General features: G+C 35.5%; 6 protein-coding genes and 1 pseudogene across 9 annotated transcripts; 3 read left to right on the top strand and 4 right to left on the bottom strand.

Moving 5' to 3' along the window:
* Positions 1–10,410: 10,410 nt before the first annotated feature.
* LOC120116745 (ADP-ribosylation factor GTPase-activating protein AGD7-like) lies at positions 10,411–13,766 on the bottom strand. 4 transcript variants are annotated; one of them, XM_039137155.1, is made up of 4 exons: positions 12,626–13,766; positions 12,449–12,526; positions 11,028–11,268; positions 10,411–10,665 (listed from the first exon to the last, which is right to left on the bottom strand). In XM_039137155.1, the coding sequence occupies exons 1-4, from the start codon at positions 13,427–13,429 to the stop codon at positions 10,661–10,663; spliced, it is 1,128 nt and encodes a 375-aa protein (XP_038993086.1). In that variant the 5' UTR covers positions 13,430–13,766; the 3' UTR covers positions 10,411–10,660. The 4 variants fall into 4 exon arrangements, with proteins under 4 accessions (XP_038993086.1, XP_038993085.1, XP_038993082.1 ...); XM_039137154.1 differs by having other exon boundaries at positions 10,411–10,716; XM_039137151.1 differs by having other exon boundaries at positions 10,797–11,268; positions 12,626–13,765.
* Positions 13,767–16,958: 3,192 nt separating this feature from the next.
* On the top strand, positions 16,959–19,376 carry LOC120116854 (protein FRIABLE 1-like). Its single transcript, XM_039137254.1, has 8 exons — positions 16,959–17,306; positions 17,533–17,605; positions 17,717–17,781; positions 17,860–17,948; positions 18,049–18,181; positions 18,262–18,494; positions 18,571–19,047; positions 19,138–19,376. The coding sequence occupies exons 1-8, from the start codon at positions 16,959–16,961 to the stop codon at positions 19,325–19,327; spliced, it is 1,608 nt and encodes a 535-aa protein (XP_038993185.1). The 3' UTR covers positions 19,328–19,376.
* Positions 19,377–21,001: 1,625 nt separating this feature from the next.
* Positions 21,002–22,633, bottom strand: LOC120116855 (L-type lectin-domain containing receptor kinase S.4-like). Its single transcript, XM_039137255.1, has 3 exons — positions 21,574–22,633; positions 21,349–21,421; positions 21,002–21,191 (listed from the first exon to the last, which is right to left on the bottom strand). The coding sequence occupies exons 1-3, from the start codon at positions 22,631–22,633 to the stop codon at positions 21,002–21,004; spliced, it is 1,323 nt and encodes a 440-aa protein (XP_038993186.1).
* An 11,180-nt stretch (positions 22,634–33,813) lies between these two features.
* LOC120116721 lies at positions 33,814–35,111 on the top strand. The gene is made up of 2 exons (XM_039137130.1): positions 33,814–34,458; positions 34,683–35,111. Exons 1-2 carry the CDS (start codon positions 34,079–34,081, stop codon positions 34,909–34,911), a joined length of 609 nt encoding a protein of 202 aa, XP_038993061.1. The 5' UTR covers positions 33,814–34,078; the 3' UTR covers positions 34,912–35,111.
* Positions 35,112–37,590: 2,479 nt separating this feature from the next.
* On the bottom strand, positions 37,591–39,731 carry LOC120116813 (annotated as a pseudogene).
* Positions 39,732–62,358: 22,627 nt separating this feature from the next.
* LOC120116749 (serine/threonine-protein phosphatase PP1 isozyme 4-like) lies at positions 62,359–64,391 on the top strand. The gene is made up of 4 exons (XM_039137160.1): positions 62,359–62,699; positions 63,238–63,797; positions 63,881–64,111; positions 64,276–64,391. Exons 1-3 carry the CDS (start codon positions 62,498–62,500, stop codon positions 64,064–64,066), a joined length of 948 nt encoding a protein of 315 aa, XP_038993091.1. The 5' UTR covers positions 62,359–62,497; the 3' UTR covers positions 64,067–64,111; positions 64,276–64,391.
* Positions 64,392–65,067: 676 nt separating this feature from the next.
* On the bottom strand, positions 65,068–71,419 carry LOC120116857 (ubiquitin carboxyl-terminal hydrolase 12-like). The gene is made up of 11 exons (XM_039137256.1): positions 71,377–71,419; positions 70,792–70,853; positions 70,617–70,700; positions 70,444–70,531; positions 70,285–70,354; positions 69,355–69,433; positions 69,037–69,242; positions 68,793–68,950; positions 65,825–68,154; positions 65,663–65,734; positions 65,068–65,583 (listed from the first exon to the last, which is right to left on the bottom strand). The coding sequence occupies exons 1-11, from the start codon at positions 71,417–71,419 to the stop codon at positions 65,068–65,070; spliced, it is 3,708 nt and encodes a 1,235-aa protein (XP_038993187.1).
* Between the last annotated feature and the right edge of the window lie 396 nt (positions 71,420–71,815).

Consider the following 71,815-nt stretch of genomic DNA (forward strand, 5'->3'; position numbering starts at 1 on the left):
AAATTTGTTGAAGGCGCCTAATGTTCTGGACTTCGTTAGAAATAACCCTTTTTCATCATATTAATTTCGTTGTCGGTACATTATTTGAACATTGTTGTATATATATCTTTTGGTTTGATTATATTGTGTGTATATTTTCATTAATTATTTCATATTTGCTTCTCTGTATACAAATACATTTGAGGATTATTGAAATATCAATACTAGTTATTAATATATTTTACATCTGCGTGCAAATGTATCGAAACACATTATTAAAGAAATGTTTTCTATGATCTCCACAACAAAGTTTTCATACTTAGAAATATCGGTATATTTATAATCGTTTTCTATAATGTATCCAAACTTAAAGTTTCTCATAAAGTGTCGATCCATATATAAAAAGTAACGACCCAAAAAACATCGAAACCCATAATTATAATGTAATGGGTAATTTTTCAATATAACCGGTATAAATATACCGATTTTATGAAAATAATGTCTACAACATTTATCGACACTTATTAGTATTGTGTCGATACTTTGTGTCCAGAATGGATGCCAAAAAGGGGGAACCTACAAAGTGTCGATACATTTTCATAGAGTGTCGATCCAAAAGGGTTGCACGCATAAAGTGTCGATACATTTATTAAAAGTGTCGATCCCAAAAATATCAAAACCCATAATTATAATGTAATAGGTAATTTTGTAATATAATCGGTATACATATACCGGTTTTATGAGAGAATAGGTCTATAATATGTATCGACACTTATTAATATTGTGTCGATAATTTTTGTCCATAATTTATGCCAAAAAGGGTGAACGCATAAAGTACATTTTCAAAAAGTGTCTATCCCAAAAACATTAAAACCCATAATTATAATGTAATAGGTAAATTTACAATGTAACCGATATAAATATACTGACTTTATGAAAGAATAGGTATACAACATGTATCGACACTTTGTTGAAAACCCCCAGGTTTTATTGGCTATGCTGTCAACATGATTAACCTGGATAATCCCAGTTACAAAACTGATTTCGGCCATGATTGCGGGAGACTATATTCTACAGATTGTTTGGCATTTATGTGATGATGCAGATGAAATATTAAACGGTCTCGTAATCCATAATAAAAATAGACTAAGAGAGTAAATTTTGTAAATATAGGGTTAATTTTGTATAATTTACATTATACTCAAACTGAGCTTGACTTGAGGACATGTTAGTTTGTTATGTCCTTAACCGTTGCAGTACCCACATCGCCTAATTATCTTCTCGACCTTATTCTTCGGTACTTCTTTTTGCTTGCGTTGTTTTCGTTGAGGGTCACGAACGTTGTTTACTAAAATGCTCTGGTTGACTGAATCATTCAAACCAAATGAGTTTTCTAATTCTTTTATTAGTCTTTTCATCTCATCTCTTGCGGTTTTGAAATACTCGTCTGTCTTTGATGCAATGTAGCATAACCTACTTGACGTTGAACGTAGAGCAGCGAACCGTGCCATTTGCATCACTTCTGGAGACACATTCAAGTCAACATAACTTGGTGCAGAAGCCTTCGCATCATTAGTCCACCTACTTTGAATCAAAGTCCCGGGCAAATATGTGTAATCCAAGTGCTTCAAAATGTGAAGTTGATGGCGACACAGAAGTCCAACAGTCTCGAATTTTTTGTAGGAGCAAATTAGGGTTTTCGTACGAGAATCAAAACTAATTTCAAATTTCCTATTTTTTTCTTTGTACTTTGACAAAATATAATGTTGACATTCATCTGATAAGGACTGAATCTCTGCCTCAATCCGGTACAATGTCTCCTGTAGAAGTTCATCTTGGAACGCACGAAAAGATTTACGGGTAAAAATTGCAACAGTATGGCTTTCAAGGTCGAATAGTTTTGTGATCTAGAAGGGCTTCATATGGGAACTTAAGTAATCCGCTTTCAACTCGTTCATACGCATTCTACTAATTCCATCTTCAATTGCACGAACAACATCTAAATATGTCTTCTTGTGTTTCAGTGCAATCGCTAGTGAAGCATTCATACACTCGTACCTTTGTGTTGAGCGAATATTGGCAAAGAAATGATCGGTTAGATATGCTTGTGCCCATAAGTGCCATGTATTTCCCTTCTCAATCACCCATAGATGCTTTTCGACGTTGAATTATGAAACAACCGAACGCCATTGAATATCAAATTCCTCGGTTGTCCACCAGGAAGCCATGCATTTTGAAAATGCTGCTGTAAATTTTGGGTCACCAATGTTAGCTTGTGCATTGCGAGAAAGATGCCAAGAACATAATCTGTGCTTAGCATAAGGGATAACAGATTTGATAGCCCTCTGAATTTCCCTATCCCCATCGGTGACAACTGAAATAGGTGATTTATTCATCATGGCTTCTAAAATATTATGTAGCACCCACTCATAAGATTGAGACGTCTCGTCAGCGATTATGGCAGTGGCAAACACAATTATGTTATGGTGATGATTGACACCGACAATAGGCATAATTGGTCGACCATACAAATTATCTTTGTACGTTGTGTTGAACGCAATTACATTACCGAAGCATGTGTAATCCGATCTCGATGTAGAATCTGACCAAATAAGATTATACAATGCCCCTGATTCGTCTATCGAGTATGTCATAAAAAACTCGGGATCATCATATTTCTTATAATCAAAGTAGGCAATAAGCACATTCACATCCACATCAACGATTTCCTTTGCTTTACCTCTTTGAAGTGCATTGTAGAGGTCTTTATGTGTAAATCCAACATTATGATAGCCCCCTACCTGCTGCGTTAAATAGTTCATTACTTGTGACGTGCCAACACCGACCTCTTTCAATGTTGTTGCCTCATCGATATCAGCCTTACTTACAGCTCTATTAGAACGCATAAATGGTGTCATAGCAGGTGTGCACAATGCATGATTATGTTCCTGATAAGACTTACTTATAACCCATTGATCGTTTGTATTTGTTGTTGTAACTACGACTCTAGCCTTACATCCTGTTCTTGTGACTGGCGTATGAGCACGTTGACGATTAACAATATTGACTTTTGATGCTCGAAACCCTTCTTTGGAACAACAAAATTCTTGTGTCTTCACATTCCCTTCCACGTCAAGCCGTGTTGTTCCCTTACGTGCACTAAACCCATGTTCCCGTGCGAATCCCTTGTAAAAGTACCAAGCTTGATCATGTGAACAGAAGAGCTGACCAACCAATCTGTCAGATTCATCAACATTATGTACTTCATGGCATTCCTCGGTTGGCTTAACATTGTCTGCATCAATATGATCCATGGCAAAAATTTTATTGTGCAAGTTCAGTGAGTTAATAGAGATGTAAGCAAAGGTTCATTGAACATGTTTCAGTCGTGTTGCTTTCAATAGGATGTGGTATTAGTAGTGGTAGTTAAAGGGTGGGTACAACATTAAATTCGAAGTACATATTTAGGTATGTACAATAACTACCTAAATATGTGTCGATACATTTTATACAAGTATCGACCCAAAAAACATCAAAACCAATCATTATAATGTAATAGGTAAATTAACAATGTAACCGGTATAAATATACCGGTTAATTAGAAAACATGTCAACATAATGTATCGACACTTGTGTAATTTGTGTCGATACTTATTGTCCAGGATGAATGCACAAACGAGGTGCACGCATAAAGTATCGACACTTGATAAATTTGTGTCGATACTTTTGGTCCAGAATGAATACCAAAAAGGGTGCAACCATAAAGTGTTGATACATTTATAAAAAGTATCGATCCCGGAAATATCGAAACCCATAAGTATAATGTAATAGGTAAATTTTCAATGTAACCGGTATAAATATACCGGTTTTATGAGAGAATATGTCTAAATAATGTATCGACACATTGTTAGTTTGTGTCGATACTTTTTTTCCAGAATGAAATATGAATGCCCAACCAGGTGCAAGCATAAAGTGTCGATACATTTAAAATTGTATCAATCTAAAAAACATCGTAACCGATAATAATAATGTAATAGGTAAATTTGTAATGTTACCAGTATAAATATATCGGTTTACTTCGAAAATAGGTCAATATAAGCGCTACCTATTACATTATATAAGAGCTACCTAATATGTTATTGTACTTGATAATATTTCCGGTTAAATGCCTATTACATTATATAAGCGCTACCTAATATGTTATTGTACTTGATAATATTTCCGATTAAATGATATAACATTACCGGTCAAAATTTTAACCGGTCACGCCGTTTTTTAGTCGTTTTTTAACCGCCGCACAACAGAATTACCCTAAAATTAAAGGCTCTTATTTTAGGTTCTTCTAATCCCTGTAACATCCTTAAATAAATTATTTAATAATTTAACATTTTATTCTAATTAATTATAAAATGTAAAGCATATTGATAAAAGCATCCATAAAAATAATAATGAAAATTAGAAACAACTAGGTTTACAAGTACAGAGGAGCTCCCAAAATATTCAAAATAATGTAATAATGAATTAAATCAATAGTTATGAATGAATATACAATGGTCCATATTAATACATGCCCTCTAAAATGACTCAAGACATACTCTGTTAACTCTGACTGAATCTAGAACTTCTGTGCTGGAATGTCTAATGACAATAACTCCCCAAGAATGGTCTCCTAACCTACGCACGGTAACACATTTTGAACATTGATCTTAAGAGCTCAATATCTCACTAAAAGTTTACTATACTACATTCATTCACTAAATGCGCTACCTTGTGGCACAAATACAAAATCACGAGAGATACTTGTCTACTATATTGTGGCAGGTATCATGGTGCGACAAAAGGTTCTGCATCTCGGAGCTCTCGTACCTCTCTAGCTTGCCTGAATACCCGAAGGTACTCTGGATGAGATCCAAAATCTGAATCGAAAACAAACACTCGACCAACTCACTCCACCGAGTCTTTAGACATATGCGCCCAGCTGGCGATAAGTGCCTTGGAACTGCCTGGGATGTCCAACTGATTGTCGTATTCTACTAGGTAACTAAGGTGACCTGATTGTGTCCCGAGCATCAAACAAGGCTAGTTTTATGTCATTCTAGTTGTTACTATTTTTAGTTATTCTAAGTTAATTTCTATTCTCACTTGTAGTTTTATTTCATGACAATATGGTATAAATAGGACCTGTAGAACCCTATTCATTTAATTCTTAGGTTCTCTACCTAAAACTGTCTATGGGTACCGATACTGAGCCTTCAGTATAAGTATTGGCCTCTGAGTATCAATACTGACCCCTGGGTATCGATACCATTTTAAGCTTCAATGTTTTGATAATTGATTGAGTATCGATACCCCTATGAAGAATATCGGTACCAGTATCGATACCCTTTGGGTATCGATACCAAAATTGCTTATTGGAATTTGCTAAGTGATCTCGGTACCGATACTACCTCATGGGTATCGAGACTAACCATGCATTATCGATACTCCTTGAATGTGTATTTATACTCCCTATTGAATTTACCCTTTGTTTTAGGAACAATGTCAATATTGTTCTTCTAGTACCGATACCCTCACTCGAAAATACCTTGTTTGGACATGAAAAATGCAACCTTTCCATTCTTAAAAGCCATACTAAGGGCCCCAATTGTTTTTAAAGTCTGATGCATGATGAAAGGGGTCATAAAGGGCTATAAACATGCTGCAAACATTGATTTCTGATTTATACCATGAAAAATGTTACTTAATTCATGCAACTTATTAAACACATTTAATTAACCTACATATGGTATAGTTGAGTCTGAAGTGAGTTTCCTTTGTTTCTTAAGCTGTTGGAAGTGCTCAAGGCTTAACCTAAGGTAAGCTTCTCTTTTCCCTTAGCTTGAGAGGTCTCTCCAATTTCTCTCCCTAGACAAGAATCAAACACTTGTATTACTAACTTGTTCTAGAAGTTTAGAAGAGATTACAAACCATTTCTAAGACTTGAAATCCTTAAAAAAATGGACTGATTTCACAAGGTTACTAAAACCCCCACTAAGCCCCTTATGTGAAAACCATGACCAAAGCTTAACTTTTTGGGCTCAAATGGAAGCTCTAAAGATGTTGGTTTTGATTCTTACCTTCACTAAAATGTATTGGGATTGCTAGTTATCAAGTTCCAATCTTTGCTTGATTCTTCGGGAGGAAGAATGAAGAGATTGAGGAAAAGGAAAAAGATAAGGAATAATGAGGGGGAAAAAGGGAACAATGTGATGTCATCACAATAAAAGATTTCATCTTTTAAAATCTTGAGTGGTGAAATTGTTCTTTTGATCCTCATGAGTTTGTTTCCAAATTATAAACACCCTTTTTATTACATGTTGGGTCAAACCCAAGCCCAACCCAAAGCTCACTTGGCCCAAGCTCCTCTATTATGCTAATGGATTTTATCTAAACCCACTTGAGTTAACCCGAGACTATAAACCTAGAACCCGAGGCGTTACATATTGTATGATAACAAATTTTGAGCTCATAAGGTTATACATTTATCACGAAACATATGTTGCCGAAGTGGGAGATTGTCATATTAAAATCCATAATTATGTGCACTTATTAATAATGTATATTGTTATCATAAGATATGACATAAATTAAGTGACCAATTACGTTATAAAGTCATAAGGTATTAGAAGTGTCAAGGAAATAAAAGTGTTCATACTATTAAAGTTGTATTTATAATTTGATGAGGAGAAGAGTTATAAGTACAAATAATAATTTATTATTAATCAGCTATATAAAAGGGGTTATGGTCACCAAGAAATAGATAATCTCGTATTTTTTTCTTATCACCTTCAAAGAGTTTATACTTAAAAGAATTTTATCTTCTTGGATGATTACAACCAAAGAAAAATGCAAGGATTTCAACTTATCAATTAATTCATGTGTGCTTCTGCATCTAGTATTTTATTCTTGATGATTTGACATAATTAAATTATGCTTAATTTTCATATTTATTATGATTTGGTTTTAACATCTTCCTCTTAGCTAATTATTTAGCCACATATTTTAAATGCTTTTAACTTGGCAGTTTTCACCAAGAACATGTTCACCTTCCACTAGAGTAAGCTTTGACTCAGCAGCCTCTAAATTAAGCTGAATTTATTGGTAATACTCCCATGGATCAAGTATATGAAATTGTTCAATGTTTTTTTCTGAAGAGAAAACTCATCTCACATTGGCCAAGTTCGATGTCAGACGATAACCCCATCATCCTATCAATGATCATGCCTCTCTGTCATTTGTACATTATTCTTCAAATATGAACTTACCTCAGCTATGAGTATAGCCCGGTTTAGGGGTTGACAATCGATCGAGTCAAGTTAAAAGATTTTAGGTTATTTGAGTTGATGAGTTCTATTCTATAATCCAAATTTTATTTGAATTTTTTCGAGTCGATTAGAATTGTTTGAATTTCTATTTAAATTTAATTATAAGTATTTATAATATTACGTTACTATTTTATTCTAATTTAAACGATATTTTATAACCATATATATATATATATATATATATATATATATATATATATATATATCTTCATATGTGATATACATATATCATACATAGTTGAAGTACTCGACTCAAACTTGAAAACCAAGCTACTAATTATTAAAATTTTATAGTTATTCAAGTTTTATTTTATAGCTCGACTCAAATTTGAATTTTTTTTTTAAGTGGAGTCAATTCGAGTCGAGTTGAACTTTGCTCATTTTTAACATGTTTATCTTGACAAGAGCAAAGTTTTGCCATGACTTGTCCATACCTCTCCAAGACTGATCAAATGAGTGAAATTTTTAGATCCAATGTCAAGAAGATTTTGTACAACCACATTGAGGGTAAAGAGAGAGAGATGAAGATGGTCAAGATTGTGATCAAATTAGTGAAACTTTTAGATTCTATGTCAAGAAGAACTTGTACAACGACAATAAGGTAACGAGAGAGAGAGAGATGTGGAGAAGGTCACTCAACTCTCCTATAGTAGGATCGACATCGATAATAAGCAACAATATAAGTTAAAGAAGAATTGGAGAGAGTTTAAGAATTAAATTAAAAATATTAAATTAATATTTTATTTAAAATTATAACGAGCATTTTTGTAAATAAATAAAAATATTAATAGGCTATGTTCTGAGCTACTCTTTAGGTTATAAATTCTAGTATATGTCAAGGTTAAGGAAAAGAATTATATCATGAATGAAATTGCTTGATTTTCTTCTGTTTGTTGCGTTCTATTTCTCTTCTGCTCCCTATTGTTCTTAGTCTATTTTCTACTTTATTATGTTTTCCTTTATAATATTTCTTCTTTTTATGTTTAAACCATTACAAACGTATCAGAGCCGCTGTTTGTTATTTTTTTTAGATTTTAGATGTTGTTTCGTTTGTAATACACCATTGTTTTTGTTTTTTGTTTTTCCCCTTTTGATTTGCCTACCGACTCTCATTAATGGGTGATATGTCTGTAATGGAATGTCGACCAATGCTCTTAGAGGAGAAGGTTGCTCGTTTTTGGGAGATATTTGCAACGTTGGAGTCCAAAATGAAATCATTTTTGAGAGATTCAAAATCGGCCTTAAAACGATCTCAAGGATATCTGCGCAGCAATGACTGTCGTTGGGATGACATGCGTAAGGAAATTGTCGAGGTGATTACGGCTTTGTTGGGTGTATACAGGACTTTTTCAGATGGTGTTGAGGAGGTTTTTTTATCCATCACCGGTTCAACGATCAGTGGTGAAACTTCCTGCGTCGCTGCTGCTTGTGGAAGCAAGTATTAGCAAAGCTTCTGTTGGACCGATTCAAGGGTTGTTGGCATTGAGGAAAGGCATGGTATCTGTCACCATTTCTGTCTGTTCCGGAAATTATTTTTCCAGATAAGGGTTTTGTCGACCAAGTTATATGAATTGTGATTTGTAATCCATTGCCTATTGAACCGAAATTAGTTTGGATGGATTTGTCGGCCGCTATGGATTTGCATGCATCAATTATTTTGTCGATGGTGACATATGGGGCACTGATTTTTGGACGTTCACAGTGGAGTCTTCAATTGATTCAAAGTTTGTTAGGAAAGCATGTGCATGCTTTGAACAAGCCAACCGGTTCAGTCTAACTAACTAGTTCAAGCTTCTACTAGCTAACCGGTTTAGTCTGGTCCACCATTTGGGTCCAAAGTTCTTACTCGATTCAAATTTTGAGTTAGATTTTGGTGAATCGATTAGAATCGTCTTTAATCCCCGTGGACACCGTTTTGTCAATGTTATTATCCATGCATTTTCATCTGTCACACAATATGTGAAGTCAAAAAAATTTCCGGCCGTTAAATATTGTAACAGCCCTTTTGTAAATAAATAAAAATGTTAATGGGTTGGGTTGCTCTTTAGGCTATAAATTCTAGTACGTGTTAAGGATAAGAAATTTAAACAAGGGTGGTCATTCGATCGAGTTGAGTTAATAAATTTTAAGTTGTTCAAGTTGACAACTCGAACTTAAAACTTTTTCAAGTCAAGTTTAAAAAATTTAAGTTGAGTTAATCGAGTTCCAATCCGAATTTTAGTATATTATTTATAATACTATGGTAAGCATTGATTTTAATTTTTTTGACTTTCTCCAACATATAAGATATATATATTTCATATACTTTTCACATTATAATGTTATTTAATATATCAAATAAAATCTAAAATTATAAAATATATCCACAATATTATATTTTTGCTTTATTTTTAGGGTAAATTATTGATGAGAATATAAAAGAGTTAAAGAATCAATAGAAATAAAAAAATTACAAACAATTATAGTCAAAAGATTAAATTAAATAAAATGTAATATTAAGGGTCTAAATAAAAAGGAGAGAGTACATTTTTAATAAAAATCGGAATTAAAGTTAAAGTATTCAATAGTGTTATATGAGCATTTGGTTTAAATTTGGTAAAAAAAATAGACTTAAATAAAAAAATGAATTGAAGAAATAAAAAATTATAAAATATGATGGATTAAATTAAAAATAGAAAATTTGCTATCAAAAAAGAAGAATTAAAAGTACATATGTATTATACGATGGTTTAAGATCATATAGTTCAAATTTATATAAAAATAGACTTAAAATAAAGAATGGAAAGAATAATAAAATCAAAGACTAAATCGTAAAATTATCAAAAATACATAGTCAAATTTTCAATTTTTTGAGTAACTCAAAATTTTAACTCGATTCAAACTCAAACCGATTTGATAATTCGAGTTGACTCAAATAACTCAAAATTGAAAGAGATAATAAATCAATTTTTTGAGTTAAGCCGAATTTTACTCACCTCTAGGGAACTCAAAAATAACAAAAGTTGGGCATATATATCCAAACAATCTTGATTTTGAATGTCACAAGCACAAGCAATTTTCTTTGAAATAGGGCAAATTACCTTCTGTCCACAGTTTTATAAATTTAAACTTGCATCAAACACGAAACTTACAGAAGAAATTATCAACTCCATCAAAAGCATCCCTGATTCGCAAACAATGATTCTTAGCAGCTGTAGTACGATATAATAAATGCTATATATCCCCTGCATCCGCTGTCCCCAGCTGGAATAAATTGTGTTCTAGTGACTAGTTACATTTCCGGATAAGTAAGAAATAAGAATTCTGATCCCTGAAGTTCAACCTGGACATTGGGCCATACATCAGACTGTGTTCGTTTAAAATGTTGAAACTTCTGCAAAAACATGATCAATAAACCTAAAATAATGTAAAATTAAGGATATATATGTATGCATGCATGTATATGTAATGAACCTTAAAGGAAGCCGCCACCAGTCCATGTGGAATCTGATTTTCCATTATGACTGAAGGCTTTTTTATCAGATGAACCGTTATAGAAATTATCATATCCATCATCCATGGCATCATCCCAGCCAGCCCAACCATCATTGCTATAAGAGGCAGTCACTTTTGTATTGTCTCCCTTCCTGTTGTCTTTCATGTCCCAGTCATCCCAAGAACTTGAGTTATAAGAAGTATTATTACCGGCAGAAGAGGATTGTCCTCCAGAAGTAGAATTCCATCCATTACTCTCGTGTTTAAACTCGTTATAATATCCATTCCTCGCACCATTCATGCCATCTTTAGTGTACTCCTCAACCTTCTGTGAAGCCATTGCCATGACCCCTTTCATGATGCCCCACGTCCTCTGGCCAATCTCACTTGTCTTTGCGGTGACAACAGTGACAGTTTCATTAACCCTGGCATCATAACCACCCTCCTTCACCTGCCAAGGAAGGAAGAGGAAAACTATCATGACCTTGTGTATGTAATTCCAAATCCCCCATATCCTTAAAAGTCGCAATGCAAGGTAGAAAGCCCATCGAGTTATAATTATAGTGTCAAAATTGTAGCCAAAACAAGATGCCACAACTAAAGCAGCATGTCTTTCACCCAAGGAATCAACCCAGGCATGTGAGTTTGATTTGAATGCAATGTAGACTTTAAAGGCCACAAAGAAGAACCCTCAAGTCGAAAACCGGTTTCCTTTGCAGAATAATAAGTAAATGGTTGCAGATTACTATGGTTTAGCACAATAGAAAATAGGAGGATTAATAATTCAAAGAATTAATATTCCTCAGCATTGTTTCTAAAGCAAAATTACCCCAAAATCAGTACTTCGTATATGTTCACTAGAACTGATATAGAGTCCAACAAGTTAAAGGAGCATCTAAACCTTTACAATGCATTTGATATTTAAAAGAGCAGTAGAGCGCACGGAAAAGGTAAATAATCATAAAACTGAAAAGCTGGTGAATTGTAGTGGACGCTAATTTTCCTTCAATTTGGACATTAGCAAAGAAATCAAGAGAATTAAGAAGTAAACTTAAAATGATAAACAATGCCAAAGCATATCCTCTATTTCATTCAAGTACCAAAAGTATTTTTTATCAAAATAAGTACCTAAAGTAATCTTTAATTAATGTCACATGTCAACTTTTTAAGAACTTAGATTAAAAAATTTGAATAGTTCAGGTACCTATTTTGACATAAAATACTTTAGGTACTTATTTTGACCAAAAAGATAACATTAGGTATTTGTTTTGACCAAAATATCTTTAGGTACTTAAAGAAGATATGCTTTAGGTACTTATTTGTGATATAAGCCTTTTAAATATTATTCAAGTACCATCAAATAGCTAAGTGTGGAATTTGACAGTTTATCATGCACTTTTGTAGAAGTCATAAAAGAAAAACAATTTATCAACCAATACAAAAAAAATGATTAGCTGTAAGCTTCTTTGTACCAAAAAAATGTAAAAAAGGTTCAAGGACTCACACCACAGTGCAATTCATACAATACATTATCATCTATAAAATCTTATAATGATAAACAATGCCAAAGCATCTAAATGAAGATCAAAACAACCAAATAAGAAATCATAATAGAAATTCCCCGAAAATACCTTCGAGGTGAACTCCTTGGATCCTGCTTGGACAATATTTGCGGCAGATTGAGCTACCAAAGATAGCCTCCCAATCCCCTGGACCAAACACACAAATTAATCAATAACTGGCAATTATCACCATAAAGACTTCACTCCCCATTAGGGGAAAGACGAGGAATGAAAGATTTTCTGAACCTGAGACACAACAGAGAGCACATCCCCTTGAGAATTATTATTATTCCTCTGGGTAGGCATAGGATTCGATCCAAAACCAACATACTTCCCTCCTTGTGAAGGGGGCAACCAGTCTGGCCTCGAGTCGTTCTCTGCCATTTTCCTCGCAAAAAAGCTCTCCTTATTCGCCGCCGAAGCCTCCAATTGGGATCTCGTATACATATCATCACTTGACCTCGACTTCACTGGTGCACCTCCCACTCCACCACCGTGATAATTCCCTGCTCTAAAATCACTCGCCGATTGATTCCTCCTTATCTCGCTCGAATATCTAAAGGAATCGTCGTTGTCCCAACTATCCCAACCTCCATCATTATCGCCCCGGCTACCTCCACTGCTCAACGGCGGCTTCCGATTACTACCAGCACCACCGTTGAGAGTCTCCTTCACAACGGGTGGATCCCTCCAGGCACGGCCCTGGGCTAGGGCTTGGATACGATCGCGGTAGATACTCGCGGCGTTAGTGTTATACTTGGTAACGATATCGGAATCTTTAGGAATACCGTATTGTGCCAAAAAGGAGTTGAGCTTCTCGTTACCACCGGATTCCATTTTCTTGATCTGGATGTCGGACCACGAATCCATTGTAACGGATCGGACGAACGAGATGTGGACACCTAAGCCGCGGTGCTTGCCGGAGCATTCTAAGCACATGAAAACGCCGTAGGAAACCGAAGCCCACTGTGGATTCTTTTGGTTACAGTCTACGCAAGTTTTGTTGCCCGGCTGTGATTGGAGATCCCGTAACCGCCTCGCCGCCGCCATCTTTGAATCAGATCTGGACAAAATCGATGAAAAAAATGGGATAATCAAAGAAATTGACTTATAAAATCGATTTCAGCGGCGGAGGGGAGAACATCACCGACGGCGTGAAAGCTTGGCTTAGGGCAATGGATGGAGATGACGGGCGCTGTGGTAGTTTTGGAACACGCGATTTTGGGGACTAAATAACCGACAATAAATAATAGAATAAAATTCGCGTCATTTGTGTGAAAGAAAACAAAATGGATTCAACTCAACTAGTGAGTTGTGACTCGTTTTTTTAACTTTGCAGAGCTGGCCTCACTACTGATTGACTGTTGCTGTGAAGGTGGACGGAGATTTAAAATTCTAGGGTTTTGTGGGCAAAATTGCTTGGACGATGTGTTGAATTTTTTTTGGTTAGTAGACGGTATTTGCAGAATATTTTTTTTCAACTAAGGCGGTTTAAACCGTGTGTGATGAAAAAATTTGTTACATTCGTCCGACAATAATTATTGAGATAAGTTAATTAAATATCAAATATATATTTAAATAAAATAATAATCGTATAAACTCTTAAAATTTATTTTGAAATAATTGGTTAAATTTATTTTTATCACGAGTCCATTAATAAAAAATATATTCAATTTAACCTGGTTTTACCCAAATAATGAACAGCCGAAATAGGCAGAAATAAAGAAAATAATCAATTTTGAGCAAACATAGGAAATATATTGAGAAAAACAATGCTAATTAAACGTGTTTAACCAACTAAAAACGTAAAACTACTGCTCCCAACACTTAAATTTCTATTTTAACTTTTTACTCGACAAATAGTGTAACCCCTTAGATCCGGTCTATGCGTTTCGACTAAGTCTAGTGGATCACATTATGATTATTAAAGACATTTTCCGAAACCGTTATTCCATCAATATAAAATAACATTATAAATAACATGAAATTATAAACAAATTATACTATCAAAATCCAACTCGTAAATATAGTACTAATAAATAATAATTTAATTTAAAACATGTCTTCAAATTCAAAATCACAATAAACCGAGCAGTAATAGCAAAAGAGTCATCATTATAAAATCCGATATTTTAAAATAAGGTCCATATCACCAAAATAAAGTCAACTTGCAAGATAAAAACATTACAATCTGATTTTACTTCAAGAGATATGTTGATCCTCCAAGTGCTCGAACCGAGGTATCTAACCAACAGTATCTAAAAGGGGGAAAACATTTTCAAAAGGTGAGCTAGGCTCAGTGTGTCCCAATATTTCTATAAAATCACAATAGGTACAAATCATAGTCCAGTAATCTCACAAATTCGTAAAAGAGTTTAACTTTTGAAAATCATAGTTTAAACCCTTTTCTGGTACACCATCAGTAGTTCCTAAAATTATTTTTCATATAGTTTACTTTATGCACATAGAAAAAAGAAAGCCGACTTAAGGATAGGCTCTGAAGCTTGTATCCTTAAGCACAAGTCAATAAGTTCATATAGCTTACCCTAAGCACACAGCAAAGGAAAGCCGACCTAATGAAACATCTTGGGGCCCTCAAGAGTCACATTAGGCCCATTTAGCTTGATCAGAGCTATTCCATCGTAATACAATTCCAAAATTCAATTGCATCGTGACATAAATTCCATAAATCCAAAAACATTGTAATCATATACCATTTCAAAACAAAAATTAGATAGCAGCCATATTCCATAAATTGTCACATAAAATTGGTGCATCCATAAAACAATAACCAATGAATTCGGTGTACCACATATTAAAACCAATAAAACAGTTCAGTAATAAGTAGGGAACACACCTCGACAATAGGTTCAAATAGCAAATCTACTGATTGCTGGTTTCACCACGCTCTGCTACAGTTTTCGAACGCGTGAATAATGGCACACGTGGTTTAACTGATCTAGAAGAGCTGGGTCGAGCTGTCGAACGATCCGGAGAGTCTCTTATACCTTCAAACAATAATAATCTATCAGTCCCAAATCCTATTTAATTGTTCAAAACTAGACTTCTTAAGTATATCAGTATTTTTCGGGTTTGACTATCAATTTGGGGTATTTCGAGTCTGAATTTGGCAAAACGGATTGTGGAATCGGAATCAGGACGTCGAAAAACATAAAATATGACTTTTCGAAAATTCAGATTCTTGGTTAAAGTCAAAGTCAACCACTTTGACCGTCAATTTGGAGGCCTTCGGGTTCGAATTTGACAAAACGGACAGCGGAAACGGATTCAGCACGTCGAAAACTATCAGGATATGTATACTCGGAAAAGATTAACGGTCGTTTAATGCTCGGTCAAAGCCATTTTAAGTTTTGGTCAAAGAAAGTCAACGGTCAACGGTCAACGGTCGGGTCGGGTCAACGGTCGGGTCGGGTCGGGTCAACGGTCGGGTCAGACTGGTCGAAACCGGTCAGAACCGGTTGAAAACCAGTTAAACCGGTTTCCAGTAGCCACTCTCCCTGCGGCGGCGCGTGTGGCGCGTGAGGCGTCATCCGAGGCCCTAAAAATCCCAGAAAATTGTCTAAAAATTATTTTGAGCGATTTCGAGATACTTACAACGATCGGTTCAAATTTTTGAACGGCGGAGAGCTCGATTTCAAATCGGCCGAATCTTTGACTGCACCACCTCCTCACGCGCCACCGTCGACGGCGGACAAGGTTGACACCGGTGAACTCGAAACGACACAAGGAACACGATGGTGTAGGAGGTGTCGTAAACTGAGCAACGATCGGCGGTGAATTTGAGATTTTCTCGGCGATAGAGTTAAAAAAAAATGTTGATGTTTTGACTTGAAATTCCCGACGTTTAGCAGCGTTTCACTTCAATTAATTTAAGGGGATTGTTCCTGACTCGATAACGAACACGATGGTGGTTTCAATTTGATGATCGGATGTCGAACAGCGTCGGAATCGGACTTGAAAGTCGAGGTACGGGAGGAGTGAAAGTTTAAGAAAAGCTTTTGTGTTTTCTGATTGAAATCAGAAAACACGTTAAGTTATAACCAAACCTGCATACATTTTTAGGGGAAATTCAAGGCTTGGTCCCTGAATTTTCTTTACTTCGAAAATGACATACAAATTTTCATAAATTATACTTTAGTCACTTAATTTCACCCATTTTCACAATTTACCTCCAATTTCAATTAATATTATTTTGTAAATAGTCGGGTTGTTACAAATAGAGCTTCAATTATCTGGAAATATAATAACAAAAGCCTATGATATAATTATAAAAATAAAAATTAACAAACCAATATCTAAAAATAGGCGAAAAATAATTATACATAAGAAGCAAAGAGGTGGCTTCGCCTCTGATTTCGCATTTCTTCCTAAAAAACAAAATTCCCACAACAATGCCAAATCATTTGACAACAAAAAAACACTCACAAACAACGAACCGTAAAACCCATTTCGTTTTTCAAACGGATTTAGTTGAAGGAACCTTTTGTTCATTGATGTTTTGTTTTTTACGGCTGTGTTCGTATAAATATGTTAACCATTTCGGTAACGAGTATAGCAGATGATTCCTCCGGCGAGGAAACGAGTCTTCGAGTCGGGCGACGGCAATGCGTGTCCGATGAGAAGCTCGATGTTTTTCCGCCGGAGAGTTCGGTTTTGGCCGGATGTTTCGAGCCCCGGGAGGTACTTGTTTATTTGCATGTTTTGGGGGTTGGTGACGTTGGCTTTCATGACCGTGCTCGTAAAGTTTGCTTTGTTGAACACCCTCCGGGACTTGAAGATCAATCATGATAGAATCATTGCAGAAAGGTCGTTCGAAATTTCTATTAGGACAAACAAAATTATTAATGAAGGAGACAATTATATTATTATTTCCGAAATCCAGCAGATTCCGCCATCCTTGCCCACGGTTAGAAACGTTAAGACTTTACTTAATAACCAAACTATTTAACATATTATGTAAGGGTAAAACTACATATTTAGTCATTAACCTATTCACAACTTTATGTTTTGGTTACTCAATTATTTTTTTCATTATCATATCTAATGCTGCGTTTTCATCACCCGGAGTTAAAAAATAAACGAATCATTTTTAATAACCTTATATTTAAATCATTTATTTTTTGCATGGTCAGATACCTGATATTTGGACCAAGCCGTCTTCCGATTCGTACTATAAATGTGTTCAAAGATCAGCTAATGAAAAAAGTAAGTTAAATTAATTACTCTTCACTCTTCTTCTTCTTCTTCTTCTTCTTTTTTATATAATTTCTTTTGCTTGGGCTGTTTTTGTAATACTATTGGTTTTCTTATTTTCAGCGTACCCTACAAATGGTTATCTTCTTGTTCATTCCAACGGCGGACTGAATCAAATGAAAACCGGGGTATTTTTTTTAAATTTATTTTCTTTTATTTATTGGATATATTTTCTTATTTATTAATTAATATGAATTTATCTGCAGATAAGTGATATGGTTGCCATTGCAAAAGTGATGAATGCCACTTTGGTTCTCCCATCTTTAGACCACAATTCTTTTTGGACCGATCCAAGGTTGATTTCAATTACTAATAAATGGGTTTATTTATTTTAAAAAATGAAAAATTAAGTGAAAATAAATATAATGTGCATCTCATTCAAGTGATTTGTGCAGTGATTTTAAAGACATATTTGACTGGAAACACTTCGTTGAGTATCTGCGAGAGGATATACGTATTGTTGATCGTCTCCCACCAGGCTATGCATCAATTAAAGCTCTTGAACGAGCCCCAGTTTCTTACTCTAAGGTATAGGTTAATCTTCGAATAAATTCAATCTAAGATTTAAGATTCGGTGTTAATCGAATACCCTTTCTTTGTATATATAGGCTAGCTATTACAGAGATCAAATGTCTTCATTGCTAAAGAAACATAAGGTGATTAACTTCACCCACACCGACAGCCGATTGGCTAACAATGGCCTTCCGAACTCTATTCAGAGGCTCCGTTGCCGTGCCATGTACGAAGCGCTTAAATTCACCGACGAAATCGAAGAACTTGCCTATAAGTTGATTACTAGGCTCAGGGCCGATAATAAGCCTTACATTGCTCTTCATTTAAGGTAAAAAAACCACTAAACCCTAGACTTTAAACATTTAGTGATGACTATAATTTGTTAACTGATAATTTGTGTGCAGATATGAAAAGGACATGCTTGCCTTCACTGGCTGCAGTCACAATCTAAGCAAAGCCGAAGACGACGAGCTACTGCAATTGCGACGTAGCGTCCGACACTGGAAGGAAAAGCACATCGATGGTGAAGAAAGACGGCGACAAGGAGTATGTCCGATGACACCACGAGAGGTAGCGGTGTTCCTCGAGGCAATCGGGTTCCCTTCTGATACCAAAATCTACATAGTGGCTGGGAATATCTATGGCCAAGATGGTGTTAAAGCACTCCAAGCCAAGTACCCAAATCTATACACTCATTCTAATTTAGCGACGAATGAGGAATTGTCTCCTTTCAATGATCGCCAAAACAAGCTGGCGGCAGTCGACTACACTGTAGCACTGGAGAGCGACATTTTCGTTTTCACTTACGACGGAAACATGGCTAAAGCAGTGCAGGGGCATCGTAAATACGATGGTTTCCGAAAAACTATAATACCAGACAAGTACGTATAACTATTAAGCAATGGTCTAACTCTAATTATAAGTTATATAATACCATGATTTTATTGATTTGGATTCGGGAAATGTTGCAGAAAAAACTTTGTGAGATTGATCGATCGAATTGATAAGGGAATGATAACGTGGGAGGAGTTTTCGACCAAGGTGAAGACCCTGCATGCGAATAGAACAGGGGGAGCAGTTTTAAGAAAGCCTGGAAAAGCAGTGAAAAAAGAGGAGAGCTTTTATGCGAATCCATACCCAGGCTGCATCTGCGAGAAGTAAAATAGTGTTTTCTAGAATGAAAAATAGGGTTTCTCTCACGTTTCCAGCAAGGGAAGGTTCGAGCCTTTCGTGCTAAAGAAACTTTTTTCTCTCTCAGTCCAACCTCAAGCTGAGCCTGAAGCAGTACAAGGGCTAAGCATTTAGATCAAATGTAACACTTTTCAAGGGGGGGAAACCCCCGTTTCGGTGTGTGCGAAGGGGGAATACCATTGTTTTAAAGAGAGGGTTAGACACTTTTGTGCAAACTTGTATTATACAAATGAAAATTGTAAACAAAATTTGTTCCCAGAAATCAAATGACATTCTGCTCAATACTCTACAGACTTTTTCACTGATTTTACCATGTCTAAAGAAATTCAAAGAATTGAAGCTATGCAATACATGAGAGTTCCTCTCATTCTACTGAATGCAATCTGTATTGTTCTATTGTTAATCTCATTCTCTGGTTGATGCTCGTCTGGTTTATGACTTAAGATTCCTCTAAATTTTCTTTTAGGATCTCAATCTCGACTCTCTAAATTTTCTTTTAGGCATCCTTGTTTAGTTGGTTTTGTTTTGTGATTTTGAACAAATGACATGGATTCGAGGTACTGCAATTCATTTGAGACAGAAGAATAATGATCATAGTTCCGAAGTCAAAGAAGCAATTCGTTTGGTGTTTTTGTTTATGACTTATGACCCCTGAAAGGCTGAAAATCCGTTTCAGGGTCTCAGTCCGATTCCCCTTTTTTGCTGTGAATTTGAATTGTTTGCGGCCATTCCTGGTAATCTTAGAATATTGTCTCCTTGTGTGTTCATTATTTGCAGAATTCATGAAGTTGAACCAGGAAAATAGGAAATTTGGTAGAGGTTGTGAAAACCAAGTTGTCTATAATGTACGATACTTTGTAAATCTAATCCAAGGTTCCATATATGAAGATAATCAGAATTCCGACATTCTTAATCCCGACAGACGCTCTTGGTCTGCTGCCAGATAATCAGCATCCACGTATTCAATTCTATGTTGACAAAGATGTACATACACAATTTTAATATTCTTTTTCGAAAAACGAACGAAAACAATACATGATAGTGAAAAGTTGAGGCGAACTAATGGATTCGTTTACTCTCTGATGAAGCAAGCAAAAAGAAATGCTAAAGGTGCTTGAGAAGCAGGTATAAAATATAAAAAACGAAAAGAGCATCATGCATATAAATTTCTTTAATCATTTGGCTGTCCTGGAATCAATTCCATTTCAATGTCATCAGACACATAAAAAAGTTGATCTACACTTTCGACGAGGGTTCGGACGAGGATTAGAAAGGATAAACCATCCTCTGTTTAATTGTTTCCGGAACTTCAGGATTGAAGAGGAGATAGAAGTGATACCAATAAATTATATGCTTAAAAACTTAGAGCCCTTTTACTTCCCCTGTGCATACCAAACTCTTTCTTTTACTCTTTGGTGTTGATTTAGATCTTTATTTATTTCTTCTCTCTATGTTCTCTCCATCTCACTCTAAGCCTAATTCAGCACCTAACCTAGCTGTCTACTTCTGCTGATCGTCACCCAGCCTAATTCAAGATATTGTGCTGGCAATTTCTCCAACTTCAGGAAAAAGAACAAAAAAATTGGAAGTTGATGTCTTCCTGCGCCTGATCAAAATCGCATCGCCCAGACCAAAATAGGCACTTCACCCTTGCCTCGCCTTGGCGCCTATCAGCCGCGCCTCTTCAAACACTGATTTCGAGTTATATGGTTGGCGAGGGTTCGGATGGACGATTAGAAACAGAATCCACCCTCCATTTAACGTTACCGGAATTCTAATTCCAAGAAGATCAGAGAGGAGAAAGACGGAGAGAAAGGGTATGCATAGAGTTGAACTTTGTACAAATAACAAAGATCATTGAGATATTAGTGAGTCTAGAGAGCATTGTCAATGGCTAAAGTTTCCGAAATCTGCATTCAAAAGCTAGAATACCACTTGTAAGGAATAAAAGCAAACAAGAGCCACTTCTTGAAGCATACAAAAGATTTAACCTGGGGTCTAAGCAACGGATCATGCATTTCAATGAATACAAAATCACAGCAATGTTCAGAATGTGCTTACAGCCTAAAAAACAAGACTGCATTGCATTACAGGCTACATACAGCAATGCACAAAAACCACATACGAACCTTAGTTGCGTAACTACAATAGTAACAAGAACAACAACACAGTTCTAATCATAACCTTCATAAACTACTTCCGCTAAACTTTATTACATCTATCTTCCTTCTCTACAATCACGTTGACCTTCTCGTACCTGAAATCTTCGTGGCCCGGTTCACGCTTGACGGGGAATACTGTGAGCCTACTAACGAAAATCGCCCACATAAACAACATCACGAAGGCAAACAAGGCTCCACATCCAGTAGCGAAAATCAATCTAGCTAGAATTGTCAAAGCACAAGACTTCCCCTTTTCTTCCCTCGTTTCATCACTATCCTTATCCATATAACCTCTTGGATCAGCAGGCAACGAATGTATCGAACTCGAAACAGCCCTTACTCTAAATCTCCATGAATAAACATTGACATTGCTGCTAGTCTGTGAAGATTCACCATTGGCAGTTGATACTATGGCAGCAAAAATATCCTCATTTCCCCACATTTCTATCAAATCAATTTGGTATGCTAGAACTGCGTTCAAAGGCCTATTTTCATCATGCTTGCTCAATCTAACTTGTAAAAGTTTAGAGCTTGAGTCATAATCAACCCAAGATTTCAACACATCCCCATTGTTTAACACTAAATTCAGTGATGACAAATTGCTAACCTTTACGGATTCAAGACCATGAATATCGATTCGTACATGGTTTGCATTAAAGTTCCCAGCTGTATCATCTCTCTTTGTGTCAAATTCAACACCCAGAAACGTATTTTCACCGGAAAGACCAAAAATCCCGTGTCCCTGAAATCTTGTGTGAAAACCATTAGGGATAAGAACAAAAGCTAAACCGTCGCAATTACCAGGAGCTATGGAAAAGGAAAAGTCGGTTGAAAATGACGTCGGTCGACCCACATTCCGTGCCGATGTGGACTTGAAGGGCTTGTCCAGCAATAAAAGCCCGGAACTTGGCGCGTGAGAACGCGTGATCTGCACGGTAGAGCTTCCATCTTCAATCCTCGCATCACCGAAGAGGGAAATGCGGGGATCAAAGCTGGGGTTGTTGTGGAGGGCCGGATGCGGAAAAGAGGAAATGGGTTTCGCTGTAAGGAAGATGAAGATGTAGATTTGGAGATTAAAAGAGAAAGTATAGCTGCGAGTGGAGAAAGTAGCCATTTTTTTTTTTTTGCAGGTTTTCGAGGAAGGGGTGGTGTTGAGGCCTGAAGGGATGATTTTACAAGGGTTTCAATTTCCACTTTCTTGGCAGTTGGCAAAGATTCCGTTTTTGGGATACGAATAGTGTTTTCATTTACAATTTTGTTTCGAGTAAACTACATAAATCATCTTTAAAATATGAGTGTTCTTTTATTACTATTTTACAAGTAACAAAATAATCATTAATATTATTTTTTTATAATAAATTAGTCATTTATTGTTTAATATGATACATTAGATACTTAAATTAATTTGATACAAAATTTTATTTTGAATTTACTCTACCACTGATCGATTCTAGTCCACCACAAATTATGTTAAAATTATAAAAAGTTGTGATGCACGATCAAATAAGAATGATTATTTCGGTTCCATGTTCTCGATCATCTTTCCAAGAAATCTCTTTCAATGATTTTCCTTTGATTTCAAGCACAATCAAATTCTGCATTAGAATGTAAATACATCTTAACCAATATATATATATATAATCACCCACTCTAACCTCTATTGGGCTCCCTTTTGTATTATTAGTCGGGAATATGCATCTACTCCAGATTTTCATACGTTGGTTAGGCCCATTGAGCCATGTATTTCATTAATCAATAGTTCAATACCTATTCAATTTGACACCTATAAAATCCCAAATCTATTCAATTTCAATTAAACCCTCAAAAGTTATTTTATGTAAATATATAAATATTGAGTGTTCATATATATATATATATATATATATATATTATAACGATAATATCTAGTTTTATATAACTTAAAATATTAATGAACTAATTAAACGACCCTAGTGTCGTAACCGTCTTTCGGTTGGGCCTGAAATTGAGCTTCGACTTAGGAAAATATAGATTGGAGTCGCCACCGATCATTTATTTTAAAACAAATGGGTTGATCGGATACCCTATTTCTTACCTGATCTGCGTCTTTCCAAAGATGTGTCGGGTTCGGGAGTCGGTTACGGTCAATGAATGATTAACACCCTTGAACCGCCCTTTCGGTACTACGTAATTTCCAGTTGTCTTTGATTAAGAAAATTGCAAGTTAAATTAAAAGGTAAAATTTGATCTGAATTACTTATCCTTAATGAGTTTACGGAAATACCCTTAAAAAATTAAAATAAGATGTTAAAAGAAAATAATAATAATAAAAGAAAGTAGCAAAACTAAAGAGTAAACCAAGGAAATAAATGAAACCAATAATAATAAACATAAAATAATTGGATAAAACAAATATAAAAAAAATAAAAATAAAATGAAATTGAATAAAATAAAATAAATGAAGATAAAATATATATACAAAAAGAATGAAAAAGGTAAAATGTTTTTTTAAAAAAAGAAAAATAATAATAAGAGCAAAGAAACTAAAAACATAATGAAAATAAATAAATAATATAAATAAAATAAAACATTATAAAAATATATAAAAATATAAAAATGCATGTATAATATAAAAAAATAGTAAATAGTAATAATAATAATAAATAAAAGAAAAATAAATATACATATAATATTAACTAAAAAATAGTAATCATAGAAATATAAAATAAAATGAAGTAAGAATATATATATATATATATATATATATATATATAAACGTTAGAAAAATATAGTAAAAAAACATAGTAAATAAGTAAACATAAATAAAAAATAATAATATAATATATATATATATATAATAAGAAAATAATATAATATAACGCAAAAAAAATAAGAAAAGAGAACTATAATAAATAAATAAATAAAATATAATTAAATATATATATATACATATAAATAATAAGGGTTAAATTAAAATAAAAAATGAATTAGGGGTCGAAATTAAAAGCCAATCGAAGAAAAAAACGAATCTGCGTGTATTTAAAATCAGAGGGACCGAAATGGGCATTAACCCACCGTAGAGGCAAAACACGCGGATCCACACGACCCGTTTATAAAAATTCGAATAGTTTTTCAAAAACACAAGCTTCGGGGGCTAGATCTACAAAAATAGATCTCGAAAATGCCCCCGTTCATTGGCCAAAAACACTTATCTCGATTTTCTTTCGAATCAAAACACAACAAGGGTAAGAAAAAATAACATGCGAAGGTATGAACTTTACCTTTCAAAATATAAATGCTTCGAAAAATGGCTACGAGTTGCTTGTAATTTTTTTGCTTGGTATTTTGTATCTCTCTTCGCTGTTACAATAGTGAGTTACAATGGCTATTTATAATGCTTGTGGATCCTATCTTTAAATCATAGTAGAACTCTATCATATTTTTAGGAGTTTGAATCCTAGCAAAATTATATCATATTTTTAGGAGTTTGAATCCTAGTAGGACGAAAATATGTGTTGACAGCTGCCCCTCTTTGCCCATAGTCGTGTAACGGGGATAGGGCAAAGATTAAAAGATACACTTTTCGTTCGGTGGAGTTGAAAATTGACTCTGATGTTTCAATAACTCCCTGTCAAATTAAGTTACGGATGACTCCTCCGTCGTGAAGTCGAGTTCATCTTGAAATGATATGAAATTGAAGACGTAGTTCGGAATTTGAATTAGCACGTGGCTTCTCGTTGCCCTTCGGTCTTCTTCTCGGTTTAAAGACCTTGGATCGGAATCGAACTCAGAAATATTCATTGACAGATAGCTTTTTCTTGACTTAAGCCATATGCTGCTTGAAAATGGTTGCTTGTCACTAAGGCACGGCTAACCCAGGTCCTCTTCTCGACTTGAAAACCTCGACTGCAACCGGAAAGTAGTGTGATTGATGTGTCATCGAGCTGAATGGAATCGAACTTGACAATTTTGATGGCAGATAACCCTTCTTGCCTTGAGCTATGCTGTAAATTTGATTTGCCTCTGAGTTGAATGTAATCGAACTCGAAGATTTTTTATGACAGATAACCCTTCTAGCCTTGAGTTATGCTGTAAATGATGTTCCTTGGAGCTGAGCGTAGTCGAACTTGAAGGTCTTTTGTTGGCAAATAGCCCTTCTTGCCTTGAGCTATGTTGCAAATGATATGCCTTGGAGCTGAGCGTAGTCGAACTCGAAGGTCTTTGCTCACAGATAGCCCTTCTAGCCTTGAGCTATGCTGTAAATGATGCGCCTTGGAGCTGAGTGTAATCGAACTCGAAGGTCTTTATTGACATATACTCCTTCTTTGAGTTGGATATCCTTCGTCGTGAAGTTGAAATCCAATATAAACATGGATGCTGCTTGTGTGCACGATTCCCTTCGTCGTGAAGTTGAAACCGCGGGTGGCCCCTTCGTCGTGAAGTTGAGCCTGGAATTGGATATCCTTCGTCGTGAAGTTGAAATCCAAGTAAGTTGTATTGTTCCGAGTCCAATATCCTCCGCTGTGAAGTTGAAATTAGTTCTGGAACTGGGAATTTGTTTGTTGACAACTAGCCATCCCTTCGTTGTGAAGTTGAACTTGTGTTGTCTCGAGTCCAATGTCATTCGCTGTGAAGTTGAAATTGGCTCTGAAATTGGGAAGTTGACAGTCAGTCGCCCCTTCGCTGTGAAGTTGAGCTTGTGATGTCTTGAGTCCAATATCCTTCACTGTGAAGTTGAAATTGGCTCTGAAACTGGGAAATTGTTTGTTGACAACCAACCGTCCCTTCGTTGTGAAGTTGAACTTGTGTTGTCTTGAGTCCAATATCATTCGCTGTGAAGTTGAAATTGGCTCTGAAATTGGGAAGTTGTTTGTTGACAGTCAGCAGCCCCTTTGTTGTGAAGTTGAGCTTGTGCTGTCTTGAGTCCAATATCCTTCGTTGTGAAGTTGAAATTGACTCTGAAACTGGGAATTTGTTTGTTGACAACCAGTCGTCCCTTCGTTGTGAAGTTGAACTTGTGTTGTCTTGAGTCCAATATCCTTCGCTGTGAAGTTGAAATTGGCTCTGAAATTGGGAAGCCCATTCGTCGTGAAGTTGAGCCTCAAATGGCACGATATCCTCTGTTGTGGAGTTGAAATCACGGATGTGTGGGTACGATATCCTCCGTTGTGGAGTTGAAATCGTGGATGGCCCCTTCGTCGTGAAGTTAAGCCTTGACTTGAATATCCTTCGTTGTGAAGTTGAAATCCAAGTATTGTATGTTGTGGGTAGACACAATTCCCTTCGTCGTGAAGTTGAAACCGTGGAGACCCCTTTATTGTGAAATTTGGCTTTGAGCTAGATATCCTTCGTCGTGAAGTTGAAATCTACTCTCGAGCAAATTGTGTCGCTTCGAGTCCAATTTCCTTCGCTGCGAAGTTGAAATTGACTCTAGCTAAAACCTAAAAAAGTTATGCATATATGTGATGAGATGGATGCAATGCTCTTAGGTATGCCTCAAATGCATATGCAACATAAGTTATTTTTGGGCACATGAGAGAAATCTCAATCTCCGGTTGCTTTTCTGAAATCTTAGTTCTGGAATCTTCAAGTTCTGATCCCTGATCTCAAATTCTTCAAATGTTCAAATCTGATGTGCACATTCTATTTTTGATTTGAGAAATGCTTCTCGACCATCCCAAGTATGTGCCTGAGCCGAGTGTAACGATTTAGATGATGCTTCAAGAGAAGTTGCCTTGAAAGAGATAGGATTCGTTTCAAGGGAAATTGTCTCAAGAGAGACAATGGTGAGCACGATTCCCTTCGTCGTGAAGTTGAAACCGTGGGTGGCCCCTTCGCCGTGAAGTTAAGCCAGGAATTAGATATCATTTGTCGTGAAGTTGAAATCCAACTTGAAAATGTGAACTGGATCGGTTCTGAATTAGCTCTCGAACTCGTCTGAAGTTGATTCTAAGATCTGTCGATCTTTCAATATGTCAAATTGGTTGAAGTGTAGCTTCTTGCTGTTGAGTTAAGCAACCAACATCAATCTTTAAAGGTGTTTTTGAATCGAGTATCATTCGTCTTGAAGTTGAAACTTGACTCTAAAAGCTACAAAAATTATGTATGTGGAAAAAATGACAAATATGATGTTCTAAAATGTATGCATAAGATGCGTGTAACATGAATTGGTTATGTTTTATCTCCTGAAAAAGGTATGATAATTTTTATTAGGATGTTGAATCCCCAAAGATGCCCCAATATCCAAAAATGCCCCAATATTTGATGTTGAATCTTCAAAGATGCCCCAAATGTTCCTCATTTCTTGCTTCATCATTGATTCTGAGCTCGAGCTTTGTGTCTAAGAGTCACATGTCATTTACCAAGATCCACTCTAGAGAGACTGTATTGTTTGAAAAAAATATTTTTCTTTCTCTTTTATTTTCAAAGTTCTGAAAATATCAATTAAAAGAGTTTTGAAAGATGTTTGATCCAAAGTTTTGAAAATATTGTCACTTTCACGGTTTTACAATTGAGACGAATCATAAAACTAGAGTTCATCGGATATCAAAGAATTAATTACAATGTTAATCCTTCAATAAATTATAGCTATTTAACATGTGCCAAGATCAAAGCTATTTCTGGGAAATGGTCAAGCAAATAAAGGATAAAAAGTCTGAGGTTATTGTGTTTGGTCAAAGGTTTGGCATTTTTGTTCATTTGATACTCAATGGTTTGACATTTGATGCTCAAAGGTTTGATGGGGTAGCTTGCATGCTCATCTACTGGAAGTGTTCTCCGACTCCCAGCTTTTATGGTCACACTCGGATTGTGTGATGCCTTATCGAGGAATTTGTATGATCGCCTCAGTTGCACAATTTTTATATTCGAGCCACCTTTTCAGGTTTTCAACTCGAACACTCCTTTGGTTTCAAGACGTTATTCAGGATTTACGTCTTGAACCCCCCTTTGTTATTTTTCTCTATCATACATTAATTACATTGTTTTTTGCAAACAAAGATTAATCCTGATGGGCAGGATGAAATCTAAAGATAGTCTCTCCTGTTTAGAAATCCATGTATGATTAGAAGGGACTTTTAAGGCACGTAATGTAGGCCATGGTTCATGGTTATGAAAGAAAAGGATAAATAGGCCCAAACAAGTGTTTCAGGGTGTTGAACCAAGGATAAATTCATTCTGATGCCTTCAATCTTGTCTTGCTCAAAATGTCTCTTTCTCTTGATGCTCTATGATCTTCGAGTGAAGTGATTCAGGAATAATTGTGCTTGATCAATCTCGTAGTTTGAAGCTTGATGTGCCATTTGTCTTTAGGGAATCTTTGCATGTGTTTTTTGTCCCTTTTTCTTTTTTCTTTTTGTTCTTTTTTTGCTTTTGTTTTTTGCTTATTTTTTTTCTTTTTGCCCTTTTTGTTCTGATTGAATCTTCGCACTTGGCATCTGGTTCACCTTTTGGTATCTCCTTTGGATTGATGTCTTCACTCATGTGAGCATATTTCTTCCACATTGCCCCCCAGTGTGGAGGGTGATCCTTGGTTAGGGTTGAATCAGAAGAAAAATACTATAGGCTCAAAATGGGACACAAGGGATATATATTTTCTCCTGTTGTGAAGGGATAAAGAAAGAAAGTCGTTCATCATTTCATACATGGAAGTCCTCACAGAAAAGGTATCCCCAAGGGGATAGATTTTCAGGATTAATTCTATTCACATGAAAACAGTGTAATTAACGCGTGATAGAATTGTTTCGGATGAATTCTTCTTCTTTTTTCCCCAGATGTCTCAATGTTCAAGCTCCCCGCGAGATGCCCCAAGTTGTGTCTTTAGAATAACGCTCATGTTCAGATGAACAACTCAATGCCTTGGGTTAAAATGTCAATTTTGAGTCTAAAAAGACAGTGGTGTGATCTTATTGACTCAAAGAAAGGTATGGGTGTATCAAAAAGATAAAGGCAATGTTCAAGAATTTCAAAGGGAGGTAATGTCAAAATTTGGTTTTTTTTGGTAATGACAATGAGTTATTTTGGGTAAAGAATCGAGGTATTTTATTTTGGGGTTTGAGACAGGATAAGAAAGGTCTAATCTTGTCATATGTCAAAAATCTATAATTCTTGTAGAATTAAAAGAATATTTAATTCATCTAATATTCGAAGAACTAAAGATTAAAATTTGTTCAATTGCTCCACCTTAGAAAGTAGCATAAGTTCAATCATTTAAAATATTGAGTAAACATGAAAGATGAAAGATGTTTTCAAACAAAACAATCCTTTAAGTGCAAATGATATATGCAATGTCCCCTTCTTCGGCTGTCCATGCCCCTGAATCCATCAGGGTTTGGATTTTGCGCTTCAGTGTCTTACAATTTTCAGAGGAATGTTTGGGGCTTCTTATGTGGTAACAACTTCAACATCGTAGCCCTTAGGAGATGTGTACTCTTTTCTCAGATCATCCTGGCAGGCTTAGTCCTACAATCAGCTGATCCAGCTCCCACTGTACTGATTTCAATTTTTTCTTTAATTATTTCACTTGCTTCTATGTGGTGTCATGTGGTTAAGACCACTTCATCGAATCCTCCGTGACTTAATTTCATGTTTATGAAAGTGCTTAAAAATGTAGATGAAGATGCAAAAATGCAAGAATGCATGAAATGTTCGAGGCATTGATCCAAGAAATGTACCTGTTATTATGAATAATCCTTATTGGGGACAAAAATATTTTATCTTTTAAGAGACAAAAATATCCTGACAGCTTCTGACATGTTGACTAGTCTTCTGCTTTCGTCTTTCACCGGTTGAATAACTTGTCGAACCGCTCCGGCCTCTCTGGATGAACCGTGAAAATGTTGAGTTATTTTTTTGTACTGGTCCAAGAAGTCTCGAATGACCGCATCTCGAGCATTTACTTTTGTTGAGCCTGTTCCCAACGAATTCGTCATTGAAGCCCTTAATTGATAGGAACTATGTGAAATTCATTAGTCTGTTTCTTGAATTCGCCATCAATGGTCTCCAATTTCAGCTATCATTTTGCCATTGTTGTGTTTAAAGGACTTCCAAGATACATATCATTCATCTTGCCCCTACAACCTCTTCCAGTCAGTTCTTCAAAGATAAGCTTTCATTGTGCTTGATGTAGACTCGGTTCATTCCGAGTCCTTTATAATGCAGCAGAGTGACATATTGTTTGATTACGGGTACCACATCTTCTGGATTGAATGTGACACATAGTCGCCTTGTAGACTATCCTCTGTATTTTCATCTCTTGTATTACAACCCCTTTGTCCATTAATGCAGATTATTCATGTTTAACAAACACACTTTTGGTGGATCAACACCTCTTTCGAATGATGCAAATAATAAAAAAATGCCAAAGAGCAACAATGAAAGAAAAAAGTTAGTGAGATAAGGATAATAGTAAAAAAATGATGAAAATGAAACGTCCTACCCCACATGCTTATTATTCTTACCCGGACATGATCTCTATCCCGCATGCTAATTTCAAACAAATCCTAACAACATATGTGTCTAGTTCGCATGCTTTGAACATAAAATAAAGCAGGAAACAAAGCAGCCTAGGGTTTGGAATAAGGTTTTGGGTGGGCTCTAATTCTCCATGGTCTCCCGGTTTAGGTGCTAAAAAAACAGTACCCGAGTTCTCCTTGCTGGTGCCCCCTTAGGCTTGCCAGACCCTTAGTCCTAAACCCATCACAGGCTTGTGTGAATTAAGTTAAACTCGGGAGGATACATTCCCTTATGGCCATACGGAGAATAAATTCACACGAAGGCATAAGGTATATGAATCCCGAAGGTTACTTGCTAGGCCCATACGGAGAATAAATTCACACGAAGGCGTCGCTTTTACCCCCACTTAAATAGGGTTCAGAGCTCGAGTATAGAGCCTTTAGATGAAAAAGTTTGGAAAGTTGAAATCATTAGAAAACAGTCAGTACAACTATTTACTCGAAAATGTAATCAAAAGTAAGTAATGAGGATAAAAAAATTACCTTAAAATTCAAACTTACCCTTTTCGTTAAAAAGACAACTGGAAATTACCTTAGCCTGACTCACTTACCTATCCCCAGTGGAGTCGCCAAGCTGTCGTAACCGTCTTTCGATTGGGCCCGGAATTAAGCTTCGACTTAGAAAAATGTGGATTGAAGTCGCCACCGATCATTTATTTTAAAACAAATAGGTTGATCGGATACCCTATTTCTTACCTGATCTGCGTCTTTCCAAAGATGTGTCGGGTTCGGGAGTCGGTTACGGTCAAGGAAGGATTAACACCCTTGAACCGCCCTTTCGGTACTACGTAATTTCCAGTTGTCTTTGATTAAGAAAATTGCAAGTTAAATTAAAAGGTAAAATTGAATAAAAAATTAAAATAAGATGTTAAAAGAAAATAATAATAATAAAAGAAAGTAACAAAACTAAAGAGTAAACCAAGGAAATAAATGAAACCAATAATAATAAACATAAAATAATTGGATGAAACAAATATAAAAAAATATAAAAAAATGAAATTGAATAAAATAAAATAAAATAAATGAAGATAAAATATATATACAAAAAGAATAAAAAAGGTAAAATGTTTTTAAAAAAAAATAAAAATAATAATAAGAGCAAAGAAACTAAAAACATAATGAAAATAAATAAATAATATAAATAAAATAAAACATTATAAAAATATATAAAAATATAAAAATGTATGTATAATATAATAAAATAGTAAATAGTAATAATAATAATAAATAAATGAAAAATAAATATACATATAATATTAACTAAAAAATAGTAATCATAGAAATATAAAATAAAATGAAGTAAGAATATATATATATATATATATATATATATATATATATATATATATATATATATATATATATATATATAACGTTAGGAAAATATAGTAAAAAACATAATAAATAAGTAAACATAAATAAAATAATAATAATATATATATATATATATATATATAATAATAGGAAAATAATATAATATAACGCAAAAAAAAGAAAAGAAAAGAGAACTATAATAAATAAATAAATAAAATATATATATATATATATACATATAAATAATAAGGGTTAAATTAAAATAAAAAATGAATTAGGGGTCGAAATTAAAAGCAATCGAAGAAAAAAATGAATCTGCGTGTATTTAAAATCAGAGGGACCGAAATGGGCATTAACCCACCGTAGAGGCAAAACACGCGGATCCACACAACCCGTTTATAAAAATCCGAATAGTTTTTCAAAAACACAAGCCTCGGGGGCTAGATCTACAAAAATAGATCTCGAAAACGCCCCGTTCATTGGCCAAAAACACTTCTCTCGATTTTCTTTCGAATCAAAACACAACAAGGGTAAGGAAAAATAACATGCGAAGGTATGAACTTTACCTTTCAAAATATAAATGCTTCGAAAAATGGCTACGAGTTGCTTGTAATTTTTTTTCTTGGTATTTTGTATCTCTCTTCGCTGTTACAATAGTGAGTTACAATGGCTATTTATAATGCTTGTGGATCCTATCTTTAAATCATAGTAGAACTCTATCCTATTTTTAGGAGTTTGAATCTTAGCAAAATTATATCCTATTTTTAGGAGTTTGAATCCTAGTAGGACGAAAATGTGTGTTGACACCTAGTAATAAAATCTTATATAAATCCCAATTGAGTCTTAAATATGCTCTGACCTGAATTAAGGGAACCACTCATGACTTAAACTTTTGTGTAACAAAAAAAATATTAATGAACTAATTAAACGAACCTAATAATAAAGATGTTTTTCCTTAAAAGTATATTTATAAAAACCACAACTTGAATTTGAATAATTTAAATTACTCCAAAGTGCAAAATTAGCTCCTTTAAAGTAATTAGTGGATGACATTTAATTAGTGAAAGATTAAAAATCTAAAAAAATTAAAGATGTAAATACATAATTTGAATGCAAAAATCAGGCATAAACTCAATATATTGAAGAAAGAAAACACCCAATGAACATGAATGAATATGAAAGTAGCTGTTAATCAACAAAGTCCCACCTTATTTTCAGGATCCCTGGAACACCCTCCTACACTGTAAATTTTCTACTTTGCAGACCAAAAAAGATTGGATAATTTCGACTTTCCAGACCAAAAAAGATTGGATAATTTCGACTTTTCAGACCAAAAAAAAAACTGGACCCCTTCTCTCTTACCAAATTCTTAGGCTGTCCTGTCCTATTTCCATGGCGCAGTTAAACCGACTGTAGCAATCAAAAACAGGAAATAGCAAGAATACCATTTTTTTCTACATTTTTTCTTGCACATTTCAATAATGTTTTCTCTTATCTTTCTTCCATGTCTTATACTGAACTGACAAACACGAGAGAGAGAGAGAGAGAGAGAGAGAAATCAGTTGCAAGACTTCACTGGCACACTTTAAAAAGTTAAAAACATTGTTACCTTTGTTGTTGTTCAGTATCTAACATAAAAAGCTTATTTTTCGACTGATATTTTACTCCGATGTGTAAATGAGCTGAGAGACATTTGACGGTCTCTGTGTGCCGAGAACATTTTACATGGATGATACACAGTCTGGGTCTTAAAGATGGAAACTTTACCAAAACAAACTCAGGGGGTCGTCGTTGTCATCGGCATTGACGATGGAGGAAGAGAAGAAGGGCAAGCAAACCAGACAGACAACGAGGAAAACAGAAGAAGGTGTTCCTCGTCTTGTTTGAATGAAGCAAAATCTAGGACGATCAATGAGAGGGGATCTTCGGTTTCGTCAGAGGAAGTGGATCTGGAGGCTGGAACCAAGCTGCATTTGGAAAACGTGGAGAGAGATTGCAGGATTTGCCATCTCAGCTTGGACCCCATTAATCAAGAATGCGATTTGCCTATAGAGTTGGGATGTTCTTGTAAAGATGATTTGGCTGCTGCCCATAAACAGTGTGCCGAGGCCTGGTTCAAAATAAAGGGAAACAGGTAATCTTCTTTTAAAAAAAAATCTGGAATGTTTTGCTAGTGTTTTTTCATTATTGGCATGATTTATTCTTCTGGATGTATAGTCTTTCTGGGAATTAGGGGAATCAAACATTACTTTATACGTATAAAAACAAAAGATGGAATCAACGTTATGTTATTTGCCTCGATGTCCTATTTATTTTGTTACGTTACGTTTGTTTCTATGGTTACAATGGTTTTCCCAGAATTTGTGAGATTTGTGGATCAACTGCTTCGAATGTTGCTGGTCCGAACGAGACGGAGATGACAGAACAATGGAACGATTCAAATGATTCTGCAGCAGCTCCTGCTGCAATTCGTGGCACGGAATTGAGAAACTTGTGGCAGGGCCATCGGTTTCTGAATTTGCTACTAGCTTGTATGGTCTTTGCCTTTGTAATCTCTTGGCTCTTTCACTTCGACATACCATCGTGATAGCTTGTAGCGAAAGGGTCGTTTTTGTTTTAGATGGTGATGATGATCAAGAAGTGGACTGATGTCTCTTGATTTATGATTGCAATCCATATCTCACACAAGCTATAATTATTCCTTAATCAGCATGTTGTTTACATTACTATCTACGGCTTCAGTAACTTTTGTAACGATTTATGTTTGTTTTTTTTTGTGGGATTTAGTTCCACACAACAAGAATGTTATCAAATTCTGTGTTTTTTTATTGATATGATATTGTTGATAAGGAGTAGAGTTTAAACAATCTTGGTACAAGCAAGATGCCAACTTTAACAATATGGAAGAGATACAGAATACACAATTTCTATTATACAACAAATACATTATAATGTACAGTTCATATACAAAATGAACAAATTATTTTACAGATGCGCATGATTTGCAGCTTAGAACCACCAAATTGTTCTTCTATGACACGAAGTAAAGCAACTTTCCGACAGCTTATAATACACAATCTTGAAAAATATGTGTACTGCAGAAAATGATGAAACCAGCTTGATGAAGATGAAGAATATCAGGCGCTATACATATAAGACTAATCGGAGAAAATCACAATATGGTGTAGTTCTGTTTCCGGCTCTCGTCAACTGATATCTACATAGAAATGTAGCAACGATCAAACAAGGGATGGATAATGCTAGGCAAGAATACATTTCGGTTTATCTCATGCAAAGTTTGATGTACCCTGGAAAAAATTTTAACTCGGTTTACATGGCATCTAGGCTATTGTAACCTTCAGATTTAAACTTTTGTTTTTAAGGACATTTGTATACTACATTTGTAGCCATCAAGTATCTTCATGAACTAAATATGATACCCCTAACTCTGGGCAACTGGCGAAAGAAAAGCTTCGTACTTGAAAGGATGGAGGGAGACTCATGCATGGGATTTATTCTATTAAATACTTTGGAAAATCATTTCAACAAAATAACACTAATAGAGTACTATAATGCAGCAACATAGTAGAGGCAGAGGTTTTATTGTGCTATAGAAAAATTACCAGAAGAAGATCTTTGTCGGTACCAAAGGACTTACGTGCTTCTTCAAGGGACTTCGATGAGACCCTGTTGTGTTTCCTGCACATATTGTTTCTCATGTTTACGCTTCTAGCATAAGATCAAACAAGTTCTGAAGAACAAGGCTGTGGAGTTGAATTAACATCAAGTGAAACATCGCTAATACGACACATGCAAATTTAATTAAATCAGTTATATGAACACTGTGTAGCTTAATACATCTTTCCAAATATGCTCTTCTCTCATCCGTAGCTGTTAGACCAACTATCTATCAGTAACCACAAGGTTCCAACTTCCAACCTATAAATACATTTAGCCAATGGGAGATCAAAATAGATGTTAATGAAACTCGATTGAAACATTCAGTTAAAGAGAACAAGAAGATGCATGGAACACATGAAAATCGGAAAGTTTTTCACATGATAATAATGCATGTAATTAGGATACAAATACTTTTTTTTATAATATGGGCTGAAAACAACACAATAGTCTCAAAGAAGTAGCAGAGGAAACTGACTTTGAGGAATGATAACTATAAGGAGACAGAAGATGTAAGAAAACTGGGAGGCTAGGATATATCGAACAGCTTGGTCACTGAAGTCTCCAGCTATATTGATCTGAATCTTCGTTCTCTATGGCCGTATGGGAATGTGATCCTCCATAGACACTCTAAATACATGGAAAAACTTGGGGGAAAAGAAAAAGAGAATAGAATGCACCCAAAAGCTGAGCACATGCACATATATGACATTCACACTCAATTCCGAGTAACATATGTCTCGAGTCATCCACAAGGGTCCAAAATCTTCATAAATTTTATGGACACCAAATCTATTGCTCCAACTACCAAATTACGACATGAAAAAGATTAAAATTGTTTGATAACTTCAGATTTATTTGTAAACCAGTATCCTGAATCTTAAATTGTTAGTTAATTTCCCAGTAAAAGTCGAATTTTTGCATTTTCTATAATAGATCCTGGCATTAAAATGTCTGGAAAGTGCATCATGGCATACTTTCCTAGTGTTTGCTGCTGTATGTTTCTGGACATGCTCATTTATGAACATTACTGGTAAAACGAAGCAACGATGACGACCTTATTATTTAAAATGATTATATGACCTTGAACAGAACAAACAAAAAGAGATTATATAACAAACGTAGCAGGAAGCAGTTGAGCAGTGAAAAAGAAAGCTTAGGAAGTACCTAGAATTTGCAGGATCTCTAGCCACATATCACAACATATGACCTACAACAAGAGCAAATTTCTCAATAATGTGATCAAATGTGAAAGATTGTATAAGTTCATGGACAATATATAACAACACTAGAATTTAGCTGAGCAGAAAAAAGATTGATCAACGGAAGAGAAATCTTGTTACTACTATGATCCATCTGTTATTAACTAAATCATATTCTGCAGTTCATAGATGCTGCAACTCATCCTGCAAGAGTTCATAATCATCGATTTTATGTTAAGTAGTATTTGAATTAATACTTAAAACATGGAATGAATATTTGCAATCCCAAGCAAAAAGTTTATAGGCAGAAGAATTACAAATTTAGTTAGCAACAATATGCCAAGGGAACTACGCAACTTCCACTTTCACATTTATATAAGGTGATAACATAACATAAACATATTATCAGAATGAGTCAGGCTCGACAGTGTTCAAGAAAATCATCCACAAGCATATGTTTATTTGCCTAACAAAGCATTGCTAAACAGGAAACTGTTTGTTATTCAAACATAGAGTATCAAGGATATATACTCATTATTAGCATTTTGATTTAAATTTTCAACTTGTATACAAAAAACAAAATTCTAAAAGCAAGAATGCAACACTAAGCTGTGTATCCTGCATCATTGCCATGAAATCCAGGGATGATGACATCCCCAACCCAAGATCCACTGCAATGCAAGATTTTGACAGAAGAAATCAGTTATTATCATGCAAGAACTTAACCCTTTGTATAATCCCTGCTCAAATACAGGCATATAAAAGAGGAAATAGAAAACACACGCAACCAGACACGTTAAAAATGAGGACTGCTTCATTTCAGAATCTGAAGAAAACAGAACAAGTTGTATAGTAGCAACCAACTAGGCAAAAAGTTCTAAGAAATATGAATACATACCTCAATTTACACAGATCAACCAAAGCAATCACAATATACTTCCCTGACATGATCCAGCGAGAGATTTCTTCTTTGCTGATTGACCTGCACTGTAAAATGGGGGCAGTTCAAAACCCCAATGAAAAAGTTAAATTGTGACAAAGACCGTCCACACTATGTCATACAGGGAAAGAGGGGCTGATATTTCAACGGAAACAAGGCTTTTGAATTAAATTTTTTATTGAAATTAACAAGAGACGTTCAGTATTAAGAATTCATTTAAGTTTGAAGATAAAATACTGGCTATAAATATTTCAAAGGAAACAAAAGCGATCAAACTGCAGTAAGAATATGTGTTCTAACCTCTAACAATTTAATTCAAAGGGAAAAAAGAAAACATGCTCTGGGATAAATACCAGTCTATTGATCCCTGCTTCCACTGCCTTTTGGAATAGCTTATCTACTCGAACCAGATCACTAGGTAGATGTTCCTGCAGAATACTCAAGTGATTCCTTTGATCATTATGATAGAAGAATTCATATGAAAATTTATTCAACTGAAAAAGATAAATCATGGAAACATAATGAGACGACGACGTCCTGAAACTAAACTACTAGAATGAGGAATAGGACGGAAAGGAGGGAAACCCCACAGAAAATCTTCCAGATGTAATTTCCTTCCAAAGATGAAAACCAATGAAAATAAAGCAGTGTGCCACTTATTCAAGTTGCTGTGTAGTCATAAAGAGACATTACGCAGCTGGTTAGATCCACAAAGCCAAAAGCTAAATGGAAAATCGCACGATATCTAACAGTTAATATGGCATGCATATAATTTCAATGATAAAGATTATGGTACATAGCTTGAAGCAATAAGCAAGCATGCTAATGTGAAACTTGATCATCGATTTTGTAACCAAGAAAAAACCCAATAAATATAGACAAAAAGTAATTATGAAGATGCACATGGAAAAAAGGTTAAGTTACCTTGTAATATGTCTCCCGAGAGTAGTTTGGGTTAGCTCCAAATGTTACAGTGTAATAGGAAAACCTAACAGAAAACTTTTGCAGTAAGTAAGTCAGATCAACAGTTCAAATGCTGCATACAAGATGTCAACAAAAGTATTCATCAGAAATGGCTTGTATCAACTTATATATCTAAATGCAGCCATCTTAAAGATGGAATAAAATAGTACGGGTGTACATCAAATCCAAATTTCCATGATCTTATATAATTCTTCTCCCACTTTGTAATGACAGCATACCTGGTTGTGCTGCAAAGCTCGATCAAGTTCTGAATACTATAACTATTAATGCCGACAGTAGTCAAAACCATCAAAACACAAGCAAGTCCACAATCCCAAGAGAACAGCTGGTTAATATGCGGAACCTAAAACACCAAACTACGGTTTAAACAAACAAATTCTAATCATAGAATTCCACAAATACTAATGCACTCACTTGAACATAATGTGATTGAGGCATTGCTGCCTCACGACCAGTTCGATTATCAGATGGCAGCTCAAAAAGGCAGCATCCGGCTGCCACTTTCATGTGATCCCCATTGTTTTCTTTCGTCTTCTCCGTCTGTTCTAAGAATCTTGTTTAACAGAAATAAAGGCCACATCAAGTGAAGCCACCCTTGATGAAATTAAAGCAAAGCCACCGAGCAGTGTGTTTAATCAGTTATAGCAACTGTCATAACCATTTTTTTTGTAAAACAATTAAATATTATTTTAAAAAAAGATTACGACTTTATTTTGGAAAAATTGGTGATTTGAAATTAATTTGAATTAAATTGAATAGAGTCGCCATCGACCTTTGGGTTAGGTAGGCCGAATACCTAAAAACGTCTTTTAAAACAATTTTAAGAAAGATCATTTTTAAGACAAAAATAGTCTGCGTTTACCAAAGATTCAATTAAAATGGATTCGGGAGTCGGTTACGTGTGGGGAAGGATAAACACCCCCAAAACGCCCAAAATCGGTACTGTGTGTCGCTTACACATCGTCGTAAATGGTGGAAATTACAATTTGAATATGAAGTAAAAATATGATCTATTTATCGAATATTTGTTAAAATTAAAATAGTAGAAATACTTCACTTGGTAAGAAATCTCAAGATTTGCAATCCTCCAACGGGAAAGCTATCTCATCTATTTCTTATCTATAAAGTACATCCTATCTTTTAATTACCACTAAATAATATCGTCATAAGTAGAAGATACCATATGCCTAATTTATGTATCGTTAATATTAACAGAACAACCATTAATACAATAAAAATTATGAAAATAGAATAATAAATAAATTATGATTTATTTATTGAATATTAGTTAAAATAAAAAAATCCTTTTCTCGATAAGAAATCTCGAGATTTGCAATCCTCCACCGGGAAAGCTACCTCGTCTATTTCTTACTTGTAAAGAATATTTTCTCTTTAAATTAAAAGATAATGACGAAAATTGACATAAAATACATCATATTATACTTTTCCTAAACATACATCACTCATATTAAGATTCAATGAAGAAATAATAATAAAGATTAAAATTTAAATATTAAACAATATGACCATCAAATAAATTAATCAAAAAAATAAAAACAATAAAAATAATTTCTATAAGCTTGTAAAAGGAAGAATTTGCATTTTTTATTTATTCAGTTTGAACGTCGTATCAGATTGTACCACTTCGATCAAGTGATACTTTCCACGCCCGTTCTATAAATATGTGTTCTTGAAGATAAAATCAAATAAAATGAAAATAAATGCAATTGGATATATAAACATTTACGTTAAATTATATTAAATACATTACTTACATAATACAAATAACCATAGAATATGTAAAATACATTCATACATAAACAACTAAAATAAAACTAAGTTAACATTACAAACCAAAATACAAACCAAATAAGCACATATGATAATCTCAGGGACCAAAATACAAATACAGAAATTTAAAGGGCTACAATCGAAGAAACATAAGTTAAATAACTAAACTGAAATTACACAAAAACATGAAGGATCAACAAAATATTTAAACCAAATGCCAAAACAGTGACTAAAACAGAAGATGCATAAATCTGAGGACCAAATTCGAACATCAGCTAAAATCACACAACTCAAGCAAATAAGGACTAAAACGAAACATGCATAAAATAATATGGCCAAATTCGAAATCTAATAAAATGTAATAACAAACAGATAAGGACTAAAATATAATGACAGTAAAATAAACAGGCATTAATCGATATTTACCCAAATATGAGAGTAGTGATCAAGATAAAAATTTCATAAATGAAGGGTTCAATGTCTAAACTTTCAGAAATATTAACAAACCAGTCCAGTGACCAAAATGAAGAAAAACATAAATCACACGTCCAAATCCGAAGATCATAAAACCTTCGGCGAGGGACGCTTGGCTCCGATGAAGCAACGGTGGTGGTCAAAAACCAGGGTAAGATTCTTACTCTATCTCTCTTTTTTTTATTTTTTTTCGAATGGATGTTTCCCTTTTCCTTTTTTTTTTCTTCTCTTTTTTTTCTGTTTCGAAAAAACCCCCCTTTCAGATTACTCTTCTTTTTTCTTTTATGCTTGCTTCCTCTGAATTTTCCTTGAGATGATGATGATATCTAGGAAAAATAGGATATGGGTCTTACTGACTTTGCATGATTACCTCCCGATTTTTCGGGATTTAATCTGTTTTTTAAATGGATTCTAGGATTTAGGCTACTGTTTTTACAAGAACCGGTTACTGTTCATGCAGGAGAACAGTCGGCGGCGACGGGACATCTCGGCTTGGTGGCTCCGGGATTGACTTACGGCTGGGAAGCTGAGGAGTTGAAGTCGGCGGCTAGAAGGGGATTAGGCTTGAGCGGCGGCTGTGTAGTTAAGGGATTAGGGTTGAAACCCTAAATTGATTTAGGGTTTGAAACCCTAAACTGATTTAGGGTTTGAAACCCTAAACTGATTTAGGGTTTGAAACCCTAAACTGATTTAGGGTTTGAAACCCTAATCTGATGGGTTGTTGGGGACTGGGATTGGGCCAATGTAATCTGAATTGGGCTCAGGGTCTCTGGGCCAAATGGGCTTCGGGATTAGGCCTGCAAAAATTGTAATAATAAATAATAATAAAATAATAATAAGATAACGATAATAAAATAACGGAAAAAAACCCGGACAAAAACGGGTGTTTACAGCTGCCCCTCTTTGCACATTCTTGTGTTAACAAGAATAGAGCAAAGACGACAAGAAAACACGTTTTTTGTCTGGTTCTCCTCTTTTTGGTTAAAAAAAATGGATAGTTTTGTTGGCGGGGACGACACTGCTCATACGCAATGAAGAGGTCTGGTCGTCTAAGAGTGACATGGCTCCTACGTGATGAGGAAATCTGGTCAGCTTTAGGAAGGGTGATAACTCGGTTCCTACGTGATGAGGACGGCTGGTTATCCTAATGTTGACACGGCTCTTGCATGATGAAGAGATCTGGCCATCTAAAGGTGATAACACGGTTCCTACGTGATGAGGACGGCTGGTTATCTATGGTTGACACGGCTCATACGTGATGAAGAGATCTGGTCTGGGGATGACACGGTTCATACATGATGAAAAACTCTGGCCACCTTTAGGAAGGGTGATAACTCGGTTCCTACGTGATGAGGACGGCTGGTTATCCTAATGTTGACACGGCTCCTACGTGATGAGGAAGTCTGGTCAGTTGATGTTGACTGATTCATTGCTTCAATAAGTCTTGAAGATCCTGTAAAAAAATGGTCATATGCCATGATTTCATGTTATCAATATGCTCTAAGAATGATCTAAATGCATGTTTAAAGGGTTATGCTCAGTTCGTTCCTGGCATTGAGACTCCCTCATACTCTTTGATCGAAACATGCGATATTTATGCGTTTATCCATGCCTGGTTACTTTCTTGACCTCTCATTAAATATTCTTTGACTTTGTCCTTCTGATCTAACCCGAGAGAGTTTATCTTGCATCTTTGATTCTTTGGTCATTGATTGATTTTTCAGAGAAAATTCATTCAGAATGGACTCTCCTTGTTACATGCCTTTAAATTGGGACTTCTTTGCTTGGGAACAGTATGATTATGTTGAAACTGATTTCTTTGATTTAAACCCTCTTTTTCCTCAATGATTTGTTTAATGATTGATGGGAGCGTGCCTTTGCATGTGTTCTCTGGTGAACACCTGTTTCAAAATCCCCATAATCTGACACTTTTCAGAGTAAAGCATAGTAACTGATGTTGTTATTGATTAGTAATTTGGTGAATATATGCGAGGACATTGAATCAAATTCAAAAATTTTACTGAAGACAGATAATGAGAAAGTACAATCTTTTGGGACAAGAAAGCAAGTATATACAAAGAAAAACAATGGACAAATATAGTGAATATCAAATGCTGAGTCCTTCTATTTCTTCACCCCAAATCTTTCTCGAAAGTTGACATGTGTTTCGAAGATTCAGATCGTACAAAAGATGTGTGAGCATGAGAGTCTTTCCCTAAACCGTTAAGCTTCCGAGGGAATTTACCCTTTCAATTTCTGATTATTCGAGCCGTCCATTACGGATTTTCAACTCGAATCCTCCTTTGGTTTCAAGATGCCCATTTTGGGTTTTCACCTTGAACCCTCCTTTATTTATTTTCTTCTTTTTCATTTTCTCATCATTTTTTTTTTTTTTTTTTTTTTTTTAGGTGTAATATCGTTTGACCGAATCTGAATTCACGGGATTAGGCAAATCTTCCCCATCCATTTCTGTTAACACCAAAGCTCCTCCTGAGAATGCCTTTTTTACAACATAGGGACCTTCCCAGTTCGGCATCCACTTCCCTCGAAAGTCTTTTTGCATAGGTAAGATCTTTTTTAGTACCAAATCGCCTTCACAAAATTCTCGAGGTCTGACTTTCTTGTCATATGCTCGTATCATCCTTCTCTGGTACATTTGGCCATGGCAGATAGCTCTCAGCCTTTTCTCCTCAATCAAATTTAATTGATCAAACCTACTTTGTACCCAATCAGCCTCGTCTAGTTTCAACTCCATCAATACTCTCAAAGAAGGTATTTCCACCTCAATAGGTAAAACTGCTTCCATCCCATATACCAAAGAGAATGGTGTTGCCCCAGTAGATGTACGAACGGACGTGCGATAAGCAAGCAATGCAAAAGATAATTTCTCATGCCAGTCTCTATATGTTTCAGTTGCTTTTGTGATGATCTTCTTGATGTTTTTATTCGCTGCCTCTACTGCCCCATTCATTTTTGGGCGATAAGGAGCCGAATTGTGATGTTTGATCTTTAACTTTGTGCAAACTTCCTTCATTAAATCATTGTTCAAATTCAATGCATTATCTGTGATGATCCTTTCAGGTGTTCCATATCTACAAATGATTTCTCTTTTTAGAAATCTGCACACTGCTCCTTTTGTGACATTAGCATAAGAGGCAGCTTCAACCCATTTGGTGAAGTAATCTATAGCCACTAAGATAAAACGATGTCCATTTGAGGCCTTCGGTGAAATTGCCCCAATGACATCGATGCCCCACATTGAAAACGGCCAAGGTGCGTTCATTACATGGAGTGGTGAAGGAGGAACATGTATTTGGTTATCATGAATCTGGCATTTATGACATCTTCGAGCAAATCTAATACAATCTCCTTCCATAGTGGACCAATAGTACCCAAACCTCATGATTTTTCTAACCATTGTGAATCCATTAGCATGTGTTCCACAAACTCCTTCATGGACTTCCTCAAGTATTTTCTTGGCCTCAATTCTATCCACACATCTCAAAAGCACCTGATCCTTGCCCTTTTTATACAATATATCTCCATCAAGGACATACCCCATTGCTAATCTTCTTAAGGTCCGTTTATCATTCTCAGCTGCCTCCGCCGGGTAAGCCCGATACTTCACATATTGGAGAATATCATAATACCATGGGAGATTATCATCCTCTTCTTCCTCTATGTTGCAACAATGAGCTGGCATTTCTTTATACTCATCCGAATAGGCATCATTCGAGATTGATCATCGGCCTTGAACATAGCTGCCAACGTAGCCAAGGCATCTGCCATTTGATTTTCTTCACGAGGAAGATAAGCAAAAGAAATTTCTTCAAACTCTTTGATCAACTCCATCACTAAGTTCTTGTATTCTATCAACTTGGAGTCTCGAGTCATCCATTCCCCGCGAAGCTGATAAATAACCAGAGCAGAATCGCCGAATACTTCCAGGCTTTTAACTTTGCGCTCAATTGCAGCTTGAATACCCAAGATACATGCTTCATACTCTGCCATATTGTTAGTGCATTCAAAGGCGAGCCTACTAGTACAAGGATAATGATCTCCCTCAGGTGAAACTAATATTGCCCCAATTCCATGTCCCACAGCATTAGAAGCGCCATCGAAGTTCATTTTCCATGCTTCATTTTTCGGAGTATCTTCTTCAGTAACAAATATACTCATCAAGTCTTCATTCGGAAAATCAAATTTTACTGGCTCATAGTCTTCTAATGCTCTGCTTGCCAGGAAATCTGCAATAGCACTCCCTTTAACTGATTTCTGGTTCATGTAGACTATATCAAATTCGGACAACAACATTTGCCATCTCGCCATCCTTCCAGTTAGAGCCGTTGATTCCATCAGGTACTTTAACGGATCCAGTCTTGATATCAACCAGGTAGTATGATACAACAAATATTGTCTCAGCCTCTTAGTAGTCCATACTAAAGCACAACACAGCTTTTCAATAGAGGAATATCGAGTCTCACAGTCAGTGAATTTCTTACTGAGATAGTAAATAGCTCGTTCTCTTCTTCCAGTTTCGTCATGTTGAGCCAACACACATCCCATCGACTTCTCAAAGACAGTCAAATATAAAATCAATGGTTTGTTTGGGATTGGTGGCATCAAGACAGGAGCAGTAATTAAGTAACTCTTAATTCTATCGAAGCATTCTTGGCAACTATCATCCCATTCTCCTGGGTTTTGCTTTCTCAATAATCGGAATATTGGATCACATTTTCTCGGTCAACTGAGAGATGAATCTGGCAATATAATTTAACCTTCCTAGAAAACCCCGTACTTCCTTTTGCGTTCTAGGGGGAGGTAATTCCAAAATTGCTTTGACTTTATCAGGATCTATTTCTATCCCATTCTCACTGACTACAAATCCCAATAACTTCCCTGAAGTAGCTCCAAATGTGCACTTGGCCGGGTTAAGCTTGAGCTGGTATTTCTTTAATCTTAAAAAATAGTTTCTTTAAGACTTTTACATGTTCTTCTCCAGTTTGTGATTTAGCAATCATATCATCCACGTACACTTCTATATCCCTGTGCATCATATCGTGGAACAACGTAACCATGGCTCTTTGATATGTTGCCCCAGCGTTCTTAAGTCCAAAGGGCATCACCTTGTAGCAAAACGTACCCCACATTGTCACAAAAGTTGTCTTTTCCATGTCTCCTGGGTCCATCTTAATTTGATTGTAACCTGAGAAACCATCCATGAAAGAGAAAAGAGCATGACCAGCCGTATTGTCAACCAAAGTATCGATATGTGGGAGTGGAAAATTATCTTTAGGGCTCGCTCGATTGAGATCCCGGTAGTCAACACACATCCGAACTTTGCCATCTTTCTTTGGAACTGGCACTATGTTTGCTACCCATTCAGGGTACTTGGCCACTTGTAAAAATCCAGCATCGAATTGTTTCTTCACTTCTTCCTTAATTTTTAATAGCATATCTGGTCTCATTCTTCGAAGTTTTTGCTGAACAGGCTTGCATTCCGGTTTTATTGGTAGCTTGTGCATTACAATGTCAGTTTCCAACCCCGGCATATCTTGATAAGACCAAGCAAACACATCCCTATATTCCCGAAGAAGGCTTATAAGACCATCTCTTACTTTTGGTGAGAGTGAAGTGCCAATTTTAACTTCCTTTATATCCTCTTCTGTTCCCAAATTTATTGTTTCAGTTGTCTCTTTGTGGGGCAATATTTGTCTATCTTCTTGTTCTATCATTCTAACAAGCTCAGAGTTTAACTCACATTCCTCTTCATCTTTATAACCCTCAGATTCTTCGAGACACATGTCATTTTCAAAATCAATTTGTGGTTCAAAAATATCATTACTCGAACAGTTGATATCTGAAGACCTGCGAATCAAAAGGAGTATTTGGCTGTGGACAAAAATTTTATATAATATTATCAAGAGAATAATTATCAATAAAGAATAAAGAATACTCAAGAGATGAATAAAATACTTGCTAAGATTAGAATGAAAAGAGAACACTGTTTCATTAAAGCAATGACAAATAACAATTTGTCCTTTTACAAAAGCCCTATTATATTTGGGTCAAAAGGAGACAGATTTGTTATTATGCATTACTTTGAAAAGTGCTTATAGAACACAGGGAGTTCTTCAACAGTGTAATTGTTCAAAACATAGCCAGGAGGACACGGACGGATTGATGCCAAGGAACACTCTCCAGTAGACTCTTCTGTGATAACGTTGATGCTCAGGCTACCCAATAAATCTTCAACAATTTCTGTATCTTCAATATCCCCTGACTGTTTCAGCGTGTCAATCATAAATCCTCCAGACACAAAAGATTTGGAGAGTGGCGGAATGACCATGGGTCCCCAAACAAGATCTTCTCCCTTTACTCTTGCCTTCCTCCTTTCCTTAAGCTTTTGTGCATCCTTGACTTTATCATGGTACGTTGGTTTGTATCCGAGACCAAAATAATTTCTCTTAGGAATTGGAGCCGACCCTTCAGTGATTCCTTGCAGTTTCTTTCCCAAGCCTTTCCCTACCTTTGCTCCTCTAGCTAAGGTCTCCTTTAATTGCATCTTTGTATTTTTTGAAAGATGAGGAATGGGAATTCTTTTGCCCTCAGAGATAAAAGTAGCATTAACAAATTCTAAGGACTGGAAGGAGGACTCTAGTGCATTTTCATCTACCCCCACATATGGTGCATCTGTAGTGATAGAGGCAATGATATCTTCTTCCGCTTTGATGGTCACTAGAGTCCCATCAACAATGAATCGGAGCTTTTGGTGGAGGGAGGAAGGAACTGCCCCAGCCATGTGAATCCAGGGTCTCCCTAGCAAGCAACTATAACTCGGATGAATATCCATGACAACAAAATCTACTTCAAATGTTGTAGGGCCAATTCTGAGAGGGATAATCATCTTCCCCATTATCTTGCGTTCTGTCCCATCAAATGCCCTTACAGCATTGCCACAAACCCTCATTTGTGATACATCCACAGGAAGTCTATTTAGAGTGGCGAATGGCATAACATTCAAGGCCGATCCGTTGTCAATTAACACCCCTGAGACGATGACTCCTTTGCAATGAGCCGTAATGTGTAAAGCCTTGCCCCTGCCTTTTCCTTCTTCAGGTATTTCGTCATCATAAAAATAAATAAAATTATCTGCATTAATATGATTTACCATCCTGTCCACACGTTCCACTGGTATATCCTTCCCTACAAAAGTTTCATTCAGCACTTTGATCAGAGTATTTCGATGTACTTCCGAATGCAATAGTAGAGATAACATTGAAATCCGTGCTGGGGTCTTATGAAGCTGTTCCACAATATTATACTCGCTGTGTTTCAGAAACTTTAAAAATTCCTGAGCCTCCTCAATCTTAACAGGCTCATTCAATTTATCCTCAGGATCTTTAATAACCACATCTCTTGCTTTATCAGCCTTTCCAGGAGCATAGCATCTTCCACTTCTGGTGAAAAATCCAACTTCAGCAACCTCTTCCTCCTTACTCTCAGGAGTATTAATTTGGCATGTATAGTCCCAGGGAACACTCTTGTTACTCTTGTAGGCAAAAGGCGTAGGGGTTTTGATCACCACCCTAGATGTTATACTTCCACTGCTGGCCCCGTAATTTGGTTTCGATATGACCAGGACAGGCTTTTTCAAATTCTTTTCAGCTTCCCTTGAATTTTCTTCAGAAGCACAGATATATCTTTCATTCTCACTCATTCTTTCTTCATAAAACTGCAACTCCTGCTTGTTCATTAATTCTTGGACTATTTGCCTGAATTCTTGACAGTCCTGAATATGATGACCATTTTCACCATGGTATTCACAAAAGATCTCTGTCTTTTCCGTTGAGCATTCATTTCTAGGGCTCAACAACCCTCTCTCCTTTATTCGAGCATATACCCATTTCAGTGGTGTTCTTATTTCTTCAATTCTCCTCTTAATTTTCTGATTTTTCTCAATAGCGTTCACTCCCTGATTCTGATGATTTGGAAGCGGGTTTGCAGCAACACAGGGTGATTCAGAATCATTAAAGGACACCACCTTTCTCTTGATCAGATCTTCAACCACTCTTTTAAAAGCGAGACACTTTTCAATGTTATGCCCTCTGAGATTTGCATGATATTCGCATGTCTCATTTTCGTTGAACCATTTTGGATAAGGTGGTTTAATTGGATCAATGAATTTTGGTGACACTACGTGAGCTTGGACTAATCCATGGAAGAGCTCACTGTAAGTCATTGGTATGGGAGTGAACGTCATCCTTTCATTGTTATGCTCGCGCTTAGTCTCCCCTTGGGATGAAGAAGAATTTCCCATTTTCGGCTTACTCACAGAGAAATTTACATTATTCACCTCTCCTTCTTTCCTTTTCACATAGGGTTTCTTTGCAGGAACTTGGCTACCGGCAATCTGCCCCTTCTTTAATGCTCTCTCGATCATCTCTCCACACATCACGATATCAGAGAAGCTCTTAGTTGCCACTCCTAACATATGATCAATATAAGGAGATTTTAACGTATCTATAAACATGGTTATAAACTCCCTCTCAATAAGTGGTGGGTGCACTTGAGCAGCAATATCCCTCCAGCGCTGAGCGTACTGTCGGAAGGTCTCATTATGCTTCATCTCCATATTTTGGAGAGTAACACGATCAGGCATCATATCGGTAACGTGTTGATATTGTTCTTTAAACGCATTGGCCAAATCCTTCCAAGACCCTATTTTAGCTCGGGTTAATTGGTTATACCATCTGACAGCTGACCCCGTCAAGCTGGCCTGAAACAGTGAATTAATAGCCCATCATCCTTCACGAATCCTGTCATTCTTCGACAAAACATGGTCAAGTGAGCAACAGGACAAGTTTTTCCATCATACTTTTCAAATTCCGGCATTTTGAACTTTGGTGGTAATACTAGGTCTGGCACAAGACTCAATTCCTCTGCATTCATTCCGTCTTGAAAACCCTGCTTTCCCATTTCTTTAAAAAACCCTTTGCACCAGTCCTTTAAATGCTCCGGTACTTCCGTTTTAGGTTTCTCCAATTCCTCAGGATCTACATCAATATACTCATAAGGACTGTTTTGAGGGTTAGTCGTGGCCATTTGAACCTTTACAGCTGAAGACCCTGCAGGATGTTCCACTAGCTTTTCAGGTGAGATAACTAGTCTCGGGGTAGACTCCTGCCTAGAAACTTCAACAGGGGCAGCGCTTGGTTCTTTAACTGTTTCAGTACGTAACCCAGACATCTTGGTCATCATCTCATTCATCATATTAGCCTGGCTTTGCAGGATTTGATCTATAATTGACTTTTGTGACTGATCCATCTTTGCCTGCCATTCTTGTTGTATTCTTAGCAAATCTTCTTGCATTTCTTTCTTTAATTGATCAAGCTTGGCCTCCATGGCTCTACTTCGCGTGTGATAAGGATTGGAGTTCTTACTTGCCAGAATCGTCTGTCACATAACCCTTCGGAAATTAATTTTATTGTTCTTTTAAATTTGAATGCATATTATTGGTAATGTGCTATAAATGATACATTTTATTGGTGATGCATTATAAATGATGAATTTACTTATGCATAATGAATGATGCAAGTATGAATGCAAATAAAAGGCGTTGACCCAAGCAGTAACCATTCGGAAATACTTTCATTGGATAAAAAGTTTCACTCATTACAAAGGAGTTCTATTACATATAAGGCCTAGCCCTCAGACTCAGCTCTACAATTTCATTCATAATGGCGATGATCTCCCTTGTATGTTCAGAAACCGGATTTGTGCGCAGTTGGATGATCTCCGCTCTATTGGCTAATTCGTTCATATACCGAGCCACTTCACCCATTTGAGCAATAGCTTCCCCCATCATGCGCTCGCGTTCTTCTACTAAGGATCGATAATGCTCGTATGTATTTTCCCATCCCTTATTGATGCGTTTGATCTCTTTTTCTAGATTGGTAATATGAATTCGACATTTCTGGAGTTCACCTTTCAATTCTCTGATTTCCTTCTGGAAGGATTTGTTTTCTTCGAGAGCAACTCTTAGGTCCACTGAAGCAGGAGGAACTTGCACTTGCAGAAGGGATTGCTCAAGGTTCGATACATGACTTTTGAGCTCATCATTCATAGCTCGAGATTGGTTCATCTCATGTTCGAATCTCATCTGTAATTCTCCCATTTCTCCCGTGAGCTCATCTACTTGCTGACTTTTTGTCGAGAATCTCTGCATCCACGATCCAATCTCTGCCTGCTTTCTATCGAGGAATCGATTCCATCCCTGTCTCTCAGACCACATCTCTTCTTTCTTTTGCTTTCTTTCTTCTTCGAGCTCTAAAATTCTTCGATCTTTGTCCTCAAAGTCCTCAATTATACTGTTCATCTCAATTTTTAACCCTTGGACTTGATTCTTTTCTTCTTCTAATTCTTTCAGGCTGACTTCTTTTTCTTCATGGAGTTTTTGAGCTCTACGAGCCTCAGCTTTATACTGCTTGATCAATTCCTTTTATCGGCCTCTAGCTCGCATACTTTTGCTTTTCCAGCTTCTATCTTCTTGATCTGACACTTGTTCTCAATTTCCAGACTTTTGATTCGCCGTCTTGCAGCCGCTAATTCTCTGGATCCAAGTTTCTTTCTCATTTGCTGCACCCTTTGATAATCTTTTTTTAAGTCTTCTAAATCAGCTTCCACCTCCTCTTTCCGTTCTCTCATCATTATAAACTGTCTGGCATGAAATTCAGCCTCGATAGTCGACATGAAGTTTTCTCTCTCCATCTCTTCTATTTTCTTGGAATCTTTAGCCTTTTCCATTTCAAACTCAATTCTTTGGATTTCCAAATTCGAAGGGATATTTCTGATTTGTTCTTCTATCGACCTTGATCCCTCTCCAGATGTTAAAGGTGTCTTATCATTTATCCTCCTGATTCTCCAGGCTTCATAATCAGGCGTCAAGATAACATCCGCTCCAATTACTTTAGTCCTAAAAGTCATCCTCCAGGAATCAGCCGCATCTTTGATTTTCTTTCTATAATTGCCTTCTTTATAATCAAATTCAGCACCAGTCAACCCCTGAGTCACGGGAACAAACTGTCGGGCACCGTACTGTCTCAATATCAACAAAGGAGCATATCCCACTCCTCCCCACAGTCCCAATAATATGATCCAGTCCAAATCTCCGCACTTGAACAAGATTTGTGTATGCATCAGCCACGGTGTTCGCCATGCTATGTTTTGACTTTGTAGATTCCGGAAGAAATCAATCCATTGATCTTTCTGAGATACTTCAGGCCACTCCTTCGTAAGGTACTCAGCAATAGGAGAATAATCTTTCAAAAAACGGTTATAGTTGACTTTTTCTTCCTTCCAGAAATGGCTTCTGATCCACACAGTAAGCAATTGAGCACAGCCCATAAAACGACCTCCCCCCAACCTCCTACATATATTCAAAGATCGGAAAGTTTCAGCAAGAATTGCATGGACTGGATTCACCTCTCTTCCTAACTTCTCAACCAAATCGACTACTGCTAGCTCGATCAATCCCAAACATTTTGGAAAAATTACCAAACCATATATACCCAAAGCAAATACATCTCTACGCACGTTTTCATCTACATGTGCTTCAGCTATCTTTTGTAAGTGAGACCATGGCACTCCCTCACTTTCTCCCTTGCGTTGCAAACGATCATTCACCCATTTGTCGCTTGTGCCCGAGATCTTTGCAAGCTTTGACTTAAAGGAAGGCCCTTTTATCGATCGGGAGTAAACTTTGTCTACTTTAACGCTTGGCAAATTCAACAGAAATTGGTATTCCTCGAGGGTTGGAGTCATGTCCTCTCGGTTGAATGTGAAACAACTATAGGCCGGATTCCAAAACTGTATTATGCTTCGTATGAGAACCGGGTCTACCTTCACGTATATCAGATGAAAAATATCCCCATAAGTCTGCTGAAAAGCTTGCCTCTCAATAAGATTCCAACTTTCCCAAATGGTTTTCAATCCCTGAAGCTCATTCTGTTTTAAAGAAGCTGGTGTATAATCAGACAGATCCGACACGTAGTCCCCTGATAGACTATCTCCCTGCTCTTTCTGCTTGGCTTCGGACCAGTTCCTTACATCTGCTGGATTCACTTCTCTGTTTAGGAAACTCCTTTCCATCGTGAAAGTCTTTCCACTTTACCGATACTCACAGATCAATCGCCTTTTCTAATGATATGTCTATGCAGAATGAAAAAAACAAACAAAACAAACAAAACAGTTAGTCAAAACAATTGCATAAATTTAACATAAAAAGATAAGTAAAACGGGAAATAAATCTATTATATTTGTATTATCTACCCGAATAATATTCCTCAAAAAGGGTCCTACCCAAACATGCTCTCTACCCTCCTAAATTAATTAAATTCTAACTGCACCTAAATTCTTCACATGCTTTAACAGAATAAATCTATTCTACACACTCAAAAATAAATAAATAAAATAAAATAAAGAGGTTAGAGAGTTTCTCCATTGTGTACGCCTATTTTGGGTACCTATTGACGGACAGAGGTTCAATATGACTCTACCTAGTGTGACCGTGCTATGGTTCACTATATGCATGGTTTCAGCTCTAACAGGAAAAAAGGAACTCGAATTGTCCTTGATGTCGGTGCCCCCTTGGGCTACCAAACCCTCAATCCTCACCCATTACAGGTTTCAAACAGACCGAGTTCAATTCGAGGGGATTCACTGCCTTATACCCATACGAGGAATAAATTCCTACGAAGGTATAAGGTATGTATCCCATGGGTTATTTGCTAAAACTCATACGAAGAATAAATTCTTACGAGAGTAAAGCAATCACCCTAATTAATTTGGATCGAAACTCATGTCTAGAGCTCATGTTATGCTAATGAAAGTGATGTGTGTGAGGAAACAAACAAACCTTTGACTCAAAAACAGGGAAAATAAAAAAAACCCAACGAGAACTAAGAAATATCTGGAAAAAAATGAAAACAATTAAAATGTTAGTATATAAAAATAAAGAAATAAGAATAATACATAAAAATTCAATAAATAGATCATAGCTTTACTAAAGATTCGAACTTATAATTTCCACCATAACGACCATATATAAGCGACCGACAGCCTGACTCTCTAGGGTCCCCAGCAGAGTCGCCAAGCTGTCATAACCATTTTTTTGTAAAACAATTAAATATTATTTTAAAAAACGATTACGACTTTATTTTGGAAAAATTGGTGATTTGAAATTAATTTGAATTAAATTGAATAGAGTCGCCATCGACCTTTGGGTTAGGTAGGCCGAATACCTAAAAACGTCTTTTAAAACAATTTTAAGAAAGATTTTTAAGACAAAAATAGTCTGCGTTTACCAAAGATTCAATTAAAATGGATTCGGGAGTCGGTTACGTGTGGGGAAGGATAAACACCCCCAAAACGCCCAAAATCGGTACTGTGTCGCTTACACATCGTCGTAAATGGTGGAAATTACAATTTGAATATGAAGTAAAAATATGATCTATTTATCGAATATTTGTTAAAATTAAAATAGTAGAAATACTTCACTTGGTAAGAAATCTCAAGATTTGCAATCCTCCAACGGGAAAGCTATCTCATCTATTTCTTATCTATAAAGTACATCCTATCTTTTAATTACCACTAAATAATATCGTCATAAGTAGAAGATACCATATGCCTAATTTATGTATCGTTAATATTAACAGAACAACCATTAATACAATAAAAATTATGAAAATAGAATAATAAAAATTATGATTTATTTATTGAATATTAGTTAAAATAAAAAAATCCTTTTCTCGATAAGAAATCTCGAGATTTGCAATCCTCCACCGGGAAAGCTACCTCGTCTATTTCTTACTTGTAAAGAATATTTTCTCTTTAAATTAAAAGATAATGACGAAAATTGACATAAAATACATCATATTATACTTTTCCTAAACATACATCATCATATTAAGATTCAATGAAGAAATAATAATAAAGATTAAAATTTAAATATTAAACATATGACCATCAAATAAATTAATCAAAAAATAAAAACAAAAAAATAATTTCTATAAGCTTGTAAAAGGAAGAATTTGCATTTTTTATTTATTCAGTTTGAACGTCGTATCAGATTGTACCACTTCGATCAAGTGATACTTTCCACGCCCGTTCTATAAATATGTGTTCTTGAAGATAAAATCAAATAAAATGAAAATAAATGCAATTGGATATAAACATTTACGTTAAATTATATTAAATACATTACTTACATAATACAAATAACCATAGAATATGTAAAATACATTCATACATAAACAACTAAAATAAAACTAAGTTAACATTACAAACCAAAATACAAACCAAATAAGCACATATGATAATCTCAGGGACCAAAATACAAATACAGAAATTTAAAGGGCTACAATCGAAGAAACATAAGTTAAATAACTAAACTGAAATTACACAAAAACATGAAGGATCAACAAAATATTTAAACCAAATGCCAAAACAGTGACTAAAACAGAAGATGCATAAATCTGAGGACCAAATTCGAACATCAGCTAAAATCACACAACTCAAGCAAATAAGGACTAAAACGAAACATGCATAAAATAATATGGCCAAATTCGAAATCTAATAAAATGTAATAACAAACAGATAAGGACTAAAATATAATGACAGTAAAATAAACAGGCATTAATCGATATTTACCCAAATATGAGAGTAGTGATCAAGATAAAAATTTCATAAATGAAGGGTTCAATGTCTAAACTTTCAGAAATATTAACAAACCAGTCCAGTGACCAAAATGAAGAAAAACATAAATCACACGTCCAAATCCGAAGATCATAAAACCTTCGGCGAGGGACGCTTGGCTCCGATGAAGCAACGGTGGTGGTCAAAAACCAGGGTAAGATTCTTACTCTATCTCTCTTTTTTTTATTTTTTTTCGAATGGATGTTTCCCTTTTCCTTTTTTTTTTTTCTTCTCTTTTTTTTCTGTTTCGAAAAAACCCCCCTTTCAGATTACTCTTCTTTTTTCTTTTATGCTTGCTTCCTCTGAATTTTCCTTGAGATGATGATGATATCTAGGAAAAATAGGATATGGGTCTTACTGACTTTGCATGATTACCTCCCGATTTTTCGGGATTTAATCTGTTTTTTAAATGGATTCTAGGATTTAGGCTACTGTTTTTACAAGAACCGGTTACTGTTCATGCAGGAGAACAGTCGGCGGCGACGGGACATCTCGGCTTGGTGGCTCCGGGATTGACTTACGGCTGGGAAGCTGAGGAGTTGAAGTCGGCGGCTAGAAGGGGATTAGGCTTGAGCGGCGGCTGTGTAGTTAAGGGATTAGGGTTGAAACCCTAAATTGATTTAGGGTTTGAAACCCTAAACTGATTTAGGGTTTGAAACCCTAAACTGATTTAGGGTTTGAAACCCTAAACTGATTTAGGGTTTGAAACCCTAATCTGATGGGTTGTTGGGGACTAGGATTGGGCCAATGTAATCTGAATTGGGCTCAGGGTCTCTGGGCCAAATGGGCTTCGGGATTAGGCCTGCAAAAATTGTAATAATAAATAATAATAAAATAATAATAAGATAACGATAATAAAATAACGGAAAAAAACCCGGACAAAAACGGGTGTTTACAGCAACCTTTAACACTTCCTCTCCAGGTTTTTTTCCTGTAGCAAAAAACATAAGTAAAATCAAAATAATGAAATTTTCACGCAGTTTTGATAATTAAAACTTATTCATAATAACTAAGACTCGCTCATAACATCAGAAATATGGTTAAATTAAGAAACTTGATCATCAAAACTTAACGCTTTTGAAAAGCCATTTACAACCTGTTTAGACAGAAGATGAAACTAATTATCGGAAACCAAGCTAAAGCAAAGAATTGAGAGAAAAACCAACAAATAAATAAAAGGAAAAGAAAAGCTTTCAGAAAGTGACAAAATGTTAATAATAGCGGCAATGAATTCTTAATCTCTAATTTAAAACAAATGCTAAAGCTTTCGAATCTTGAAGGGGTGAAAAATTAAATTTCTAATTATGATTTTAAATCAAAATTTTAATATTCAACATTATCTATGTGACGGAAAACACTAACGGAGCCAGTGGCCAACTGGCCATTGAGCGGTGTCAATTGACACCAAAAAAAACTTTCAATTTTCTTTTTTTTTTATAAGTTATATATATATATATATATATAATACAAAATTAAAAAAACCTTTTTAAAAAAAGTTTTGACTCATTATGTATTGAGAGTGTTTATTCCTTTAATTCAATCACCAATCGAATTAAATTTTTATTAATCGAATTAATTATTTTTTCTTTAACCGTTAACCGAATCAAATTAGATTTTTTTCTTCAATCAGATAATAAATTTGAACCTTGGTTCTTGTTCAAATAAATTATTTAATATAATTTTTAATTATATATCCAAAAATCAAGTCCATGTATCAATTTGAACAAATATATTTGATTCATATATATAATTAGATAAAGAAAATATTAAAAATTAAATTTAAATTCGGATATTAAAATATGTCCGATAAAAATGAAAAGGACCTTTGCGAGATGGTTTGTTGGTCAACTTCATCTAACTCGGTGATAAAGTGGGCTAGCCAGCCTTTCTTTTCGGTGTGGACAACTTTAGAATTTGTTTTTTTTTATAATTATTTTAAACAATTTTTGTCGTTTAATTAATCATTAAACTTTTTATGTGGTTGTTAATCAAACTTTTGTTGTGTATTCAATTATTAATTTAAGATAATTGATTTAAAACTAGGTTAAATTACATCAATCATCGTTGAATTTTATTTTCTCTTTTATTTCATAAATTTATTCAATTTTTTCATTAAATTAAATACATTTAATTTTTGATCACTTTGAAGTTAAAGAGTTAACGGCGTTAAAACGATGCTATTATTTTAGAAGAAAGAAGTTTTCACTAAAACAACGTCGTTTTGTATCTAGATAACATTCAATTTATAACAACGTTAGTGAAAAACGACGGAGTGATCAAAAAATCAAATATATTAAGCCTAGTGAGAAAATTGAACGAATTTAAAGTACAATGAGTGAAATAGAGGAGGGAGTAAAGATGTAATTTTCGCTAAAAGCTAAAGTATATGTTAAAATTCATCTTAAAGCAATCAATCAAAACTGATATATTAATAAAAATTAATTAATTATTCACTTTCACTCAATTATAGAATATAAATATTCTGGCAAGGGGTTTTATATAATTCAATTAAAACGGCACTTACAAAACATAAAACAAGACACCAATAAAGGTTAGTTAAACCAACAGCGAAACCAAGACACGGAATGTCTCCTCTACAACAATAAAATTTAACAAGGATGATACCACAAAATGAGTAGGGGGGAAAAACTCTTAAAAGCTTCATCTTCTTCTCTACAAAGGCTTTCCCTCGCCCCATCGACAGACCGACCTCCAACCCAGACCAACATAGCAGTTGAGGCTCTCTCATCAGAACTCAAAGCTGCAGAGCAGAATTAGAAATAGCACTAGGGCACCATAACTGAAGGGATCGATAGACGCCACTTATTGTTGCTCCTAAATCCAATCCTCAATAACATTTGCTCTTCACACTACCATTTATCGTTGAATAATACACCATTTCTATATAACCAAATTGTCTAAATTGTACCGGAAAAAACCATCTACCCAAAAGTTGATGTACCTCTCATCTCCCACAGTACAGCTTAAATAATTTGCGAGGGTATCATCATCGTTGCTTAAAGGACTAGTGATAATTCTCCATACGCACAAGTTTCCGTAGCAAAGAGAATGGATTGAACACATACTTAGCATCCATTACTTTATTTCACAACCCATCGGATTCACGATCATACCTCCAAATACACTTATTCAGTAAAGATCGATTTTAGAGCTTCAAATCGAAAAAATTTAGTCCCCTTACAATTTACAGTAACTTTGTTCAACTTAGAAGTTACACCTGCAGGAATCGGAAACAAGGACAAATAGTACACCGATAAATTCACTGAAACATATTTTGACAGAGTTATTCTTCCTCCGAAAGAAAGAAAATTTCCTTTTCATCCATCTAGTCTTGACTGAAACTTAACAAAAGAGTATATTGATAGTTGGTGTGGAGACCAAAGAAGGTGGACTCAACAAAAGAGTTTGCTGGGGTTGAAGAGGTCACAAGCAGATAGAAAAAATTAAGAGCATTATCGGTCACGTTGAAGATTCAGACCTATGAAAGGCAAGAAGATGCTTAGTGGGTAAATCGTCTACAGTAACTAGTGTTAGCATTATAGAAGTTAAAGTATTTGTTATAATCTCTTGAAATCTTAAATTTAAGTACTATGTATGTTAGGAATATAAGCGTTAATTGTCAAATAATTAAAAGTTTTTGAGAATATATTACTTTATATTCACCCCATGGCGGAGCTATATTGGGGCCCAAAGGGGCCCCGCCTCCTATAAAATTTTATATATTCGACATATTTTGATCTAATAGTATTTTGATTCATGTAAAAATAAATATTTAAAATAAAAAAATGATAATTTATTAAATATTTAATTAGGTAGGGGTCGAACTAAAGAAAGATAATCTCACATTCTCAAATTTTTTGGTTTAATAATAATTTAAGTCACTGTAAGTTTAAATATTAGTAAAATTAGATTTTTTCTGAATTTTGAGTTTAAATTCTAAATAAATTATTATATTTTTCTTTAAAAAATTCAATATTTTGACTCATGTCAATATTTAATTCTGACCCTATCCAGTATTCACCCCAAGTAAGGATATTATGATTAAAAAATTGTAGTTAATTGAAGAATACCTTAATCTATTATTACAAAAGGAAACCGCCTTCTAAGAAAATCAATCGAATCATGCATGGGTATGTGTTCAAAAATAGAACGTAAATGAATTAAGTTTTAACGAATAAAGTTATATTCGTATTTATTTATTTGATTTTAAATACGTTAATATTTAATTTATATTTATTTATATTTCACTGTCATCTTCATATTCAATGAACTTTTTGTAAATCATTTATATAATATTACTTTATTAAGATAATATTATCCTAAAGAGTTTGTATATCATATATTTTTAAAATAAATTATAATTGCCACATCAAATTTCATGATAAGTCGGTTTTTTACATAGTCTTATAAAATAGTTGACGAATAGTATATTATATATATATAATTGATATAAAATTTAGCGTAAATTATACGTTTATTAATTGAACTTTACTCGCTCTCTTATTTCACTCATCGTACTTTCAAAATTTTCAATTTGACCAATGAACTTTAGACATTGAACTATTTTAGTCACTCCGTTGTTTTCTTTGAAACGGTGTGATGAGGTGGCAATCAACACCAAAACGACGTAGTTTTGGATTCTATAAAAAATTAAATTTAGATCAAAATGACAAAATTTTAATCTATTTTTTTTTCATTTTGGCTCTTCTTTCATCGTTCTTCCTCCTCCTCACATCTCTCCATTTCTCCCCTAATCTTATTTGAACCCAGGTTCTGACCACAACGGCGACAGCTATATAGACCACTTCCGACCACCTTTACAGGAGATGTGACCAAATACTGACTTCGACATTTGCAAAAAGAATTGTGCTACCATCATTTATAATTTTTCAAAAGTCGACAGAAGAAATTAGAGGGAAAATATGAAGTCCGATTGCATCATATGATGCTTGAAAAAATAAATATCAAGGGAAAATCATTTTGGATCAAATCAATGCCACAAAAAATAATGGATTCTAAGCAAGTTGAAGTCAAAATCTAAATAAGCAATTCCCCAATCTTCTTCACTCTCACAACTTCTTCATTATCTTTCCTCATCATCAAAAGGAACAAACCAAAAAATAATGAAATGAAGATCAACACTCTAAAAAAAATAACAAAATAAGCACATGCAGTGAATAAGAAAACAACTAAAAATCAAAAGTAGAAAAAGAGTTCACTAAAAAAAGATTAAATAATTGAAGAAAATTTGTAATTCAAACTGTAATTGGAGTGACGATATGGGTCTTTTATGGGGTATCCATCATTTCCGGAGGGAGAGTGAAATTTGTTTCTCTTTCTCCATTGTTGAAAATTTTTCCTTTTTTTTACCAATCAGTTTTAACTTTCAAGATAGCAAACATAGAGTAATGAAAGAAGAAACAACATAACAAAGGAGGGGGAAGACAAGAGAGGACTTGGAATTTTATAAAGACAATGATTTTGAAATATGATAAAACCAGAGAAAAAAACTCCAAAAACCAGAGAAATGGAAGGGGGAGAAAAAGAAGAAGGAAATAGTAAAAATGGAAAAGCAAATATAGTTTACCTTTTTCTATGAGGTGGCATTTATAATATTTTTAGATGATTTAAAATTTATTTATTTATTTCACGTCATAACACCGTTACAAAATTAGCTGCGGATTGACAAAAAACATTCAATACCTAAAGTGCAGTGAACAATTTGAAAATTTTGAAAGTATGACAGGTGAAATAGGAAAGAAAATAAAATTCAGTGAGTAAAAGTGTAATTTACCCTAAAATTTAACATTAAGAGAAATCGATATTATAATATATCAACCAAACAATTAACATATAAAATATTGATAAAATAATTTTACATTAATACTCTATGATTTAATATTCAGATTTAAATTATGTTTTTATTAAATAATAATAATTCAAAGACAATTTATTTTTTAAAATACGTTTCCAGATTCCATGATTTAATATAAGTTGGAGGTGTATGGATGATTCAAACTCGAAAGCAAAGCCGACGTCGCCGCCAATGAACCGGACTCGAACGGTCTAAAACAACAGAACTTCATAAAACGACATCGTCCGGAAGCCTCTTCCTTTGAAAAAGAGGAAATTCAGGGAAATAATTTCTCGCTCTTACAAAAAAGAAAATTATTATTTTATTTACCCAGAAAATAGGTTTTAATATCTTTTCCTCCATTTCTCCGAAACTCGTTTACCTTCAAAGGCTCAAACAAAAGAAAGTCGTTTTCTTTCGCTTTTGAGCTTTTAGGGTTTGGTTAAATCGGGGGTCTTTGAAGGAGGACGATCTAATGGCGACGACGATGACGATGAAGATGGACCCCGCGTTGTTAGATGATATAATCAGACGGCTGACGGAAGTCAGATTAGCCAGGCCGGGAAAACAGGTCCAACTTTCTGAGAGTGAGATCAAACAACTTTGTGTTGCTGCCAAAGATATCTTCCTTCAACAGCCCAATTTACTTGAACTCGAAGCCCCCATCAAAATATGCGGTAACCATTTAGGGTTGATTTTTTTTTATGTGAATAACTTTGAACTTTATGTTTATTTATGATATGAAAAAACATTTTGTGGGTCTTGAAGGAAATTTGAGTTTTTATTATGTGTTTTAGGGGGAATCAATGTGGATAACTTGTTTGTGGTAGATTCAAAGGTTGCATTTTTTCCTTTTAAGAATTGAAATATAATGTTCAGGGCTTCAGTTGATAATTCTTAACCAGATAAGATGTGAATTTCACATTTCTATTTGAAAGTTTGGAAGCCTAATTTACCATTCCTTTTGGAGGTGGGATGAGGGTAATTTTATTGCTGTTGTTGTTGTTTATTACTGTTTGATTGCTGAAAGCTGTAGGAAAGAATATACGAAGAGATTAAAAATCATGTATTCTGCACGTTGCATTTGTGATTGGGACGACATTTTCCGGTGTAATGGAACATGCATATTATTAGAACGGAACTCTTAGTACTACCATCATTATGATGTAATTTATTGTTTCTCATTGTAAAGTTTTTGTTTGTCTTTTTATTTAGGTGACATACATGGACAATTTAGTGATTTATTAAGGCTCTTCGAGTATGGGGGGTTTCCACCCCATGCCAATTATCTATTCCTCGGCGACTATGTGGATCGTGGCAAGCAGAGTTTGGAAACGATATGCCTTCTACTTGCTTATAAGATTAAGTATCCAGAGAACTTTTTCATATTGCGAGGAAACCATGAATGTGCATCTATTAATCGAATATATGGATTTTATGATGAATGCAAGCGTCGGTTTAATGTGAGACTTTGGAAGAGCTTTACTGATTGTTTTAACTGCCTTCCTGTTGCGGCTCTTATAGATGACAAAATATTGTGTATGCATGGTGGCCTTTCCCCGGACTTGACGAACCTAGATGAAATTAGACACTTATATCGTCCTACAGCCATTCCTGACACTGGCTTGCTGTGTGATTTGCTCTGGTCTGATCCTGATAGAGATGTTAGAGGATGGGGAATGAATGACAGAGGAGTTTCTTTCACTTTTGGGGCGGACAAGGTGGCGGAATTCTTAGAGAAACATGATTTAGATCTTGTCTGTCGTGCACATCAGGTTACTGGCTTGTCTAAACTCTCCTGTTTATCTATTAAAAGCTGATCAATATTAGAGCTGAACTGATTGCATTGTGGATGTAGGTTGTGGAGGATGGTTATGAATTCTTTGCCGATAGGCAACTTGTTACAATATTTTCAGCACCTAACTACTGTGGTGAATTTGATAATGCTGGTGCAATGATGAGTGTCGATGAAAACTTGATGTGTTCTTTCCAGATTCTCAAGCCAGCTGAGAAAAAAGCAAAGCTCATGTCCACTAAAATGTGACGATTGCAGCTATCATTGTATAGCTGCTCACAGTTCTTGACCTAGGTAAGCCGAATAGAGTTGTAGCTCAAGTCTTATGTTGCTAGCTATAATTGTTAATTATGTTTCTCCTTTTTTATTGCACTGCTAGAAATATGGTTATTAAATGCCATGTCAACCATCACATGTGACTTTGTATAGTTTACTATTTCTCATTTGCTGTGATGCAGATGTCCTTTTTATATCTTTCCCCACCGACAATGGTTGAAACTGAAAATCGCTTGCTTCAGAACTTCAGGTGGTGAAGATGCGAGTGCCTCTTCATAGATACTTTTTGTATGGTAAAGAACTTTGCAAGTTTTGTGTAGGGTAGGGTAGCGTAAGCGAATTCAAGTGAATTTCTCTTATCCTTCTCTTCACTCCCGCAACCTGGTTTATCCTTTTTATTTATAGCAGCCATTCTGTATATATGGATGATATATCTCGTTTAGCAGCTCGTAGTTGTTCTTTTGAGTTGCTGGAATTAAAAGACTGGCCGGCTGCTGCTGTCATCTAAAGATATTTGGTTTCTTGCCACTGATTTAGTTGTTTGTATTGATATAATTAGGTGCATTCAAATGTTTCGAGATTGTTTGTTGCAATTAACCTCTATTTATTCGCGTGTAATATTAATTCTTTCAAAGGTTCGTATTAATGCTTGAGTGGTGGCATCTGAATTCCCGATGCTGATTCCGGTAGGCTTGAAATGCATTCAACATCGTTGATTCAATTGTTTTTTGATGGCCTTATGAATGAGAGATCCACTAAAAGCTCGAGTTATGAACATGCTAAAATGGAAGCAAGATGGAAAATGTGATTCTTAAAAATGATATTTGATGTAGGAATCGATCGATACAAATTTTTACTGCAATGCAAGTTTTTTGGTCAATGTTATCACAGGGACAAAATCAAGCAGGCAGCAAAAAAGAACCCAACCATACTCGCACCATATAACATTTTTCACCGGCTGTCAAATGCTCTCCCTAAGTGAAGATTTTTACTGGCTTCTCGACATTGGGTCGGTTCTGAGGAACTGTACCAGGTCCTTTAGAGTGATCCAATCCAAGACACTGGTCCCAAAGACCATCAGCAGCCGGGTCCCAAAAACCACTGGCTACGATATCAGAATCTTCAAGGTACAGTGGGTGGGAAAGTGAGATGAAGGCAAATTTCCACTTGGCAAACTCCTCGTCTGGCACTTGCAGCTTCCTCTGTATTCGGACTTTTACTTCGGCCAAAGTCTCACTTCCACGAATCATCATCAAAAAGGGCTCGCCAAAATTCGTGGTTTGATACCTCTCCTTGGAAAAGTGGAATACGGGGATTAGGCGTTCATCTGGGCCAAGATTCTTTTCTTCCTCTGGGATCTCTTCTGCCCGCAATGTCCAGTATTCGTCATTTATGTTCTCAACCATCTCGTCAGGTGGGACAATCTTGTAGATCTTGTGATTGATAATTTCAAGCAACCTCAGTTCTGCATCGGGATGAGACAACTCCACCTGTTTCAACATGATGATTCACATTAAAAAAATGACCCCCCCTAAAACATTCTTTCCATAAAAATGAAAGAAAACCTACTTTTGCCTTAAGATCCTTAATCACATCCATAACAGTGCTCTGTTTTGGAAGCCTAAAAGTTTGGATAACAACCTGTGGCATCAAATGGTACAGAATTTTATTGCATTACAACTAAAATTTAATGTCATTCACTCAAACTCTTAAATATGATCATATACTTACTTCATCCTTTGTAGTATGATGAAATGCTACCTTCAGTTGTTTCAAAGCTTCTAATTTTGGCAGAGGGATGTCTAATACTTCATAGTACAAAATATCACAAGTATGACCTCTGTGCAGCAGCATGTCAATCAAATGATCCACTCCACGATGCTTGATAGGCAGATGTTTAGGTTGCAGAGTGTAACAATTCTGCGGAGTAAGCCTGATTTTTGATGGATCATCCAAACCAAGTTGCTGAGCTATTCTTTCAACAACACCATCGTAAGTAGTAAACTTTGAAAACAGCAGAGAGAAATCATCTTCCTTGGGTTTTTTTAAAGACCGAAAGTGCACAACCAGGAGATCATGAACATATTCCAGAAATGAAGGAACATCTGGACAGTGGTATTGCTTACTACTTTCGGTGGTAACAGACTTTTGAAACCAAATTATGTCACCATCCACAAGCTCGCTAGCTTGGAAGGTGGTTTTCTTGTCAATAGGTTCACCCGTAACACTGGGCCCAAAATTAATTTCCTCAAAAAGATCGATCTCTTCATCAGGAGCATACCCTGCCATTTCGTTTAATTTGGACAAATTTTCTATTGGCTCAGAAGCCCTTTTCACAAACAGCCTTCCAACATAGCGAACCTCTTCTTTCTCAGGATCATAGTGCTTGAAGAAAAGTAAAATATCTTCCTTTGTCTTATATGGTGGAGCTATTGGTCGTAAATCCAGTCCACGCTCAACTTCCAGGAACAGATTTAGTTCTTCATTGGGAGGCTTAGATACCTCCCTCAAGGTTCCAACAGATAGTGTTTCCTCCAAAGGTGTCAATGGTCGCTCTGGACGGTAGGAAAAGTTTCGACGCTTGGCCCACTTCCAGAATCGCTGAAATTGCACTGGTACACCAAATTCTCTAGCAATCTCTTCCTTAAACACAATGAAAGTCGTCTGCTTCTGAATATGAAGACACTTGACTTTATCATGGTCCACAAGATCAAGATATATGTCCCTACCAATCTGCTCTGCAAAATCATCATCTTGTGCAACCTTTATGATAGTGTAAAGGTGCGCCTCTGCCTTCTGTTTCTTTCTTTTTTCCTTTTCTTCTTTTTTTTTCTCCAATCTCTCCCTAAGATGTTCTGCAATGTCATTCTCCTCCACATTACATATTATCTTGTCCTTGTCACTTTCTCGTATGTACACCAGCATGTATGCATTTGAATATTTGTTAAATCTAGGTGGAGTATTATTGAATCCGGGATTTGTCTCTGGGAACTCTTCCCCACCGTATTGCTCCTCTAATGCCTTTTCCGTATCTTCTTTGGTTACTTTTTCATCATTAAATTTATACCACTGATCAGAAAGAGTCGGCCTGATATATGCATAATAATGTCCACCCTGCTCACCACCACTATGAACAAGGACACTGTGAAGCGTGTAAAGATTCCGAACACCCCTATTGGCTTCTGGTGATAAGTATTTTCCATCATCTCGGTCAAGGTCAAGTTGCAAAGGGAACTCATAACGGTCATTAATCTTGACCAAGGTATTCCGCAAAAAATCATATTCAAATCGTTTAAGCTGAAGTTGAAGGACTGGAGGGAAATCAATGAACAACAAGCCCTTCTTAGCATCCTGCAATCCATATTGTTCAGCCCGATACTTATTATCACCTTCAAGGCGTTCAACTTCTACATACTTGTCAAAAGAAGCATATACATCTCGGCAGCCTTTAACATCAAGCTGAAGGTCATAAAATGACTCCTTCCTGGCAGATGTATAATCCACATTAATGCACTCGATGAAGCTCACAATGTTCCCTGCAAACAGTTTCTGTATGGTGCCTTCCACAACAGTTCCCTTCATTTTATCTTCAAGTTTTTCACATAGAATCCTATTAAATTCTTGAACATCATGCTGCATGAAAGAGTCAAATGCGTCCCATCCAAAAGATTTAGTCAGCTTTTTTGTTGTAGCACTGCTGTCCCTGTACTGGAGTTTGTAAAACAAACTCTGCAGAGCAAGAGGAATGCTTCCAGATGGCGTATCATTCTCAGTTGTAGGCATATGATAAACTGCCTTCCTGAAGTAAGGAATGTGATAAAGCGTTTGAAGCAGAGAGTTCATGTAACATGTTGCTCCTTGATTCTTAAGACCAATGTAACTGGTTTCTTTCTTTGAGTCATATTCCCAGTGATCCGCAATTTTGCGGACAACAATCTCTGCTTCAACAATCAAAGTGTCGTTCACAAGATACCCTTTGGCAGGATCATGTAACTCACCAAGGGGCACAAAGGATGGAAACCCCCAATCATCTTGTCCTGCATTAAAATGATGATTTGTTTCTGCAAGATGCAAGTTAGATATGTGCAAATTAATAACCTTAACATATCAAGTTCCAAAAGAAAAATTGTGAAAAGTGAAACCTTAACATATCACCAGCAACCACACCTAGTAAGCCACATATAGATTCTTTTTTTTTCACAAAAAAATAACATAGATCAAAGGCTATTCAAGCAAGGAAAGCATTGTGCTCACAGGGATAAAAAAGGAATTTTAAAAGAGATTAAGATCGGAATACATCACCCTGAGAATATCCTCTAAAGTTCAAAAATAAATAAATACTAACTGCCAAAAATAGCTGTGCCTCCAAATCACCAAAAATAGATAATGGTATCAAGAAATCCAGATTGAAACATATAGCATCATGAACAGGTCAAACTGTCACGTTTCTTTCTCACATTAGTTATAATTAATCAAAATTGACCTGCCTTTAGTTGCATCAAGTCCATATTAATCTGTTCAACAGAGGGTAACAAAAACATACTCTTTGACATGATACAACAAAATCAAATCATCATTTTTTTTTCCTGCAACCAGGTTACAAACTATCTATATCCAGAAACAAACTCAGCATGCTTTAATACCCAAAAACATTACTTAAACAGTAAGTGTATATACAGCAAGGTAAAAGGATATATACCTTTTCTGACTGAATATTTATCATGAAATTGATTCTTTACTGTCAAAGTGAAGTGTGCATATCTACTCCATCCGTAGGGTAAACTTTCTGAGTCAGCAACATCCAAATACACAGACAAATGATCGACGTTCATACCCCTTGGAAATATCAATATTCGCCTACGGAAATCAAAATCAAGAGTATGAATGAATACTCAACTACCATCGCCAAAACAGGAGAATGAGGAAGGGAATGAGCAATGTACCATTTGAAACCATTAACGATAAAATCATCTGAATAGAGCTTCCTGGCGTGTATACCAGAGAAGTTATCAATCTTCCATGTGAATCTTGTTGAAGGAGGAACCTCCGTCTGTTCATTTTCCTCAGTCTTTGCAGTCCCGGTTGGAGTTACAACTTCCTCGGGCATCAAATCATGGATTGGCTCATACATTTGCTCATCTTCTTGTTGCTGAAAAAAATCTTAAAGAATTGAAGATAATAGGAAAGAAACCTTAAAGAATCTCCAAATGCATCAAATTAGTCAAAAAGAAAACAATTGAAAAGAAAAAGAAAGAGGGTACTTCAATAGGTGAAGGGGTATTGTCAGCCATGGCTATGGAAATTGAGAGGCAAATTGGGAAGTTATGAACTGTTATGAATCTTGGAAACAGAATATATGCAGATAGACTATAAAGAGACTACATATATATATAATGCAAATAGACAATAAACGGTTATGGAAGATGTAAAGACAACGGCCATGATCACAATACCTATTGAGTTGAAATGAGACTGGTTTCAGCTAAGTAACTTGGGCTGAAACTAGGCCTACCTAAGGAAAAGGAAAATGAACTTGTAATATCAGCGTCATTATTATTTGATTAAAATAATGAAAGAAATTTAAATTAAAAGATTTCATTTCGATAATAATGACAAAAAATAAAAGAACACAAACCAATACGGCATAGCATGTATGAACTAGCTCAGGAGTTCCCCCTTTAAAATTGGACACTCGAAGCATTGTCATTCGAATAGCACAGCCATTGGTCCTGGCTTACTAGACTCTCCATTGCTTGCAGTGGCAAGAGCCGAGTCGGAATCAAGAATGTTCACTCCATCACTTAGTTTAATATCCGGATCCTAAATCGGAATGGTAATGTTATATGAATGGTTTCTTGCTTTGAGTTCATGTGTCAAGTTCATCTCAGTCTTGAATCTCTTGATACCATTAGGCTTCCCTACAGCACAATTTTAGCAAACCTATTATGTCTTGGACAACTCCACCATTTTAGCGTACCAAAAGGTAAGTTTATCCAACAATTTACTGATCTCCTTGTTTCATTATAATACCAACTTCCCGAGCCTTTTTTTCCTTAGCATAAGCTCCCTCACACAGGGATTCAAAATGCGGTCACGGTCACGTTTTCGGTCATGTCTCGTTTACCGCATTGCGACATTTAGCTGCTATCGCAGTCTCGAACCACTATTTAAAACCCTTCCCTCACATTGACCTTGAGAAGCAAGGTAATGAATGTAATAAGCGTAATGGCGGTGGCGCACTAGCACGATGAAGACGATGAACTGAAAGAGTACCCATATGAACAGCTAACAAAGTAAAGCAGCTCAACAGGGATCGAGAAATACGCCACGGCGATCAAGAAATCAGTCACTTTTTGACTCTCTAAGATGCCTTCGGTGCTCCAAAAAACTCCCCTCGTTGTCGTAATTACACCGAGGAAAGCCGGCGGCGGCGGACAACTATAACATAAGCGAAGAAATCAACAATCTGGGAGCTAATGCCTTTAACATTGCATCCAAATAAATTCAATCCATTTATTCATACAGATTTCAAGCTATTTGGAAACACTTTCCAGCTCCCTTGAGCAACAACATTATAAATATAATTCCAAGCCTCAATTCTCATTGCCTGCAATGGAAAGACAACTTAGTGCTGTCAAAACATTTATAATAATTCAAAAAAAAATATGAACTCTATAATAATAAAAAAATATTTTAACGATCAGAGCAGAAACCAAACAAAAAACAACATATTTCGTCCGATAAACCCCAGAAATGCGGGCTGAAATCAGAAACAAATAAAGAAAACCCAGAAACCAGAAGAAGGACAGTAAAAAGAAACCGCCTTTCAGATCTTTTGATGTTCTATGACACGCAAAGCCAAAAGCCACATGTTTTGATAACTCTCTAAAGCTTAAGTCTTTGTTTAACGTTTCGAATTCAATCACTTAACGTGTATATAAATTCGAAAGCTTTTCCTTTTCCTTTTCTTTTTGAACCGCTCAAACAAAAACCAAACCAAAAAACAACAACACCAAAGACAAGAGAGAGAAAGAACACTGCTTTAGAGTTGTGTGTGTTCTGTTTCAAAGGTTTTTCCCCCTCAAACAAGCAGCCCCTTGGTTCTATGAAAGAGACGGAGTGAGAAGGAAGGAGAAGAAGAAAAAGAAAAGAGGGGTCCACTTTCTTACATGAAGAGAACTTAGATTTTTGGCTTAGATAGTTTTACAGAATCAAAATTAGGTAAAGGAATCCAGAGTTGTATTTTAATATAAATATATAACTTTAACTTTAGGATAAATTACACGAATCATCACTTAACTTTAATTTCTCTCCTATTTCACTCATTGTTCTTTAAATCTGTTCAATTTTCTCACTAAACTTAATACATTTGATTTTTTTGTCACTCTATCGTTAAATAGTTAACGTCGTTAAAACGAATTTGTTTTATAAAAATAAAATTTTCACCAAAATGACATCAATTTGCATTGATATAATATCACGATGGAATGTGAGTTAGGGTTTGAAGAAATCGATTTGGGAAAATATCGAAGAAGAAAATTGGGAATGAAGCAGCAACAATTGGGGGAGGATCGAAAGGAATTAGGGATTGAGAATAGATTAGGGATTGAGAAGAGATTAGGGATTGAGAAGTTACTTGAAGAGATTGAGGCTGAAGTAGAGATGTGAGGTATGTCACGTGGTGAGGAGTAACGTGCCAGGGTCTATTTGGGTAAAGGGTGT

The sequence above is a fragment of the Hibiscus syriacus genome, unplaced genomic scaffold, assembly GCF_006381635.1.
Source record: "Hibiscus syriacus cultivar Baekdansim isolate YM2019G1 unplaced genomic scaffold, ASM638163v2 tig00110303_pilon, whole genome shotgun sequence".
Classification (NCBI taxonomy): domain Eukaryota; kingdom Viridiplantae; phylum Streptophyta; class Magnoliopsida; order Malvales; family Malvaceae; genus Hibiscus; species Hibiscus syriacus.

Coding starts and splice junctions, on each gene's coding strand:
- LOC120116745 (XM_039137151.1), bottom strand. CDS start 13,429: ATGGCGGCGGCGAGGCGGTTACGGGATCTCCAATCACAGCCGGGCAAC. Junction 12,527..12,625: donor TGCTCTCTGTTGTGTCTCAG/GTTCAGAAAATC, acceptor TGTTTGGTCCAG/GGGATTGGGAGGCTATCTTT. Junction 11,269..12,448: donor CCAAGGAGTTCACCTCGAAG/GTATTTTCGGGG, acceptor CTTCCTTGGCAG/GTGAAGGAGGGTGGTTATGA.
- LOC120116854 (XM_039137254.1), top strand. CDS start 16,959: ATGATTCCTCCGGCGAGGAAACGAGTCTTCGAGTCGGGCGACGGCAAT. Junction 17,606..17,716: donor AAGATCAGCTAATGAAAAAA/GTAAGTTAAATT, acceptor TCTTATTTTCAG/CGTACCCTACAAATGGTTAT. Junction 19,048..19,137: donor AAAACTATAATACCAGACAA/GTACGTATAACT, acceptor GAAATGTTGCAG/AAAAAACTTTGTGAGATTGA.
- LOC120116855 (XM_039137255.1), bottom strand. CDS start 22,633: ATGGCTACTTTCTCCACTCGCAGCTATACTTTCTCTTTTAATCTCCAA. Junction 21,422..21,573: donor TGTAGAGAAGGAAGATAGAT/GTAATAAAGTTT, acceptor CTTGTTTTTTAG/GCTGTAAGCACATTCTGAAC. Junction 21,192..21,348: donor ATCCGTTGCTTAGACCCCAG/GTTAAATCTTTT, acceptor ATTTGTACAAAG/TTCAACTCTATGCATACCCT.
- LOC120116721 (XM_039137130.1), top strand. CDS start 34,079: ATGGAAACTTTACCAAAACAAACTCAGGGGGTCGTCGTTGTCATCGGC. Junction 34,459..34,682: donor TTCAAAATAAAGGGAAACAG/GTAATCTTCTTT, acceptor TGGTTTTCCCAG/AATTTGTGAGATTTGTGGAT.
- LOC120116749 (XM_039137160.1), top strand. CDS start 62,498: ATGGCGACGACGATGACGATGAAGATGGACCCCGCGTTGTTAGATGAT. Junction 62,700..63,237: donor AGCCCCCATCAAAATATGCG/GTAACCATTTAG, acceptor CTTTTTATTTAG/GTGACATACATGGACAATTT. Junction 63,798..63,880: donor TTGTCTGTCGTGCACATCAG/GTTACTGGCTTG, acceptor TTGTGGATGTAG/GTTGTGGAGGATGGTTATGA.
- LOC120116857 (XM_039137256.1), bottom strand. CDS start 71,419: ATGAGTGAAATAGGAGAGAAATTAAAGTTAAGTGATGATTCGT. Junction 69,434..70,284: donor TCATTACCTTGCTTCTCAAG/GTCAATGTGAGG, acceptor TCTGTTTCCAAG/ATTCATAACAGTTCATAACT. Junction 69,243..69,354: donor ATACCCCTTCACCTATTGAA/GTACCCTCTTTC, acceptor GATTTTTTTCAG/CAACAAGAAGATGAGCAAAT.